Source organism: Eucalyptus grandis, chromosome 8, assembly GCF_016545825.1.
Source record: "Eucalyptus grandis isolate ANBG69807.140 chromosome 8, ASM1654582v1, whole genome shotgun sequence".
Classification (NCBI taxonomy): Eukaryota; Viridiplantae; Streptophyta; class Magnoliopsida; order Myrtales; family Myrtaceae; genus Eucalyptus; species Eucalyptus grandis.
The window spans coordinates 4,906,704-4,978,507 of record NC_052619.1 but is presented as its reverse complement, the minus strand read 5'-3'; the positions used below and the strand labels follow the sequence as shown (position 1 = coordinate 4,978,507).

The 71,804-nt window shown below is 39.2% G+C and overlaps 5 protein-coding genes, 1 long non-coding RNA gene and 1 pseudogene across 10 annotated transcripts; 5 read left to right on the top strand and 2 right to left on the bottom strand.

The window, feature by feature from the left end:
• Nucleotides 1–20,163: 20,163 nt before the first annotated feature.
• On the top strand, nucleotides 20,164–24,501 carry LOC104416055. 4 transcript variants are annotated; one of them, XM_039299258.1, is made up of 5 exons: nucleotides 20,164–20,418; nucleotides 20,590–21,174; nucleotides 22,561–22,923; nucleotides 23,026–23,163; nucleotides 24,175–24,501. In XM_039299258.1, exons 3-5 carry the CDS (start codon nucleotides 22,900–22,902, stop codon nucleotides 24,319–24,321), a joined length of 309 nt encoding a protein of 102 aa, XP_039155192.1. In that variant the 5' UTR covers nucleotides 20,164–20,418; nucleotides 20,590–21,174; nucleotides 22,561–22,899; the 3' UTR covers nucleotides 24,322–24,501. The 4 variants fall into 2 exon arrangements, 2 of the variants coding, with proteins under 2 accessions (XP_039155192.1, XP_039155191.1); XR_005545480.1 differs by having other exon boundaries at nucleotides 23,017–23,163.
• A 2,641-nt stretch (nucleotides 24,502–27,142) lies between these two features.
• Nucleotides 27,143–28,227, top strand: LOC104416054. Its single transcript, XM_010027495.1, has 3 exons — nucleotides 27,143–27,355; nucleotides 27,613–27,750; nucleotides 28,081–28,227. Exons 1-3 carry the CDS (start codon nucleotides 27,143–27,145, stop codon nucleotides 28,225–28,227), a joined length of 498 nt encoding a protein of 165 aa, XP_010025797.1.
• A 6,572-nt stretch (nucleotides 28,228–34,799) lies between these two features.
• Nucleotides 34,800–37,044, top strand: LOC108955043. Of its 2 annotated transcripts, none has more exons than XR_005545481.1 (3): nucleotides 34,800–35,023; nucleotides 35,189–36,228; nucleotides 36,760–37,044. It is a non-coding gene; the product is annotated as an uncharacterized LOC108955043 (long non-coding RNA). The 2 variants fall into 2 exon arrangements; XR_005545482.1 differs by having other exon boundaries at nucleotides 34,800–35,363; nucleotides 35,795–36,228.
• A 2,617-nt stretch (nucleotides 37,045–39,661) lies between these two features.
• Nucleotides 39,662–42,154, top strand: LOC120286920 (O-acyltransferase WSD1-like). The gene is made up of 3 exons (XM_039299527.1): nucleotides 39,662–39,963; nucleotides 40,134–40,718; nucleotides 42,011–42,154. Exons 1-3 carry the CDS (start codon nucleotides 39,775–39,777, stop codon nucleotides 42,152–42,154), a joined length of 918 nt encoding a protein of 305 aa, XP_039155461.1. The 5' UTR covers nucleotides 39,662–39,774.
• A 182-nt stretch (nucleotides 42,155–42,336) lies between these two features.
• Nucleotides 42,337–43,472, top strand: LOC120286766. The gene is made up of 3 exons (XM_039299259.1): nucleotides 42,337–42,371; nucleotides 42,474–42,611; nucleotides 43,060–43,472. Exons 1-3 carry the CDS (start codon nucleotides 42,348–42,350, stop codon nucleotides 43,204–43,206), a joined length of 309 nt encoding a protein of 102 aa, XP_039155193.1. The 5' UTR covers nucleotides 42,337–42,347; the 3' UTR covers nucleotides 43,207–43,472.
• Nucleotides 43,473–45,452: 1,980 nt separating this feature from the next.
• Nucleotides 45,453–51,996, bottom strand: LOC104455995 (receptor-like kinase TMK4). Its single transcript, XM_010070682.3, is given in 4 exon segments — nucleotides 45,453–46,533; nucleotides 47,147–47,171; nucleotides 47,173–49,535; nucleotides 51,990–51,996. Coding segments are annotated over 4 exon segments (2,910 nt in total). The 3' UTR covers nucleotides 45,453–46,018.
• Nucleotides 51,997–53,380: 1,384 nt separating this feature from the next.
• LOC104416052 lies at nucleotides 53,381–54,780 on the bottom strand (annotated as a pseudogene).
• Between the last annotated feature and the right edge of the window lie 17,024 nt (nucleotides 54,781–71,804).

Here is a 71,804-nt window from a genome sequence, read left to right as displayed (position 1 = left end):
CTTGACGGTGGTAGATGGTGGCTGGATGACGTCAGTGGAGCTTCGGCGAGGCTTCAACTGAAAAGATAAGAGGCTCAAGAGGTGGCCTATGCACAAAGGAAGGTACGGGACACGAGTGTAAGGCTGACATTGCTTCGGGTGTGCAACGGCGTGCGACGGTGCTTCAATGGGTGGCGGGTGGTCGACGGGCAAGGAGGAGGGGTGCTACTCGATCTTTTGGTTTTCTAAGCTTCCCAACACACTCGACAATTGGGAAAGTGGCTGTTGAAGGAAGAAGAAGGCTGTTGGAGCTTGAGGGGGCCACACAAATATCTAAAACTCTCAAGTGGCCGCCCCACCACCTTGGTTGGCATCCTCAGCCAAGTTGTAGTTCCTTGGCTTCCCAAACAAGCCTCCCAAATGGTGCAAAGGTTGCACACCATTGGAGGGCTACGAATTTGGAACATTTTACCTCAAATTGGATTCAATTCCCCTCCAATCTCCCTCAAATGGACTCAATTTCATGACCATAAATCCGACCAAAGTGCCCACACTTCAATTCACATTTTTCCTCACCCATTGAACCAATTTGAATCCCAAAAACGCGACCAAAAATAGTCCTCTGATTTTCCTAGTCGAAAACGGCCCAACTTTGAAATTTTCCCAAAAATTTTGGTTTGTAGAATTTTTTTTCGAAAGATGAGTTGACATTTCTAAAATAAATTGTGACATGACAAAACTTTCAGTTTATGAAATCGGGTTTAAATTCGCAGTTAATTTCAATCTGGCACAATTTTAACGTGACCTAACCTACCGGGTAGCTTTTAGGAATTTTTGGTGCAATTGACCTATGGTTGATTATTTTCAAGCCACATTGTACATCTTCGACACATCGGCGACTCTCAATTGTCGTGAAAATCTCAAAGTTTCAAATATGGACATATGGTACAGAAAAGACAAAAAAACCGATCTAGTGTCGTTCAATAGAAATTTTGCAATTAGGTGGAATCACCTACACACTAATTACATACCTCTATCAAATCGACCTATCTTCGGTCTCTGATCGATTTCGACAATATCGTAATGATCCTTGCAGATTAGCATGATTGAGCAGTTGATTCCTAGTCGAATTCTCAAGTCTATTGCGTTTAGATTCCTTAACGGCTTTACTTAATAGACTAGTTATCCCGTGAGTGGCCAACTCAGAGAAAAGAACTATAGGCACGTCAATTAAAAGCCCAATTTATTCGATTGAAAACAGAACCTGAAAACACAACTCTTCCCCTCTTAAAAAAAATTCATCCTCGAAATTTAAACCTAGTACAAATCTTAAACAAAAAGGTGGAGGTACAGTCATCTCATCGAATCTTCGCTTTCCCAAGTTGCTCCCTTTGTGCCGTGGTGTTGCCAGATCACTTTAACCAACTTGACCGTCTTAGTGCGTAGAATTTGTTCTTTCCGATCCACAATCTGAACTGGGCTTTCAACGTACGACACTCTGTCGTCCACGTCTAACTCTTCAAAATTTAGCACATGGTTCGGGTTAGACTCATATTTCCTCAACATTGACACATGAAAGACGTCATGCACTTACGTTAACCTCGGCGGCAATGCAAGACGATATGCTAGGGTCCCAATTTTTTTTCCAAAATCTCAAAGGGACCTACGTACCTCAGACTCAGCTTTCCCTTCTTGCCAAAGCACGAAGTACCCCTCATTGGTGACGCCTTCAAAAAAACGTGATCCCTAAGTTGGAATTCCAACAGTCTCCGGCGCTTATCAGCATAGCTTTTCTGGCGGCTCTTAGCGGTCTTTAATTTATCTCTAATGATGGCAACTGCATCCACTGACTGTTGAACCAACTTTGGGCTTGTAATCTTTTGTTCTCTGACCTCATTCCAACACACTAGCGTTCTACACGCTCTACCATAGAACGCTTCAAATGGTGCCATCTGAATACTCTGCTGGTAGCTGTTGTTGTAGGCAAATTCAACAAGATGAAGCTGTTCCTCCCAGCTTCCCTTGAAATCCAATACACAAGCTCATAGCATATCTTCGAGGGTTTGAATCGTCCTCTTAGACTGGCCATTCATTTGGAGATGATAGGCCGTACTATTGCAGCTTTGTTCCTAAGGCAGCCTATAAACTCTTCCAAAAGGCAGCTGTGAACCTTGGGTCTCGGTCTAAGATAATTGTCACCGGCACTCCATGTAGACGAACAATCTTACGCACGTACAACTCTGCATGCCTATCCAAATCAAGGTCTTTTCGCACGGAATTGAAGTGAGTCAATTTCGTCAGTCTGTCGACCACTTACCATATGGAATCATTACCTTTCTAACTCCTTGGTAAGCCTATCACAATGTGGCATTCCAAAATTCATGGCAATCTCTAGAAGCATTAAAGTCTATGAATAGGTGATGGAAGTACCATCAAATTATATTGTAGCTATTTGATTCATAATTTGCAATGAGATTTATGGTCAAAATTTTTAATGGATAATTAGTTTGATAGGAAAGAAAATTCTATCATTGGCCATGTGTGTTATAAATTGGAATTTGTGGATTTATGACTTCAAGTCTTATGGCCAAATTATTTTTGTAAGTTGGGAATTTATTTAAGTGGAAGATATTAGTAGATTAAATTAGAGAAGAGTGGGCCAAGACTCTTAGGCCAAGACCAGCCCAAGATCACCTACCATTCGGCTACATGGGCTTGGCCCGCGAAGCCCAAAGGGAGAGGAGGAGCTGCCGTCAACTAAGCTGGCCCAAGCCCAGCCGGATTCAAGCCCATCTTGCATGGCAATTGCCAAGTGGCACCGGCATGCAAAGATCATGATTGTTAATCATGAGGGGGAAGAAATTAGAGAGTGAGGGGGGTGGATTAAGCGAGGGAAAGAGGAGAGGAAGAGAGAGAGTCATCCGAGAGAGAGAGTGGAGAGAAAGAGAGAAAGGAAAGGAAGAAAGGAAGAGAGAAAGGAGAGGCCGTGCGTGCGAGAGGAAGGAGGGAGGTTTGTCCGCCGATCGTCCGCCTAGCTTGCTGCCGTTCGTTCGCTGCTTTACCCGCTGTTTGTCGCTGTTTTGTGCTTAAATTTGAGGCAAGTAGAGTCCTAAAACCTACTCTGTGCTTGCTGTGTTGTGTGTGTAGAAGATGGTGAATTTTGGTTGTGGTAGATGCAATGAAAGGTCGAAGCTATGGGGAGAAATTCGTTGGTCTAGCATGCTGTTTTCTGGAAAAACCAGTCCGACGCTTCACGAGTTTGTGAGCTGTATGCGAATTTTTAGTTATAATATTGCTTTGTTCTCTTCATGAAAGTTGTAGAGAACATCTTGATGAATAACATACTAAAATTTGAGACAAAACGGACAAGGATTTCCTGGTGAAATGATTTTCCTTTGGAGAGATTAGATCTGAAATTTGTTGTGCTGACCTTTAGTGATTTCGTGGACTGTAAAGTAGCTTTCTTGCAAAAATCTCACTTTGAGTTCTTAATGAAAGTTGTAGTGTACTTCTTAAGGTAAACCATATAAAAAATTTAGAGGAAACAAACAAAAACAGGTCGGTGAAATCGTTGTCATTTGAAGAAACTGGATCTGGGAAAATGCTACCTCGACCTAGTATGATTCTGTGATTTTTATAAAATCATACAGTTAAAATTTGATCGTGTGTCCTTAATGAAAGTTGTATATAATATTCTGAAAAATAACATACTGAAAATTTAGAAGAAACGGACATATGTAGATTGGTGAAACGAGTTTTCTTTGAAAGAAGATAATCTGGAAAAACGACACCAAGAACAGGGGGAAATAATCGTATATATCTGTTAATCTAGAACGATTTGGATTTCGATTTCTTCACGAGATATTTGCATTTAGGACTTGCCTATAACATATAAAAATTTCATAATTTTCGGAGTTCAATTTGATATTTAATTTAAATTACTTCCGAAACTGTGCAAGCTGAAGTGTTAAAATTTTGAAGACTGTGATGCATGGACCATACTGTTTTGTGTGGGATTCTTTTGGTGTGGTGTTCTTCATGAGATATCTGCCTTTAGGTCTCGTCTATAATGTGTCAAGTTTCAGAATTTATTTATACCGTTTACTAATTTTCCTAGAGTTTTAACCAAATGAGTGTATTCTATTTTATCAAAAATAAATGAATTTTTCCATGTGATGCAATGCTTTGAGTGGTTGATTTTGCTGCATATGTGATGACATGTAGCATGTTATATGGCATTAAAAGTTGGTTGAGACTCTTGATATTGATGCATCAAATGCCATGTTGAGATTGAGATTCGTATGTGAATATAAATTGAGATAATAACAAGACTGTCGGAGGTGTGAGCTGACGATGCCTTGGGAGTTTCGAGATGCCTGGAGTGTGGGTGTCGGATGCCCAAGTGTGTGTGCCGGATGTCCTCCGGAGTTTTAGGATGTCCGGAGGTGTGTGCCGGGGGGATACCTTGTGATGCTAGTTGGGGTATGAGATGCCGGAGTTTGTGTGCGGGATGCCCGGAGGTGTGTGCCAGAGGTTCCTTGTGATGCCTAGTTAGATGCGAGCGATAAATTGAGGGATGCAAACATTGGTTCCTGGAAAGACAAATAAAAATTGAGACCATATCAAGTGCATGGTGGTATATGCACATATGGCATGGTGATATATGCATGATTATTTGATGATAAGTGCATGGTGGTATATGCACATATGGCACGGTGATATATGCATGATTGTTCGATGATAAGTGCATGGTGGTATATGCACATATGGTATGGTGATATATGCATGGCTACAAGGTAAGGTATGCTTGAATGCATGAATGATATGTGTTTTATTCATGATACATTGATTGTTCTGTTTGATGCACTGTGTAGTGTGGCGGATCTTTACTGCAGAGTGGTTGTACTCACCCCTTTTGGGGATTAACATTTCAGATTAGAAAGATGCCTCTTTCACCAATTGTGCGTGGTACCTTCTATGGCATACCTACTGATGTCGAGGTGGAGTGCACCGAGAATTCCTGTATTAGTATACCTGGTCTGGAGTATGTCCGAGTTTGAGTATTGGTGATGTACAATGTGGGATTAGCTGATGGTGCTATCATCCAAGAGTTTTTGTCCGTTCACATTCGACGCAATGGGGTGATGCTAGGGATGTTACCGCCACCGCCGCCCGATGCACCGGGGTGGGTGTGATGGCACGTAGGACTGGTGGGAGCTAACGCTTTCTTTTTGGGGATAGCCGACACTTGTTGATGGAGGGGTGTACATGTTTCGTATAGGGTCAAGTTCTCTTTTTGGGATAGCCAAATATAGTTAAAAATCTTGGCTTTTTTGTATCGACCTGAATGTCTATCATGAAAATATAAATAAAAGTGAATCGGCTTTATCTTTTCTTCTGGTGCGTAGCTGGTGTGTATTGCATTATGGTTATTTGAGGGAGAGATGGTGAGACTTGTTTATGCTTCCGCTGATGAACTGCGCTGGGACCTTTCTTTAAAAAAAAAAAAATGGTAAGGAATTCCATTGATCAACCCATATGAATTGTGGTTTCATTTTAATCATAAAAGTCATTAGATTGGAATGTAATAGGATGAGTAGCAAGTAATCTGTGGCGACCCTAACGGTTCAGGGGCTGCCGAGGGGTGCCACACACAAAGTCCATTGTGATGTGTTCCCATTTCCACTCGGGAATCTTGAGAGGTTGCGGAAGTCCTCCCAGCTTACATTGCCGTGCCTTTACTTGCTAATACATCAGACACTTAGTGACATGCTTGGCTATGTCTGTCGTCATACCAGACCACCAATAGTGTTGATGTAGATTCTAATACATCTTCGTATTGTTAGGATGAATGCTGTAACTGTTATGATGAGCTTATGATAAGATCTCTTCCTTAAGTGTTGTATCGTCAGGTACACATAATCGTCCTCGGAACCTCAGTGTTTCATCCTTAGAAATCTGAAAGTCAGCCTTCCTCTTCTCAGTATCCTCTTGTAGGATTTTCTGAACATCCGGATCTATCGGCTGAAGCGTCTTGATTCTAATCTACACTTCCGGCTCAATTCTAAGGGTGGCCATAAGATTTGAAAAGTGACATTCCTTAAACTTGAAAACCGAATCTCGAGCTCTTGAGTAAAATCCATTCCTTGAGCAACATTTGTGCAATTGAAGACTTCCGACTCAGCGCATCATTGACTTTATTCGCCTTTCCAGGGTGATATAGAATATTACAATCATAGTCTTTCAAAAGTTCCATCCAGCAACGCTATCTCATATTCAATTCCTTATGAGAGAATATGTACTTGAGACTTTGATGATTTGTGAAAATCTAAAATCTTTCTTCACACAAATAGCGTCTCTAAATCTTTAGAGCGAAAATAATCTCTATGAGTTTTAAGTCATGTGTCGGATAATTCAGCTTGTGAGGTCTCAACTGACGGGACACGCATGTAACAACCCTACCATGTTGCATTAGCACATAACCCAATCCTCTAAATGACGCATCACTATAGATCTTGTATCCTCTAGACCAAATGAAATAGTCAGCACCGGTGCGGTAGTCAGCTTCTGCTTAAGCTCTTGGAAACTACACTTGCACTTATCTGTCCACACGAATTTCTCTTCCTTCTTCAGTAGTCAAGTCAATGGTGAGGCTAAAGCTAAAAATCCTTCCATAAACCTTCTGTAATACCCTGCTAAACACAGAAAACTTCTGATCTCTGTCATGGTTGTCGGTCTTGGCCAATTGATCACTGCTTCAGTTTTGGCTAGGTCCACGGAGACTCCTTCACCTGAAATCACATGACCTAGGAAAGCAACACAAGTCAACCAAAAATCGCACTTGTTGAACTTGGCGTACAATCCATGATTCCTCAGTGTCTGCAGTATCATCCTCAAATGCCTTTCATGCTCCTCTGTACTTCTAGAGTACACCGGGATATCATCGATGAATACGATCACAAACTGATCTAGGTATTCTTCTAACACTCGGTTCAATAGATCCATAAAAGTAGCTGGGGGCATTCGTCAAACCAAACAGCATTACAGTAAACTCATAATGGCCGTATCGAGTGCGGAACGCTAACTTCGATATATCCTCATTTCTGATCCTCAGCTGATGGTATCTCATCCTCAAGTCGATTTTAGAGAATATTAACGCTCCTTGCAACTGATCAAACAAGTCATCGATCCTCGGCAGTGGATACTTGTTCTTGATCGTCACCTGATTGAGTTAGCGATAATTGATGCACAGGCGCAATGAACTATATTTCTTTTTCACGAATAGAACTAGTGCTCCCCAAGACGATGCACTGGAACATATGAATCCCTTATCTAACAACTCTTGCACTTGCACTTGCACATTTAGTTCTTTTAATTCTGACAATGCCATCCGATAAGAAGCCTAGGAAATTGGCTCTGTCCCAGGGGCTAGCTCAATTACAAACTCAATCTCTTTCTCTAGCGGCAGACCTGACAATTCTTTCGGAAACACATCTGGAAACTCTTGGACTATTGTGATGTCCTTGATCTTCAGCTCCTCAACTGTTGTATCCACGACAGTCGCTAAGTAACCTTGGCAACCCCCATCTAACAAATGGGTTGCCTCAAGCAAAGAGATTAAGGTAATTGAGGGTCTTCCTCGATTCCCAATAAACTCGAAACTTTCACCCGCTAACGGGTTAAACTGAATCGCTTTACAATAGTAGTCCATCTTAGCTCGTTGCTTGGTGAGCCAGTCCATGCCAATTATCACATCGAAATCATACATGACTAGGACTATCAAATCTATCCTCCTCTCTCGCTCACCAATCACTAACTTGCAACTAGGACAACCCATTGTACCTAACACCTTATCCTTTAAAGGTGTCGATATACTAACCACCGATTCTAACAACTCAGATTTCAATCCTATCAGCTTAACAAATTGCTCAGCTATAAACGAATGAGTTGCACCAGGGTCAAATAAAGAATACGCAGTGTGGTTGTTCAATAAGACCATACTTGTGATCACATCAGGGGAGTCCTCTACTTGTCCTTTAGTGATTGTGTACGTCATTCCTTGAGCTGGAGGCTTGTTCAAAACACCTTGTAGCGCATTCGGTGGCGTGATTCCTCGGTTTTGACCCATCGGTGGCGGCGATGGTAATTGCGGTTCCATTTGCCTTCTGGGACAGTTCCTGGCCATGTGACCTTTCTATTCACACACAAAACAAGCACTTGTCCTAGCAAGACATGGGGCTGATCCATGTCGTCTTCCGCAGGCACGACACACTCCATTTTGACTCGACGCTGACTTTCCTATCCCACCATTCTTGTTGGGTGGAATATGATACCTTCCTCCAGTCATCGGTCTCTTCCTAAACCGATTCCCATCTCGGTTAGAACTAAACCGCGACCCAGATGCGGCGGTTCGTTTGTTCTGGTCTCTCTCTATTAGCTGAGCTCGTTCATACAGGTCATTGTAGTTCTTTAAGTTGAGTGGCACCAGCGGGCTTCTCACTTCTGGTCTGAATCCATCTCTAAACCTTCTAGCTTGGTCTACTAGATCCTCAACTAGTTTGGGGGCGTACTGTGACAGTTCAACAAACTTCACTTCGTACTGATCTACTGTCATTGCACCTTGGTGGAGGCGCTAAAATTCCGCCATCTTCAGTTCCCTAGCATTGTAAAAAAAATACTTGCTGTTGAACACTTCGACAAAGGTGTTCCACTTCGGGACCACACCTTCTGGGAACACTAATCCTCTGGTGGCTCTTCACCAAGTGCTTGCAATCCCCTGTAGTTGATAGACTGCAAGGATGACTTTTTCTGCCTTAGTGCACATCAGCAGTGCAAAGGCCTTTTCCAACTCATAGATCCAAAGGGTTGTAGCCTCGGGATCTCTTACACTAGTGAACCTCGGTGGGTTCAACTTCAAAAATTGCTCCACAAGCTTGTGCATCGGTCTTGTTGCAACCTACCCTCGAGGGGAGGCAATAGGTTTAGGGGTATTGCCTAAAGGATGGACTTAAGGCCCATGATTAGGCGCAAACTTTCCCAAGCCCATACCTCGCGTGACTTTAGGGTATTTTCAATTTTACAAAAATGAGTCGCCACTAACCTATTAGGGTTGGCTAGAAACCAAGTGAGGCATGGAAGTATACCTTAGTTCCTATGTAACCAGAGAATCTAGGATTGTGGATTTGATTACACTAATTAATCAATTAGTGCCATTTCGATACCTAATCTTGTTCATTTTAAAAGAAAAGATTTTTTGTTAGGCAATTTGGATTGATTTTATACCTATCCACTAACATGTAAGGTGATCATGCAGGTACTCAATCATTAAAGTAACAATTAACAGCTAAGGAAAGCGTTTAAATAAATTGCATGGGAGAGCAAATATTTGACATTAAGGAAAAGATAAATGGTGATATTAATTGGACTAAAGGGATTAAAACAACAAAAGCATGCAAACAAGAGTAATTGTCCTTGAAGACAATTGAAACTCTAAGGTAGAGCCTTAAGGGCTTACTCAATTTTTTAGCACACTTTAAAGTTAAGAAACTCCTTTTTTTTATGCAAATAACTCGGAAAGTTTTTTTTTTAATTTTTCAAATGACATTATAAATTTTCTGACTTTTTTTTTATTTTTTTCAAAATGCTTTCTTTTTATATTTCTTTTTTTCTTTCTTCTCTTTTTTGTCCTTTTCCCTATTTCGGCTTTTTCTGCCGTGCATCTTCTGCACTTCTTGTTCCCAAAGCCGTTGCTCTCTTTTTTCCTATTTCTTTTTTTACTTTTTGTTGCACTTTTCTTTTCTTGCTTTTTCTTTTGGTCTTCTCCTTCTCCATCTCATCTTTTTCTTTACTTACACATTCATTCCCCCCACCTTCATCGAAATAGCCATCCTTTAGACGAATGCTCACCGGAAAGTTCTTTTGCCTTAATATCAATCACCGACGCTGTCCTACGCAGCTACGAACGAGCGGTGTAGTCGCCTCCAACAATCCCCAAACTCTGGCGACCCCACTGACCCATTCCGGACTCGAAACTTGATAGACCTGACCCCACCATTGGTCGAAACAAGCGACAAGGAAATGCCAACTAAGCAACCATGAACGAAGGAAACATGGAATCACAACTAGCATTCTGAAAGCAAAGCAAAAATTGGTGTAAGTGTTCACAGATCTAACTGAGACATTTTCACAAACAGATGACGCGCGCCAACAAATTCTAAGATTTCTAGCTTTGCTAGGACTTGAATCCATGCCAGCGACCTCGATGCACAACATATGGGGACTATGGAAACAAAATATAAGGATGACAAGAGTAGGAGCTCGCGCGAGCCGGACGGCCGGGATCTCCAGCCCGATGTGCCCAAAATAGAATGCAAGCAGAGTCGAACGCACCTATTCAGCTTGAGGACATCGCCGGGAAGGTCCTCGGATGGGTCTGCACAAGGCTGAGGCGCCCTGTCTTGCTCTCTCAGTCGCTTGAACCTTTCACTCTCCGTTTACCATCTCTCTCTCGGACTCTCATCGAAGAGTTCCCCCTTGAACATCTCTCCATCGAATCTCTCTCGATCTCACCCTCCCTCCCTCTCGGTTTCTCTCTGTTCTGCCCCAGCGGTGCTATCTGCTTTTGTGCTCTACTCCTCCTGCTTGCATGCTTCGCTTTAACCAGCTGGTGCGCGAGGTCCCCCCATGCAATCCTGGCTAGCAGTGTCGGCCTGACCTCGACCACCCACTCGTGGTCGAAGCTCCACCCTAGTCTCTGTTCTCCCTGCCCTTTATCGCTGTGCTTCTATTTTTTGCTTTCTGCAGAACGTGTTAAAGACTAAGAGGGAGAAGGCTGGCGTGGGCTGGGCCAAAGGGGAAACGGGCCTTGGCCTTGTAGGGGAAAGAGAGGCAGGTGGCAAGCCGAGCCAATGCCGGATCCCGCTCGACCCGACCTCTAAGCATTTTTTTTTGTTTTTTCTTTAGTGACTAATTCCTAATTTTGTACATTATTAAGTCCTAAATAAAATTGTAAAATTTAGGTGTCAATAGGTCTTCCTCTATCAACAACTACGTTCCCTGGTGGAACTTTTGCAAATGCGGCGGCAAATGCAGCAATGGCTGCAGCAGCAATAGCAACAACATTAGTAGCAGCATTGGCGGCAGTAGTAGCGGTTGCAGTAGCGACGACTGTAGCAGTGGCTGAAGCAGTGGCGGTGGCAACTTGATTTTGGGCCTGCTGTCCCATCTGTGCTCCCATAACTTCAAGCACTTGCATGATCCCGTCCATTCTCGGATAACCAGGGGCTGCTACTCCAGCACCAATAAGAGGCGGTAGCGCTAGCTTGAGCTGGTGCTTGACCACAGCCTCCTCGGGTACCGACCCTAGTTGGCGTCCTACCCCCAAGTTACCAGTCCAATAGTCCTCTTTCTAGGAGTCCTCTACTCCTGATCATTCATGATGTAGATTATCTACAAAACATGTTCCCAATTCCATATAGAATTAGAAACTGAGTGATCCCACAAACAATTACCAAACAACTATCTCTCACATGCATCGGCATAAAATAAAGGTCATTCATACTAATTACTCCAAGAACCCATCACACCTTATCATTCCAAATACTAACCTGCTATAATACCACTTAAATGGGGATATCACACCCCGATCATTGAGTGCGTGCCTATCCCTTGGTGGTCGATAATAAAAATGCGATTCTTAGTATGAGTTGCCGACCCTTTCATTTTATTGCACATGCGGAAGCGAATAACAAATCCTTTGACAATAACCATCTCAGAATAGAAAAGCAGGATAACATATTCACGAATAAAACATGCTTTTATATACACACTGAATCATGTACAAAAGTCTACAACCAAAAGACTTCACAAGATCGACTCTCAAAAGAAGCTGTCCTATCTAACCTACACCTTTGATCTTCTCAGCTCGGCTCTAGTTCCTCCACTCTACGGCCATGAAAAGAATTGAGTTCACGACGGGGTGAGATATAAATCTCAACGAGTTCACGCTCTAAACCCCCGATTAGGAGGGTAATACGCTTAGAGGCGTCTTAACCGCACAATCACACAATTAGAACAGATGACTTACGTCGTCTTAGTTCTTTTCTGCACGTCAGCACAGTTCATATATACAATGCATATCATCACAGCACACCACAATTGAAACGCCTCATCAACTCAATTAATCATAGGGGTCCCAATTATAAGGCCAAACTGTTAAGACACGTCCGATACTGTGCCATACAATTTTGTCTCATAATCAAGTGCATCTAACTCAATTAATCATGCGTTCCAATTGATAATTACCCCCCTCTAGGGTATGGCCTACTTGAAGTTCGATGGTCTACTAGCGTTGCCAGGCATCGTCTCATCCCATTGAGCACAGCTATGTATCTCAAAGACAGCTTTCCCGAATGAGTATAGGTTTAGAATCTACTACGACCCAAATCCCATATAGGGTAACGTCAGGCGTAAACGCTTGGGACGGGTTCTCTCAACCAACACATAACCATTCAATTTCGCCCCAGGACACCGTGCATTGCACTTAAATGTCTAAATTAAAATAATGATCTTCGCCTATTTTCCTCGTATTAAAAATACCCGATGAAAATAGTCGTGTGTGAGTACACGGTCATATTGAACCCGAAAAATTCATAACCTTCATTTTAAAGTCCCACAGTGTTATATAGTATATAAAACCATTTTCGGTGTTAAAATTCAACACTTGAGGTTTTCTGAATAAATATCGAAATTTACAAGTTTTAGAATAATTGACCATATTTCCAATTAGCACTCAATTTGCACAAATTAACATCCAATTGCATAAATTGAACACATCATTGCAATCAGCACGAAATTCCGGTCATCGGCTATCTCGGTCTAATTTTCGGAAAATATTAAATAATTAAATAATTACCAAAATTAATTAAATAAATCAATTTAAATACCAAAAATGCTAACTTAGGCCAGAAATGCCTAATTAAATACCGAAACGGGCCCGGAAAATTACCAAACCAACCTATATAAATAGCACATCCTATCTAGTCCTTAAGTAATCTAATATAACCACCTAACATGCATAAATGAATAATTAAATCACTAATCTAATTTAACTAAACTAACCACCTAATTAACTTAAAATTAACACCCCTTAAGCATAATTAACTCCAAAAGCAGAGTTTAGCGAGTAAACTCACTGGATTAGCATTACGATGAGTATGACGACGGCGACATTGAGACGGGCAGCAAACTCCGAAGCAACGACACTAAGCGGAGACCGAATGGGCCTAAAAAACGGGCCCAACAGCTTGCGGCTTGAGCTGTTGGACGGCTTCTGCTTGCTGGACTGAGAGAGAAAACCAACAGCTAAAACGGTAAGGAAGGGCTGGCGGAGGCTGCAATAGCTTAGGTAGGGCTCGACAGTGGCAAATTGTGGCTTGACGACGTTGGTGGAGCTCCAGCGAGGCTTCAACTGAAAGGATGGAGGCTCAAGAGGCGGCCTATGTGCGAACGAAGGCACAAGATGGAGCAGAAGGCTGACGCTGCTTCGGGCGCGCAATGGCATGCGACAGTGCTCCGATGGATGGCGGGTGGTCAACAGGCAAGTAGGAGGGGTGCTGCTTGGTTTTCTAGTTTTCTAAGCTTCCCAACACACTCAACAATGGGGAAAGTGGCTGCTGAAGGAAGAAAAAGGCTGTTAGAGCTTGAGGGGGCCACACAAATATCCTAAGTTCTCAAGTGGCTGCCCCACCACCTTGGCTGGCATCCTCAGCCAAGTTGTAGCTCCTTGGCTTCCCAAACAAGCCTCTCAAATGGTGCAAAGGTTGCACACCATGGGGGACTACGAATTTGGAACATTTTCCCTCAAATTGGATTCAATTCTCCTCCAATCTCCCTCAAATGAACTCAATTTGACAACCATAAATCTGACCAAGATGCCCACACTTCAACTCACATTTTTCCTTGCCCATTGAACCAACTTGAATTCCAAAAACGTGACAAAAAAAGTCATCTGATTTTCCTGGTCAAAAATGGCCCAACTTTGAAATTTTGCCAAAAATCTTGGTTTGCAGAAAAAATCTTCGAAAGATGAGTCGATGTTCCTTAAATAAATTGTGACATGACAGAACTTTCAATTTCTGAAGTTGGGTTCAAATTCGCAGTTAATTTCAATTTGACGCGATTTTAGCGTAACCTAACATAACGGGTAGCTTTTAGGAATTTTTGGTGCAATTGACTTATGGTTGATTATTTTCAAGCCACATTGTACGTCCCGACACATTGACGACTCTTGGTTGTCGTGAAAATCTCAAAGTTTCAAATACGGACATGGGGTACAGAAAAGACAGAAAAATTGATCTAGTGACGTTCAACAGTTGCAATTAGGTGGAATCAGTCACACACTAATTACATATCTCTATCAAATCGACCTATCTCTGGTCTCTGATCGATTTTGATAGTTCCGTAATAACTCTTACAAATTAGCACGGTCGAGCAGTCAATTCCTTGTTGAATTCTCAAGTTTATTGCGTTTAGATTCATTAACGGCTTCACCCGATAGACTAGTTATCCCGTGAGTGGTCAACTCAGAGAAAATAACTATAGGCGTGTCAATGAAAAGCCCAATTTATTTGATTGAAAACAGAACCTGAAATTCAAAATGTCACAACAACTCGGTATATACTCAGTTTTTCAGTGAGCAAAGTAATTTTTGTTTACTACCCCAAATCTTTTTTTTTCCTACATATGACTATGGTGAAAACTTAATACAAGTTATCATATTTATCAAAACATTTTAGCATTCTCTTTAGAGCCATCCGTTGGGAGACCCAACAAGAATAGATCTGGAAAGTTCTCTCGAGGGCAAGCTCAGAAAGTAATTGTAAATACTAAATCGAATATCTATAATTGATGTACTGCTTTCTAACTGAAAAAAAATCATATTTGTAAGTATGGTAAAGAGTACGTTCTACGAACATGTGATCACGCCTTCAGGATCATATAATCACGGTCCAATGTTATTTTTGACTGGGGGCAAACCGGATAAAAACAGAGGACAATAGCTTAGCTGTGCTTCCCTAGGAACTTTATGAGAGCATAGTTGAAGGGAATCTTTGAAACTCACAAGCATATTAGCGTAAAGATTTTGTTGAAGAGTGCGTCCATAGCACTTTTTTATCAACTAAATAAAAAATATTGTGATCTTTAATGTGTTGAACATTCTCGTAATATGCACGATCAATATTTTGAAAATCGAATATCTATCATGCATGTTTAATAAATACATTAAGAGCACTTGCTAACAAAACCCTTTACATGATTCCGAAAGTTAATTGGGCAACTTCTTCCACCAAACTTAACAGATACCTGTTTTGAGCACGAGCGGTTGTATGTTTGGCACGTGGGGTAGCGGTCACGTGCTCGAAAAGCCTCAAGCACCCGATTACTGGAAAAAAAAAATTAATATCCTCAAGTCTCACGTTATATAAAAGAGGCCTTACAAACTCATTCGTGAACACCCCTAAATGACCAACCTTTTTAGCACTCAAGGGGGATCCAACTGGATCATTAGAAAATTTTAGTCTTATGATTTTTTCAGCAGATGGTGTCCTATGTATAGCTACTTGTAACTACCCACCTTTTATTTTCTACCAAATCCCTAGAATCCACGGGGAGTCATGGTACACGAAGTCACATGGACGACCAGAAACAAGGGAACATTTTTCATGGCACAACATGATTTTTCAATTACATTTTACAGCTTTAAAATTACGTCTCTTTCACAATTAAGTCATCATGTCGGTTGTTTCCTTGTGTTCTCCACCACCATTAATACAAAATAAGGAGCGTTTCATGGTCCAACACCGATACGGAGTGAATGAAAACGTGAGTGAGACATTTAATGGAGAGAGATTCTGAATTGTACGTTCCATCAATCAATATCTCCATCTATCATAGTGAATGCACCTAATGGAACCTCGAATGCTAAGATCTTAAAGTGATACTCGTCCACGACGACAATGCAACATTAGCTAAAGATCTTGGAAATTATATCGTTCCTGTATGCATGACCTATTTCCTCTTCTTTGGCCGACATATATACACACACGACCTTACTAACACTTTCGTAATAATTTTCTAGTTCTCGGTGACCAAGTTTTTTTTAGGGTCGGTTTGTTTCAAGACGAACTATCTTTAGGAAATTGTCTTTCGCCTTTTCGATATTTAAATAATGGAAAACTAATCAACATATGGAAAATGTTTTCCATAGACTAAAAATAACAAATTTAAATTAGGGAAAAACGACTTTCATTTATGTTAAGAAGCAAATCATTTTTTTCAAACCACCAAATAAATGAAAATTTATCCTTGTCTCACAATAGATAGGACATACCCTGTGAATCGACTCGCAAATAATGATTCACCTGTAAATGGCCATCCTTTTGAGTACTCGCTTCGATCAACATGGAATGAATTGCATTTGTGAGAAAAACTCCGTCTTTCTGATTTTTTTTCAGTACAGATTTTTCACATCCGTATAAAATATGTCCAACATACAGCTACTTATAACTACCAACTCTTTATTATACCAACTAATTCCTATGATGTACGGAGAGTCATAGTACGCAAAGTCACAAGGATGGCCAGAAAACATAAAGAACCATCTATGGACATGTATCGGTCAATGATATCCAATTATTTCATAAACTTCTTTATAGATCCTCAACTTGCTACTCTTAGATAGGCAATATTACAAGTCGTGTCCAATGGAGATGAAAAAAGAGTATGATGGCCTTGAGCCAGTGAGCCCTTTGGGTCTATACTTCAACAATAAATGTTGTGGGTTTCCTTTCTTGACATTTCGGAATCCGAAATTCCTATCGATGACTCCCAGACTATGTCGCTGATCAAAGATGTTTTCCTCTCAATCAACCCATGCTTCTCTTCGATCATGGCATGTATGTGTTAACCCTATGCATATATATTAACCATTGATGGGATCGATACATGGGTAGTTAGTGTTTGTCAGGTGTAATGCGTGCGTGAACACATATCTTGGATAAATAAACCCTAATTCACTGCACATACTTATATATTATTTTGGTCTTCTTTTGTCTTGGGATGGGAAAGAAGGGAGGAAGAAAATGGAAGAAAGTGGAAGTGAATGGGGACTTGGATTAGCCACATAGTTTGGGAGTCATTGATTGGAATTTCGGATTCCAGAATGCTTAGAATAGAAACCGACAACACCTTACTATTGAAGTATTGTCCTAAAGGGAATATTATCAGTTGACTACATGCATGATCACATATTTTGAATGAATAACCCTAATTCACTGCACATACTTGGGAAAAGGATATCACGAATGCCATAATTTTTGTATAACGCTTAATTGAGTGTCACAACTTTTTTTTCGATTACATGAATACCATAACTTTTTTTTTCAGATCATTAATTATCGTATAACTTTTCAATCAATCATCGGAATGCCATAACTTTTGAAAAATGTTCACCACAACTGTCATGCTACATCGGATTTCCAACACTTAGAGGAATTTTTTTAAAATTTATAGCACTCAAATAATCAATTGATAGTTATGGCACCCAAATAATCCAATATATATATATATATATATATATATATATATATATAGCACTCAAATAAGCGTCGTACGAAAGTTATAGCATTTGTGGTGTTCTTATCCTCACATTTTTAAATATTATTTTAGTTTTCTTTTGTCTTGGATAGGTGATGGGAAAGAAAGAGGAAGAAAATGGAAGAAGTGGAAGTGAATGTGGAAAACCATGTAGACGTCCCCAGTTTTTCCTCTCCAAAGTGTTCATCATCTCCATCCAAGAATGACTTCCTAAAAAATGGCATTTCACAAATAGCTATGCAACCAGTTCCACAGGGACAACCATTGTGGGAAATGCCTATTATCAAGTGTCCAACCTGTGAAGCACAAGGAACCCAAATTTTCAAGTTTCACCATGCCCTCGGGGATGGCTATTCTCTTGTGGGTTCTCTCTTGTCTTGCCTTCAAAGAGATGACGGTCCTTCTCTTCCAGCAATTTTTCCCTCAGTCAATAAGGATGGCATAGCGTTATTTTGGCGTTGGAGGGGGAACACGGAGATGTTCTATCTCTGGTGGAGAAAGATGGTAACTCTTGGAGAATTGAGCACCTCTACTAAAGCTGCCTTTATGGATTGAAAGGTTCGTTTTGTTTTTTAGGTTTTGGAGATAATGTTTATCATGTAGAACGTAGAATTGGGACTTATTGACGGAATCCCTTGAGTTGAACACCTTGACTAAAGCGACCTTTGTGAATTGACAGTTTTTTTTTCTTCTTTTTTGCTTCATTTTTTGGAGATAATGTTTATTGTGTAGAAAGTAGAAGCGGCATTTATTGGCAGAATCCCTTAAGTTTATTGAAGTTACGTGGACACTGCTTGAACTTTGATACCTACTTTCTTGCAAATTATGCCTTCAGATGGAATCACGTGATTTCCTTTTAATATTGAAGCATACTTGTTACCTCTTTAATATGGCGTACGAGACTAACTAGTGCTACGACTTTTTTGAATTATGTGATCACGTTTTCCTAACCTGCGAATACTGTTTTCCGGGCAAAACCTTCGGAAAAAAATCATCCTTTTGATTCAAGATTGTCTCTAGGAATGACAAAATCTGCTGCTACTGTTGGTGTTTCGTGCTTTGGGTATGCTGCTCTGAATGGTTGCTATTTTGCAGTTATAATGGCAAGCAGAATAGCTGCCGAAGTGGCTGATGGCTCGTCCCACGTTCCCAAGATTTGGAGGCTTTCATTCAAGTAATTTCGGGTCAAGTCAACAATAAAAGCATTCTGGCGAAGTGGCTGATGGGTCGATCTTGAAAGAGACTTGGAAAGGTCAGTTCCCGGTACCAAAAACAAGGAACCGGCTCTTACGGATAGGTTTCTGCTTGGAGGACTTGAAACACGGAGATGGGGACATTATGCCTATCTTTTCATCTCTCGTTTCCAAAAGAGTTGTATGGAGTTAACATAAAAAATGATGAAGCAAGAGCACATATGAACACGAAACTCTCAATCTCTAACAATTTTTCCCTCTCCAGTGACGTCTCTAAATCACAACCAGCCATATCCTTCATGTATGTGTGAGGTACAGAGAGAGAGAGAGAGAGAGAGAGAGAGAGAGAGAGAGAGAGAGAGAGAGAGAGAGAGAGTTTGATAGCCTCTTCACGGATTTGGTAAATTTACCATTTCTATAGTGTGATCATTTCTAGGATTGAGAATGGAATGGCATGAGGACATAAACTTAGAAACCTGACCTTGCACAAGCCATGGTTTTCTTACTGAATCCATAATTGCAAGAAAAGAAAAAAAAAAAAAAAAGAGAGAGATAAGAGGGACTACGTTTCACTCTCTGCTTTTTCTTTTCCTCTCTACTTACCGTGATACCCTCAGATTTTTGCTGTTATGGGGTGGTTCTCTTGCTGCTTTATGACAAGATTACATTCTGTGAACAAGTGATTATTGGCATAAAGATTTTGTTGAAGAATGCTTTTCACAACACTGATTAAACAACTAAATAAAATAATATTGTAATCTTCAAAGCATTGACCGTCCTCATGATATATATAATCAATACTCTAAAAATGGAATATCTCTTTTGCATGTTTGATAAGTTCCACAAGACCACTCGCTAACAAAACATTTTCTATAATTCAAAAAGTCAGTCGGGCAATTACTCCCATCAATCTTAACACATATTTGTCTCGGGCGAACATGTGCACCCCGGTAAATCAGACAATTGAAGAGTCTCGAGCACTTGGAAAAAAGTGTCACACCCCCTAGTCTCAACATCCGAGGAGATGTAACATCAACTAATTCGTAATTAACGATTCATTTCTAAATAGCTACCCATTGGAATACTTAGTTTGGCCAACGTGGATCAACCTAGATCGTTAGAAAATCTCTATCTGATGACTTTTCTCCAGTAGATGACGTCCCAAGTGGAGCTACTTGCATGTTGCAACTGCCTACACTTTATTATCCCACCTAATCCCAATAATCCACCAACAACTCGGCACGCGAAGTCACATGGATGGCCAGAAACATAAAAATCATCTATGGACACGCATGCGCGCACATATATATATATATGCCAGTGATATTAGGTTCTTTCATAGACTTCTCTATAGATTCTCAACCTGTTACGCTTTGGTTGGGATTATTGCAAGTCCTGTCCAATGGAGTTGACAAAAGAGGATGATGGCCTTGAGCCAGTTAGCCCTTCAGGACAGTACCTTAACAGTAAAGTGATGTCGGTTTCTATTCTTGGCATATTGGAATTAGAAATTCCAATTGATGACTCCCAAGCTACGGCGTTGATCAGAGATATTTTCCTCCCAATTAACCCTCGCTTCTCTTCTATCATGGTACGTATGTGTGTACCCTGTGCATAGATATTCACCATTGGTAGGATTTATATATAAGTAATTGGTATTTATCAGGTGAAAGTGTGCTTGGTCACGTATCTGAATGAATTAACCCTTATTCACTGCACATTCTTAGATTGTATTTTGGTTTTCTTTTTTCGCCTTGGGTAGGTGATGGGAGAGAAGGGAGCAAGAAAATGGAAGAAGGTGGGAGTGAATATGGAAAACCATGTACACGTCCCGAGTTTTTCCTCTTCAAAGGGCTCGTCATCTCCATCCGAGAATGACAGTTTCCTCAAAAGTTACATTTCACAAATAGCTATGCAACCATTTCCACAAGGCCAACCGCTGTGGGAAATACATATTATCAATTGTCCAACCAGTGAAGCACAAGGAACCCTAATTTTCAAGCTTCACCATGCGCTTGGTGATGGCTATTCTCTTGTGGGTGCTCTCTTGTCTTGCCTTCAAAGAGCTGACGATCCTTCTCTTCCAGTAACCTTTCCCTCAGTCAAAAAGTTCAGCTCAGCCAATAAAGTTGACAGAACCATCGGACTTCGGAAGGTGGTTAGCAGATGTTTTTCCCCGCTTGTCAACACCGTAAGAGATTTCGGTTGGAGCTTGTTGAAAAGCACTTGTGTCAAGGATGATTTGTCGCCAATTCGGTACGGTTCAGAGAGCTTCCGGCCATTTTCAGTGTCGACGGTCACGTTCTCGCTGGATCACATCAAAGAGATCAAGTCTCGCCTTCGAGTGGTAACCAATATCATTTTGAAGACTATAATAACCCTAGCTTCTTGCATCACGCATGCATTACTCGATCTTTTAGCATTTTACTTTTTTCACTTCGTCTCTAATTTTTTGCATTATAATGGTCGCCTTCACATAACTAGCTGAAAAGTATTTATTTTTTCTAACTTATATGCAAAATATACGCAGTTTAGGTGATATTTATTTTAGACATATACTATACTCAACATGTCAACTAGTATACAACTAGTACTTCCGTTGTACAAGGTTTAACAGGGAAAAATAACATGGATTTGCGCATCTATGCCCATAATTTACATTTTATTTTACGTGTATGACGATTTTCCTAGTCACAAAAACACAACATGACATCCTTGGAAAAAAGAAAGAAAAAGAAAAAAGAAACGCGACAATTGAGCTAGAAACTGGTTTGTTTTCCAATATATAAAAGATAATTTCTAGAAAGTTAGTTATTCTTTCCAAAGATAACTTTGGCATTTATTTACATGATTTTAAATATATATGTCTAGATGCACCATTGATTTTTATATTTTTTTAAACAAACCTACCAATCAAACATGTTTTGGGTTAATATCACAAAAAATCTTAAATCAGTATATCTATGACAAATTTATTATAAATTAATTTTTTGACCACAAAAGACCTCAAACTAATATACTTGTGACAAATTTATCTCAAACTAATTTTTTATCACAAAACCCCCCAAACTAGTATACTTATGATAAATTTATCACAAATTAATTTTCCAACCGCAAAAAATCTCAAACCGGTACAAAGTGTGACAAATGGAGGATAAAACCCAAAATTGGTATATTTGTCAACTGCCAAATATCATCCAACTAAGCAATTTGATTGCAAAATTAAATAGAAACTAGCGTAACGTCAATTTGTCACAAATATGTCAAGGGCTTTTGTTGTCAAAAAATTAGTTTAGGATAACTTTAAATATATCAATTTAGGGTTTTTCATGACTAGTGCACTTGCTTTTTCAGCTTTAAATTATGTCTCTTTCCACATCAAGTCACCCTATTGGGCGTTTCCTTGCATTTTCCATAACACTTAACACGATAAGGATATTGTCATTTAACAAGCATGATAAGACATTTGCCGGAGAAATATATCAACATTACATGAGTAGACGGGAATAAACCTCAAATGATAAAATCTTTAGTAGCATTCCACGATACAAACGCAACATTATTTCTTGAACTAGAGTCAAGTAGGAACTGTAGATATATTTACTCTTTTACTATATAGAAATCGCTTAACAATTCTAAGGCTTCGAATCGATCACTTATGCAACGACTTTGAGGCCATGATACTAACATATCATCAGTCATTTTCGCTTGAATTTTCTCTTTAATAAAACAGACCGTCAACGATGTGATTTTGGGAGTAATCTTTTTGGCGACTCGATTGTACATGCAAAGAGTGAGCACAAACTCGAACCTGAGCACCAACTCCACAGCACTGGTGTTGCTAAATACAAGGAATTTGCGAGATTACAAGACAGTGAGAGATATGGTCTGACCTAATTCAGAGTCACCATGGGGAAATCATTTTGCATTCTTGCATGTGCCGATACCGAAAGTGAAACCAAGCGATTCTCAGTTCTCTGATCCTTTGAAGTTTGTCCACAAAACTCATGAGGTGATCAAGAGGAAACGGAGCTCCTTCGGTGTAATCCTCACAGGGAAGCTACTTGAGATCATGCAGAAATGCAGAAACGCAGAGGTTTGTGCACGTCGGGACGATAGATTAAGCAAAAATGCTAAATATGCTAAGTCTGATTTACAAAATTGATATGAATGTGCTCTTGTTTGCTAGTACTTGCAGGCTGTAGCAAAGCACATCAGCGGGACATTGAGAAACTCGAGCATGGCCATCTCCAACCTTATAGGGCCAACGGACAAATTGTCTCTGGCTAATCATCCTCTTAAAGGCATGTACTACACCGTTGCCGGCACACCTGAGGTATTTATTTAATCATCGTTAATTTTGATTTTGGAACCAAGAGCATAAAATTAGGTAGAATTATCAAAGAAGTCCTATACTTATTATGATTATACCAATTAAATCATAAACTTTTTGGCCAATTCAATCCTAAACCATTTGCATTTATGCTATCAATTCCATTTGATCAATTTTCGCTGACGTGGCACTATCAATGTTGATGTGACATTTTTAAAATAATATTTTAATATTTTATAATTTTTTCCTTATTTTCTTTTTCCTTTTCTTTTCTTTAATATTTTCTCCCTTCCACTTCCCCTTCCTCTTCCCTAGAGTCGACAAGGGTCACCAGCCATAAGCGAGGGCTGGGATGCTCTCGCTAGATCTAGCTAGGCAAGGGCATCCCAACCTTGGCCAACTCTAAGGGAAAGGGAAGGGGAAGGGGGAAAAATTTAAAGAATAAAAGAAAAATTATTAAAATTCAAAAAATTATTAAGATACTATATTAAAAATGTTACGTCAACACCAGCAATACTGCATCAATGCCAATGGCCAATATTGGCTAGATGAACTAAATTAGCACAAATGCAAAAGGTTTAAGACTAAATTGGCCAAAAAAATTGTTTATGATTAAATAGGCATAATTGCAATAAGTTTAAGAATTTTTTTGATAATTCTCCCCATAAAATTACCGATGCTTGGCTGGTAGGTCTAAAGTTTTGGTACTAAGCCTCATTTTTCAAGTCACTACATGCATCTTCTTCCGAAATATCCATATAGATTGCAACATCTGGGACTTATATATGGGTTCTAAACACAAACTTTTCTAGTACCTAACATGATATTGTAACAGAGTTTATGCAGCAGTTAGGCTCCTATGCCATCTGTAAGAGTCGGCGGAACTGTTGAATTCAAATTTTGATTTGCCTTGTGTAACACATAATGACCAGACTGAATTCTGAGTGGCCTTCTTCTTTGTAAACGATAATGTCATGAACGCATAAAATACCTTCTTGCGTTTAACTTTTGCAGACTCTCCGCATAACGATCTTCAGCTACGCGGGAAATCTGAGAGTGGCCGTTGGAGCTGAGCAAGGCTTCATAGACTCCGAGCTGTACAACCATTCGCTGCTTGATGCTTTCGACATGATCCTTCGCGACGCATGTCAGAAGCAGTAGAAGCCATTCCTATTTCTATGATTCTCATCGTTCAACGCCTTCTGATGAAATCCTAGTTTTCTTTTTCTCCCTTGTTTCTTGCAATGAAGATACTGTTAGCATGGAAGGATCCAAACATATGACGACAGGAAAATATTATTTGAATAAATCAATATATCAGGGGACGTGTTTAGCTTTAAATTTAGAATATGGGATATTTCTACAAGGAGCGAAAGCACTGTGGACGACGGACAGAGTTGAAATTTTTCGTTCATATCATGTGGCATGTAGGATTTGTTATTCAATGAGCTGATCAAATTATTCACGTTAGAATTAATTGCAGGGAAATTATAAAAATAACTTATCTTTTACGTTGTTTATGTATGTAAGAAAATAAAATTTTCTCATCTTATTTGGGGAAAAGAAATCTCGAAATTGGCATTGAACTAGCAAAAGAATAATAATGTTTTGGCTGCTTTGAACATAAAAGAGATAATACATATATTTCTAAAGAAAAAGCTACCAAAAACCGTAAAAGATTATCACTATGCTACATTTATCGCAAACTCTTTTTTGAAACATCAAAAACCCCAAACTTACACTCATGTGATACATTTAACATATAGTTTGAGGTAAATGTGTTTCATGGATACAAGTTTATAGTTTTTAGTGTCATAAAAAGATTGACGTAAATTGTCACACCAGTACAAAGTTGAGATAGATGTGCCACATCGGTACAAATTTAGGGTTTTTTATGTCATCCAAAAATTATTTAGATTAAATATGTCATAGGCACAATTTATAATTTTTGGTGGCTTTTTCCTATCTCTCTCGATGTTAACATTGTATGACTTTGACTTACAAGCAAAGAGTAGAGGGAACAGGTGTTAATTTTGATACTCTATCTTTTGGTCTATGATGTTAGATTAGTTTTGGAGACAAGCGATGTAATCTACAAAAACAAATATTATCCTGCCCCTACAAATAATTGGTTGCAACAGAGGTTGTCATTAAGGTTTTTTTGTTTTGTGAAGAATTGATGATTTACAAAATACTTTTCAGAAAATGGTTACTTGTATCTTTTAAAATAATTAACCATAGGAAAAATGTTCTCATTATTGACAATAATTTATATCTAAACATTTTCATTTCATTGATCATGAAAATATTTTCTGTTAAGCCCATTGTATTTATGTCAATTTAGTTTTAAACTTTTTGACTTAGCACAAATGCTGCCAATTTAATCAAAACCTTTTAAACTAGTGCCGATTCAATCCTAAATGTTTTGATTTGATATTAATTTTGTCATTGTGGTTAATTTTTTATTATTTCTTCTTCTTCTTCCTTTTGCTAGTGACCGGTCACGAACCACGGCCAACTACATTCCCATTGATGGCGAAGCACTTCTCAACATTGAACTCTTTGCTCTCATATCTAACATCACCATCTTCTGAAATAATTTGTATACTTACAAGTAATTTCATAAATCTATTCCATCACATAACAGATTCTGAACATCTACCAGAAGTCTAGTGGCTCATTTGTCTGACTTTGATCCTTATTCAGACTTTGCTCGCAACTTATTTTATTCCACATTTATTTGTCAATACTTCTTTTAAACATCTATTCACCCCCTCTAGATATTCGTATTAGCATTATCATCGATTACCTGCTCCAAAAACTGGGAACTAGCTTTTATAGATAGGTTTCTGCTTGGAGGACTCAAAACACAAAGGTGGGGACGCTATACCTATCTTCTCATCTCTCTTTTCCTTCAAAAGAGTAGCAAGGAGTTAACATCATAAATGATGAAGCAAAAGCACGTATGATCACGAAACTCTCAATCTCTAACAACTTTTAATGTTGAAGTCAATTAAATCTTGTGGTAAGATTTGTTAATTCCTTCATGAGAATGAGGGATTATTTAACAAGTAATTGTGAAGCTAAATATCGTGAGTTGTTGGCTGTAATTGGGGGTTAGGAAATATTGAAAGTGTTTGAGTAATTCAAGTGTGGTTATAATCTCCGTTATATCGCTTAATCTATATTGATATTCATTGCTGCTCTCCCCAAATGGATAGACCATTATGAATGAGCCATGTTAATATGATGTTCAATTTATTTTCTTCCTTTTGACTATTTCATTGTTTGATCGCTTGCTTTCACAATATGATCAGCCTAGATGTAGAAGTCTTTTAAATAAACCCACCAATAATAGGAAACTAGTCTATCCACAAATCAGTTCACTTATATTCTTTTAGCTTTAAATTATCTCTTTTTTGAAAATTAATTGACCATGTTAGGTGTTTCCTTGCATTTTCCATCACCATTAATACAATAAAGGGATGTTTTCTGGTTGGACATTAAATCCTTCTTTGACTTTATTCACATATTAACAAGCATAATGAAGACATTTGACGGAGACTCGTCTCTATCAATTGTATTGAATGCATATAATAGACAGGAATCAACCTCGAATAATAATATTTTCAGTTAATGTTCGACTATACAAATGCAACATTATTTCTTGAAGAAGGGTAAATTTGGAAATTGATATATGTGCTTTTATACTATAGAGAAATAGATAAATAATCTTAAGGCTTCAAATCAATCAATAATCCAATGATCCTGAGGGTGAAATACTAATACATTAGCAGTTCTTTTCACGTGATTTTTTTCTTCTTCCAAACAGACCATCGACAACGTGATTATAGGAATAATCTTCTTGGCTACCCGATTGTACATGCAAAGAGCCAACCCGAACTCGAACTTGAGCACGGACTTCATGGTGCTGGTGTTGCTGAATACGAGGAATTTGTGAGATTATAAGTTGGTGCAATAAATGGTCCGACCTAATTCAGAGTCACCATGGGCAAATCATTTTGCATTCTTGCATGTGCCGATACCGAAAGTGAAACCAAGTGATTCTCAGTTCTCTGATCCTTTGAAGTCTGTCCACAAAGCTCATGAGGTGATCAAGAGGAAACAGAGCTCCTTCGGTGTAGTTCTCACAGGGAAGCTGCTAGAGATGATGAAAAAATGCAGAAACCCAGAGGTATATACATGTCGAGACGATTTACTAATCAAAAATGCTAAGTCTTTTAAGTCCGACTTACAAAATTTATATAGTTAAGTGATGTGACAGATTATTATTAGATATTGAACGTGGCGCATTCTCGTTATTTGATTTCCTGTAGTCTGTCGTATATTTTGTAAATTGATTTTCAATGTACCAAGCATACTCCTTATCGATATTATTGTTAAAAAAACCGGTTGCTTGTTTCCTTGACGAGATGTGTTTAATCATTGCAGGCGGTAGCGAGGCATATTAAAAGGACATCGAGAAACTCGAACATCCTTATCTCCAACGTTACAGGGCCAATGGAGAAATTGTCTCCGGCTAACCATCTTATTAAAGGCGCGTACTTCACCATCGTCGGCACACCCGAGGTAATTCTGTAACTATAGTAATTTTTTGTTTATGTAACAATTGGTAACATGCCTTGTTTTCGAAGTCGTTACATGCATCTTCCTCCGAAATATTAATATAGATTTCGACATTTGGTACATATATGAGTTTAAAGACCACTCTGTGACATTTTATGCGACAATTGCGCTTATAAGCCATCTTTAAGAGTCTTAGAATTTTGAATTTAAAAATTTGATTTTTCTTATTTACCACAATACGTACTCACGAGACTGAGTCATGAGTGACTTTCTTCTTCGCCTCAATGATTTAACGAATAAATGAAATACTTTCTTCGTGTTTTCTTTTTTCAGAGTCTCCAAGTAACCATGATCGGCTTTGCAGGAAATCTGAGAGTAGTTGTGCGAGCTGAGCAAGGGTTGATAGATTTTGAGTTGTACACCCGTTCCATGCATGATGCTTTGCACATGATCCATCACGATGCATGCAGGAAGCAGTAGGGGCCATTCCTATTACTGTCCTTTCACAGTTCAACGACTTCTGACGAAACACTATTGTTTCCCCTTATCTTTTGTTTTGATGATTTTTGTGATATCTCCAAATTTGACCCATATTTGGAAATATGTGAAATTGTTATTTCATCAATGCATTTATAGTTATTTTACTTTAAACTGATCACTCATGAGTTAATTAATCTATTTGGTAAAGCTATAAAAGAATTAAAATGTGAAAGACCGGAGAATTCAATCGAGATTGACTACTCAACCATAAGAATCGACAAAGGTCAATACTATATTGTTATAAGTCAATTCGACAAAAATATGTAGTCGGTTTGCGAGTGGTTCCGCACAATTATGTTATCTGCATCAAACAATAATAAATCGATTTTCTATTGATCTTGTACTTAACGTACGTAATTGTACCATTACGATTACATGACAATTGAGGGTCATCCACAATTGGAAGAGGCACAAATGTGAATTGAAAATTATCAAGCACGGGTCAATTGCGTGAAAATCCCTAAAAGCCACCCAATAATTTAGGTTGTACCAAAGTCGCATTTAATTGATTTTTGACCATGAAATTTAATTTGATTTTGAGTATCAAACTTTCGAGAGTTTCAAAACTAATTTGTTGGACGTTGCCTTAGTATTTGTTGAATTATTGGCAAGTTTGGAATTTTTGGAAAAGAAATTATTTGACGAAAATTGGAGACTGGAAAAGAAAAATTCGGATCTAGTGGTAAAATTGTGATTTATGGGCCAATGATTTAATTTTAAAGGAAAATGGAATTAAGAAGATATTTTGAGGACAAAAAGTGTGTGAAAAGTCTAAAATGCCCTTGCATTTATGGACTACAAGATAAAAGAAATAAAGGAAAGGAGGAGAAGATCTTAGGAGATTATGTTGGATTTGCAATGATGAAGATTTTGAAAAAATCTTGGGAAATCTCTCTCTCCTCTCTTTCCCCCCATGGACGCTAATCCTCTCTCTCTCTCTCTCATTTAGCTTCTTCTGCTTCTTCTTTTTCATCTCCATTTCCCCCATTTTCTTCATCTTCTTCCTCTTTTTTTTTTTCCTTAGGCAACCACCACTTTTGCCCTCATCACCTCCATCACCGCCATACACCACCATCACCACTGCTCATCCGCCGTCCCTCGTGCCATCCGTTGTCGTTGTTGCTCCGTTGGTTCACCACCACCAAGCTAAACACCTCCCCTTCTCTTTGTGGCCGTGAGCCTCCAGAGGCTTTGTCGCCGCCATTCAAGTTCCTATTCAAGTTGGGAACATTGTGTCCTCAACACCGTTGTGCCTCCGTCGCCGTGAGCTCGTCATCACCAGAAAACCCTTAAATTAATTCTTAATCCTTGATTAAGAAGTTAATTGCATTTAGGGGTAGTTTAATTTAGGGTTAATGGTAGTTAGTAGCCTTTAATGATAGTTTAGCCTTAACTAAGGTTAAGGATGGATTAAATTAAGGCTAATAGAGATTATTCTTAATTAAGGATGGTTAGTTTAATTTAATCGTGTTTAGATTAATTAAGCATGATTAGTTAATTAATTATAATTAATCTTAATTATTTTAATTAATTTTGGTTAGTTTAATTAACTATGGTTAGTCATAATTAATCACAGTTAGTGTAATTAATCACCATTGGCTTAATTTTTATTTTATTTTTTTGGTCAGTCCTACTCTATTCCTACTCTACACTCATTCTCAGACTTAATTAATCGTGTTTAGCTCTAATTAATCGCAATTAGTGAAAATTAAATGATGGTTTAGCTACTAAATAGAATTTTATGCTTGATTTATTGGGTGAAATTATGCATAACTATGACCGTTGGAGTTTGTATTGCCATGTTGTTGATTGCCTAAATCATGAGTTTAAATGCTATTTTCAAATAAGGTTTATTTAAAAAGAAAATGGTAAACTTTGAGGTGTTGTGTTTGGATGTCAAGTTTTACATGCTAAATGGGGCAATGTGGTTTTAAAATGAAAGCGTGCAAAGTTAGGGGGTTGGTTTTAAGTATGTGACCACGTACGATTATTTTACTGGAATTTTAAATGTGAAGATTTTCCGAAATTTGTTATTTAAGAACAAACTCTTTTACACTTGACTAATTGATGGCAAATAAGAATTGGCTTGAGTGTTGACATGCTTGTGTGGTCACTTAATTAAATCAGTCACCCAATGGGAGTTTGGGGACGATGCCTGATATTTATCGGATATCTGGCAGGGGTTTGGCTACCGAGATGCGGTTGAGGCCGAACCGATACTCCTTATGAAATGTTGTCTAGGTGGGGGTTCTAAACGATGCCATACCCGATGGGACAGGACGATGCCCGTTCATGCCAAAAGACCGCCAACTTGTGTGTTGGCCATGGCCCGAGGGGTCGTAATAATAGGAAAATGCATGAATGATTGTGTTGCATTGCACTTGATTATGGAGCAAAATTATAAGGCACGGTATGGGACAGGCCAAAATAGGTTTTACCTCATAATTAAGACTCGTGTAAATGCTTGATGCATGATCGTTATGTGTTTTGATTATTGATTATATTTGTTGCTTTAGTGTTGGCATATGTGATAGATTAATATGCAATGGTGTGCCAAAGTGAGGTAAGTTTGTATGTCGTGCGTGTTTAGGCTGTCTCCAAGACGAATTTGCATCATATTCGAAGCTTAGGCTATTAACTCGTTGAGATTTATATCTCAACCCGTTGTTGTTAAATATTTTCAGGCTTGTAGTAAAGAGAACTGTCGCGTGCGGTTTGGGGTCCCAATAGGCCAAGAAGTGGGTGTGCTTGGCGTCACTTTTGATCAACCTCATCATTAGTGAAGTTTAGGTTAATCCTGACCCTACAGGTTTTTGAGATGATTGGTAGGGAGTAGCCGTAAAAAGGCTTGTAATTATTAAACTTCCTAGGATTAAAAGTTTATAAATTAAAGTGTTGTTTTAGAATGGTTGATGTGTCTACTATCCCTGTTATTGGATTGGTTGACTGGGTGTTTATATTAAATGTTTATGCTTGCGTCTAATCAAAATATAAAATGAATGGATCAGGGATGCATCCTGGGATGTTGTATTTTAATCGACTGTCATGGGATGTTTGCGCGCTCAGGGTTCGGGACATGACAATCTTGTTAACGGGAACAAATCTAGAAATCAAGTCTTGGGGGGCCAAAATTATAAGTCTATTGCAAGTAAGTGTAACTATCAAGTTCTATGGTAGGGAACTCAATAAAGTATGTCTCGCTGGGAACTAGCAAAATACCTTTCACCAAAGGTTGATCATTTTTTTTATTGAATCGGGCATATTGGCAATTCAAGCAAGAATTGAATTGCGTAACAAGGATCAAGACAACTACATTTAAAGGAAAAGGAAAGCCCGAGTACCATAGACTGATGAATTGAAACTAAGAAAATGCATAAGTTTGCCTCGGTAGGAAAGAGATCATTAGAGTGTAGCACGAGATTTCCCTTTCTTGCTGCCATGGCCCATGGGGTATCTGTTGAGAAAACATTTCTTAAGAGATTTTGATGATTGACAAAATTTAGAGACTTTGATTCTAATAATAAGTATTTTTAGATGGAAAGTCTGATGGAATATGATCAAACGATATCAATCAAAACCAAAGTTGCGACTTAATTATTTCCTTCCTCTTATATTTTGTTAAAGAACTAGGAAGGAGCTAACTATTCGTGCAACGACTAATAGCTATTGGTTGGACTCCTTGCGATATTTATAAAGAGTTCCAAAAGGAAAGTCTTTCTTATATCCGTGAGAGATTCAACTTTCCTAGAACAACTTATTTGAGGCAAAATATTTTTTCTAATCTAAAGCACTCGACTTTTAGAAACTTGAACTGTCATATGGGCGGCAAAATATATGGGAAGCTTCACCCTCGGTGATCCTGAAATAATCAGATCTTCTCAACTAGATCCAAGTCAACGGGTCGATTGGCTGGGCAATCATCCTGGAGATATGTCCAACGGTTAGCTTAGATTAGGAGTGTAAGAGGAGGTCTCAAAGCTAAAGGATAAAACACACGCATTCATAAGAATTGAAGCTTTTAATTCCAAAGTCTGAAGAGTGTTTTATGGTTTTGCACATTTGTCTTTGTGAGCAACATTGTGTAACATGTTAGAGGCTGAGGGTAAAACCAAACTCTTTTTTGTTCTTTTTCTATTTCCAGAATAGAAATTTTAAGGTCGTGTCAAACATGTTCTTCAACTCAAAAATTCATTCAGGAAATAAAAATTGGAAAAAACAATTTTTGAATAGAAATTGTTCTTAGAAATATAAATTCTACCAAGTGCACCTTAATTTTCATTTACTACACAAAATATCTTTTATTTTTAACTATACATAAGTTTGAAAAAGCATTGACTATAGTGAAAACTTATACAAGCGGAAGTAGTACAAAGTTATCATCTTTATCATAATATTTGAACATTCTCTTTAGAGCCATCTCTCGAGAGACGCAATAGGAATAGATCTAGGAAGATTTCTCCAGGGCAAGCTCCGTAAGTATTTGTAAATAATAAATCGTAGTAATCTCTATAATTGATGTACTGCTTTCTGAGTGAAAAATCATACTTGTAAGTATGGCAAGAATACGTTCTGTCAACATGTGATTAGATCTTCATGATGAGAGCATAGTTGAAGGGAGTCTTTGAAACTTACCAGCATATTGGCGTAAATTTTTTTGCTAAAGAGTGCTTTTATGGCACTTTTTAATCAACTAAATGAAAATTATTTTAATATTTAATGTATTAACTGTTCTCGTGATATGCATAATCAATATTTTGCAAATTGTTTACTGTGCATGTTTAATAAATACAATATGAGCACTTGCTTAAAAAAAAAAACCCTTTACATGATTCGAAAAGTCAATCGGGCAAGTTTTTCCACCAAACTTAACAAATACTTGTTTTGAGCACGAATGGGTGTAAATAGGTACATGGGGAAGCGGTCACGTGCTTGAAAAGCCTCAAGCATCCGATTGCTGGAAAAAAAAAAAAAAAAAGAGCTTAATATCCTCAAGTCTCACATTATATAAAAGATGCCTTACAAACTCATTCATGAACACCAACTACCCGCCGTGGTGGCTCCGCTGAATAAGGTCCCATTGATCATTGCCCTCAAGATGAAGGGTTCGAAAACCAATGGAGGCACTTGGTGCCTTAACTGCTTGCACGGGGTGGTAGTTCCCTCGTGCAGCCCTAGGGTTTGCTCGCCGGCTGTCGGCTGTACGGGGTTCCCTGGGTCATTAAAAAAAAAAAACTTATTCATGAACACCTCTAAATGACCAAACTTTTTAGTACTCAACGGGGATCCAATTGGATCATTAGAAAATTTTAGTCTTATGATTTTTTCAGCAGATGGTTTCCTATGTATGGCTATTGTAACTACCCACCTCTTACTATCCACCTACTCCCTACAATCCACCTAATCCCTAGAATCCACGGAGAGTCATGGTACACGAAGTCACAAGGATGACCAGAAACATGGGAACATTTTTCATGGCACAACATGAATTTTCACATACATTGTGCAGCTTTAAATTACATCTCTTTCACAATTAAGTCACCATGTCGGTTGTTTCCTCGCATTCTCCATCACCATTAATACAAAATAAGGAGCGTTTCATGGTCCAACATCTATACGGAGTGAACGAAAGCGTGAGTGAGGCATTTGATGGAGAAATATCCCGAATGGTACCTTCCCATCAATAAATATCTCCATCTATTGCAGTGAATGCACCTAATGGAACCTTGAATGCTAAGATCTTCAAATGATATTCGTCCACGACAACAATGCAACATTAGCTAAAGATCTTAGAAATCGTTCATGTATGCATGACCTATTTCCTCTTCTTTGGCCGACATATTTTCATACACACGACCTTAATAACAATTTTGTAATAATTTTCTGGTTCTTAGTGATCGAGTTATTTTTAGGGTTCGTTTGTTCTTCGAAAAAAAACTATCTTCAAGAAATTGTCTTTTGCCTTTCCAGTATTTAAATAACGGAAAACTAATTGACATTCGGAAAATGTTTTTCGTAGACTAAAAATAACAAATTTAAATTGGGAGAAAACGACTTTCTTTTATAATAAGAAGAAAATCATTTTTTCCAAGCCACCAAATAAATGGAAATTAGTCACTTTCCTTGTCTCACATTAGATAGGACATCCCCTGTGAATCGACTTGCAAATGATGATTCACCTGTAAATGGCTATCCTTATGAGTACTCGCCACGATCAACATGGAGTGAATTGTGTTTAGAAAAACTGTCTTTATGATTTTTTTCGGTACACGTGTTTCACATCCATATAAAATATGTCCAACGTATAGCTACTTATAACTACCGACTCTTTATTATCCCAACTAATTCCTGTACTGTACGGAGAGTCATGGTACACAAAGTCACAAGGATGGCCAGAAAACATAAAGAAGCATCTATGGGCATGTATCTGTCGATCATATCCAATTCTTTCGTAAACTTCTTTATAGATCCACAGCACTCTTAGATAGGGAATATTACAAGTCCTGTCCAATTGAGTAGAAAAGAGAAGGAATATTACAAATCCTGTCCAATGCAGTTGAAAAAAGAGTATGACGGCCTTGAGCAAGTGACCCCTTCGGGTCTATACTTCAGCAGCAAAGTGTTATGGCTTTCTTTTCTTGGCATTTTGGAATCCGAAATTCCAATCGATGACTCCCAAACTACGTCGCTGATCAAAGATGTTTTCCTCTTAATCAATCCATGCTTCTCTTCGATCATGGTATGTATGTGTGTACTCTATGCATGTATATTAACCATTGATGGGATTGATATATGGGTAACTAGTGTTTGTCAAGTGTAATGCGTGCATGAACACATATCTTGAATAAATAAACCCTAATTCACTACACATACTTAAATATTATTTTGGTTTTCTTTTGTCTAGGATATTTAATGGGAAAGAAGGGAGGAAGAAAATGGAAGAAGGTGGAAGTGAATGTGGACTTAGATCAGCCACATAGTTTGGGAGTCATCGATTGGAATTTTGAATTCCAGAATGCCAAGAATAGAACCGACAACACTTTACTGTTGAAGTATTGTCCTAAAGGGAATATTATCAGGTGACTATGTGCATGATCACATATTTTGAATGAAGAAACCCCAATTCACTGCACTTACTCGGGAAAAGGATATCACAAATGCCATAACTTTTGTATAACGTTCAGTTGAGTGTCACAACTTTTTTTTTCGATCACATGAGTACCATAACTTCTTTTTTTCTAATCACTTGATTATCGTATAACTTTTCAATTAATCATTGGAATGCCATTACTTTTGAAAAATGCTCACCACAACTGTCATGTCACATCAGATTTCCAACACTTGGATATACATCTTTAAAAATTTATGGCATTCAAATAATTGATTGAGAGTTATACTACTCAAATGATCAAAAAAAAAGTTATAGCACTTAAGTAAGTATTATATAAAAGTTATAGCACTTGTAGTGTCCTTATCGGATATTATTTTGGTTTTCTTTTGCCTTGGATAGGTGATGGGAAAGGAGGAAGCAAATGGAAGAAGTGGAAGTGAATGTGGAACGTCCCCGGTTTCTCCTCTCCAAAGGGTTCATCATCTCCATCCAAGAATCGACTTCCTCAAAAGTAACATTTCACAAATAGCAATGCAAGCAATTCCACAAGACCAAACATTGTGGGAAATACATATTATCAGGTGTCCAACGAGTGAAGCATAAGGAACCCAAATTTTCAAGTTTCACCATGCCCTTCGGCTATTCTCTTTTGGGTTCTCTCGTGTCATGCCTTCAAAAAGCTGACGGTCCTTCTCTTCCAGTAACGTTTCCCTCAGTCAATAAGGATGACAGAAGCATTACTTTGGCGTTGGAGTGGGAACACGGAGATTATCTCTGGTGGAGGAAGATGGTAACTCTTGGAGAGTTGAGCACCTCTACTCAAGGATTGAAAGGTTCGTTTTGTTTTTTAGGTTTTGGAGTTAATGTTTATTATGTAGAAAGTAGAATTGGGACTTATTGGCAGAATCCCTTAAGTTGAACACCTTGACTAAAGCTGCCTTTGTGAATTGGCAGTTTTTTTTTTTTAACTTCATTTTTTGGAGATAATGTTTATCGTGCAAAAAGTAGAAGCGGTATATATTGACAGAATCCCCTAAATTTATTGAAGTTACGTAGACACTGCTTGAGCTGTGATACCCTTTTTCTTGCGAATTATGCCTTTAGATGGAATCACATGATTTCTTTTTTGATATTGAAGTATACTTGTTACGTCTTTAATATGGCGTACGAGAATAACTAGTGTTACTTACTTTTTTGACTTATGTGATCATGTTTTCCTTACCTGCAAATACTGTTTTCCGGGCAAAACCCTCGGAAAAAATCATCCTTTGATTCAAGATTGTCTCTAGGAATGACAAAATCTGCTGCTACTGTTGGTGTTTCGTGCTTTGAGTATGCTCTTTTGAATGGTTGCTTTTTTGTAGGCATAATGGCAAGCAGAATAGCTGCCGAAGTGGCTGATGGTTCGTCCGACCTTCCCAAGATTTGGAGGCTTCCATTCATGTAACTTCGGGTCAAATCAACAATAAAAGCATTCTGCCGAAGTGGCTGATGGTTCATCCAACCTTCCCCAGATTTGGAGGGCTTTCATTCAAGTAATTTCGTGTCAAGTCAACAGTAAAAGCTGAAAATCCACATCTATAGAAAGAGAAGGATGATGGGACTTATCCTACAAATGTCTCATTCCGTTTAGCGAATTTTGATCTTGGACGCCGTCGCTGTTTCTAGTTTCTTATCTCATTACTCATGTTGTGGACCACTATTTGGGGAATTTTATAAAACATGGCTTATGAGCGTGACGATCAAAAGTTGGTGCCGGAATTATCTCACTGCTTTTTGATTGCTTAAACTTGGTACCTTGTTTATTTGAAGGTATGGCGGTTTTCTGAGTATGTGTTGAGATGTAGTTTATACTCTCTATTGTCATAACCACCGGTAGACTTTATAATTTGAGTTATATTTTATTGGTTGTTTGGACTTGATATATATACATATATATATATATATATATATATATATATATATAATTTCTTCCTATTTTGATTGAAATTTGTAACAGAGCAATGTGAGTGGCTAGTTATAAAAAAATCATCTGCTGAATATAGATTTAGTTTAAGGGTGAACATAAACCTTGTGTCGATTTTTCTTTCGTGCTCTTACTCTCTAGTTTGTTATGTTTGAGCGTCCTATTAGTTTGGCACCAGATCTTCTCTCTTTGATCCTTCCTGACTAAGTTATTCTCATATTTATGATGAATTTAATGTGGTCTAGGAACTCCATATGAAGACAATAAAATAAATGGAATAGACAATTGATAAAGCCAATTTACAGGTAGTTTTCTACATTGTTCTGTGGTTTCTTATGAAGATGTGGAAACTCTATTGGTTTGTAGGAAATTTTTTTACTGAAAAACATTTTTTCGTTATCTTTTGCTTGGTTTGGGAAACTAAACCGGTCACGAGTCAATCCGAAAATTAAAGTTTAAAAATAAGAAGAAAAAAAACTTCCTAATCTAAAAGTAGAAACTATCTTTGGATTTCATGGGAAGTGCTCGACTTCACCCTAAACGAACAAATCATCGTAGATGATCTGCATCTTCCTCTCGGACCCTAATCGAGAAAGGCTCATGCCCCCGACTGCCTTTCCATTGATGGCGAAGCTCTTCTCGACGTTGAACTCTTCGCTCCCGTATCAGACATTGCCGTCATCACTACGAGCTCTGCCGTCGAGATGCACCTCAAAGATGGAGAGATCTAGGTATTCCTCCGTCTGTGGTCCCCACCCTGCTTCGTGACCTTTTGCAGCGCGAGGCTGGCCTTGAGAGCGAGAGCTGCCATGCCCGACGCCATGAGCCGCTGCTAAAGCTTGGGCTTGGGGAGAACGAAGCAGAATTGATTGGGTGGGAGCTCGTCATCGGCGGAGAGCAGGTATGCAGTCCTCGTAGTGTAACTTGCATATAAAGCATGAAGAGGACAAGAAGAGGAAAGAGAGAACTAGGATTGAGCAATCAGGCCAGTTCAACCTGGGAACCAAACCAGACTGGTATTACTTGGTTAGTTCACACAAGGATCAATTCAATTTTCAGTTTTATGCGTGGACACCGACTTTAAACTGTTCAAAACCAACCCTAAATTATCTCAGACATATTTCTTTCTAGTTCTCGGTTGTCTTACTTCCCACAACTGTTGAAGAAGATCTATCAGCAACATTAGTCACTGATGAACTCCGGTGAACTTGCAGACCAAGATCAACACTTTTCTGCGGTGTTCTATATCTTCTTGATCTCTTTACTAAGCATCGGCCTGAAGCACGACTTGTGCTTACTCTACATGCTTGCAAAAGGAAGCAGAATACTATTAGTTCATTGACATCAATCCCATGCGTGCCTTGCAACCAACCCTCACGTGGCAACAAGGCTTGTGGGCTGGGGACACCCCCTTTTACTTGAATATACAGAAATGGTCAAACATTGTCGCAATTTTCATCCAAATTTGTTCAATTTTCTCAAAACATGCCTCACTTCGTCGTCTTGTATTCCCTTTCTTCTGCCACTTCTTTATGTTAAGTTTCATGGCTTGAATGAGATTTGCTTATACAAACCATTTGAGCAATTAAATAAATAAAAACGAAACAGAAAAAAAAAAGAAAAAAAAAAAGGCTGCTTCATGGGTCGATACTGGAACAAGCTTGGAAAGGTCAGTTACTGGTTCCAAAAACTGGGAACCAGCTCTTACAGATAGGTTTCTGCTTGGAGGACTCAAAACAGAGAGGTAAGGACGCTATGCATTGACTATCCTCATGATATACACAATCAACAATCTAAAAGGAATTTCTCCTTTGCATGTTTGATAAGTTTCACAAGGCCACTTGCTAACAAAACATTTTTTATAATTCAAAAGTGAGTCGGGCATTTGCTCCCATCAATCTTAACACATATTTGTCAAGCACAAATGTGTGCACCATAGCAAATCCGACGATTGAAGCGCCTCAAGCGCTTGAAAAAAAGCGTCACACCCGAAAGTCTCCCATCCGATAGGAGATGTAATATCAACCGATTGGTAATTAACAATTTATTTCTAGATGGCTACTTGTTTGAATACAAATTTGGGCCAACGTGGATCGAACTAGATCGTTAGAAAATCTCTGTCTTATGACTTTTTCCAGCGGATGACGTCCCAAGTGTAGCTACCTACATGTTGCAACAACACTTTATTATCCCACCTAATCCCCATATTCGCCGACAACTCGGTACACGAAGTCACATGGATGGCCAGAAACGTAAAAATCACCTACGGACACGCACGCGCACTCACACACACACACACACACACACACACATATATATGTATGTATGCCAAGGATATCCGATTCTTTCATAGACTTCTCTATAGATTCTCAACCTGTTACGTTTAGATTGGGATTATTGCAAGTCCTGTCCAATGGAGTTGATAAAAGAGGATGATGGCCTTGAGCCAGTGAGCCCTACAGGAGAGTACTTCAACAGTAAAGTGATGTCGGTTTCTATTCTTGGTATATTGGAATCAGAAATTCCGATTGATGACTCCCAAGCTACGGCGCTGATCAAAGATGTTTTCCTCCCAATAAACCCTCGCTTCTCTTCTATCATGGTATGTGTCTGTGCGCCCTATGCATAGATATTCACCATTGGTAGGATTGATATATGAGTAATTAGTGTTTATAATGTGAATGCGTGCTTGGTCAGATATCTCGAATGAATAAACCCCAACTCACTGAACATACTCAGATATTATTTTCTTTTTCTTTTTCTCTTGGATAGGTGATGGGAAAGAAGGGAGCAAGAAAGTGGAAGAAGGTGGAAGTGAATGTGGAAAACCATGTGCACGTCCCCAGTTTTTCCTTTCCAAAGGGTTCATCATCTCCATCCGAGAATGATAGTTTCCTCAAAACTTACATTTCACAAATAGCCATGCAACCATTTCCGCAAGGCCAACCATTGTGGGAAATACATATTATCAAGTGTCCAACCAGTGAAGCACAAGGAACCCTAATTTTCAAGCTTCACCATGCGCTTGGTGATGGCTATTCTCTTGTAGGTGCTCTCTTGTCTTGCCTTCAAAGAGCTGACAATCCTTCTCTTCCAATAACCTTTCCCTCGGTCAGTAACTTCAGCTCAGCCAATAAAGATGACAGAAACATTGGACTTCGGAAGGTAGTTAGCAGATGTTTTTCACCACTGGTCAACACTGTAAAAGATTTCGGTTGGAGCGTCTTCAAAAGCACTTGTATCGAGGACGATTTGTCACCAATTCGGTGTGGGTCGGAGAGCTTCCAGCCATTTATGGTGTCGACAGTCACGTTCTCGTTGGATCGCATCAAAGAGATCAAGTCCCGCCTTCGAGTGGTAAGAAATATCATTTGAAGACTATATTAACTAACTTCTTGCATCACATAAGCATTTCTCGATCTTTTAGCATTTTACTTTTTAAGGTACACTTTCGTCTATAATCTTTTGCATTATAATGATCGCCTTCACATAATTAGCTGAAAAGTATTATTTTTTCTTACTTATTTGTAAAATATTCGTAGTTCTAGAAAGCTAGTTATTCTTCTTCCAAAGATAATTTTGGCATTTATTTACATGATTTTAAATATAAATGTCTAGTTACACCATTGATTTTTTCTAAAACAAACCCACCAATCAAACAAAATATTTAGGACTGATATCACAAAAAAATCCAAACTACTACATTTTATGACAAATTTACCTCAAATTAATTTTTTAACCACAAAAACTCAAATTTGATACACCCGTTACAAATTTACCCAAGACTAATTTTTTAACACAAAAAAGCCTAAACCAGTACATTTGTGACAAATTTCACATGTGAATTCCGACTCTCATACCCTATAAGGAAGCAAAGCAAAAGTATGAAAGTGAGAGTTAGAGTTGGAGTAAAGTAGGATAGACAAAAAAAAAAAAATTCTGTATTGCACAAAAACCCTTAAACTAGTATACATGTAACAAACAGAAGATAAAACCTTAAATTGATAGACCCTTCAATAACTATGTGTAATCCAGCTTAATAATTTGACAATAAAATTTAAATTTAATACAAAGTAATAAATAGTAAATTTATCACAAGTGTATCAGTTTGGAATTTTTAATAATAAAAAAAATTAGTTGAGAGTAAATTGTTAGAGATGCATCAGTTTAGGGTTTTCCATGATATTAACCTAAATATTTATTAAAGTGATTAGTTCACTTGCTTTTTTCAGCTTTAGATTATGTCTCTTTTAAAATCAGGTCAACATATTGAGCGTTTCCTTGCCTTTTCCATGACAATTAATACAATAAAGGGATATTAGTAGATCCAACATTAAATTATTCTTCGAATTTATTCACATTTAACAAGAATGATAAGACATTTGAGGGAGATACATATCAACATCACATGAGTGGACGGGAATCAACCTCAAATGAAAAACTCTTTAGTAGCATCCGACGATCCACATGCAACATTATTTCTTGAACTGCTGTCAAGTTGAAATTGTAGGTATATTTACTCTTTTACCATACAGAAATCGATTGATACTCCTAGGGCTTCGAACCAATCGCTCACGCAACGAGTTCGAGGCCAAAAAACTAACATATCATCAGTCAGTTTCACTTGAATTTTTTCTTTAATAAAACAGACTGTCAACGATGTGATTATGGGAACAATCTTCTTGGCGACTCGAATGTACATGCAAAGAGCGAGCACAAACTCAAATCTGAGCACCAACTCGACAGCACTGGTGTTGCTAAATACGAGGAATTTGCGAGATTACAAGTCGTGAGAGACATGGTCCGACCTAATTCCGAGTCACCATGGGGAAACAATTTTGCATTCTTGCATGTGCCAATACCGAAAGTGAAACCGAGCGATTCTCAGTTCTCTGATCCTTTGAAGTTTGTCCACGAAGCTCATGAGGTGATCAAGAGGAAACGGAGCTCCTTCGGTGTAATCCTCACAGGAAGCTACTTGGGATCATGAAGAAATGCAGAAACGCAGAGGTCTGTGCATGTGGGACGATAAAATTAATCAGAAATGCTAAATATGCTAAGTCTGATTTACAAAGTTGATATGAATGCGCTCTTGTTTGCTCGTGCTTGCAGGCAGTAGCAAAGCACATCAGCAGGACATTGAGAAACTCGAGCATGGTCATCTCCAACGTTATGGGGCCAGTGGAGAAATTGTCCCTGGCAAATCATCCTGTTAAAGGCATGTACTACACCGTTGCCGGCACACCGGAGGTATTTATCTAGTACCCAAGCGCATAAAATTAATTAGAAGGCGACACATTTTTGGTACTAGGACACATGTCCGGAGGACATTGATTTTGGACCCAAGCGCATAAAATTACCAATGCTTGGTTGGTACGTCTAAAGTTTTGGTACTAGGACACATTTTTCAAGTCCCTGCATCTTCTTCCAAAATATTAATTAGAAGGCGACATCCGGGACACATACAGGGTCTAAAGACGAACGTTTCTATCACGTACACATGATAATGGAACAGAGCATATGCAACAATTAGGCTCCTATGCCATCCGTAAAAGTGGACAGAACTGTCGAATTCAAAATTCGATTTGTCTTGTTTACCATATCACATAACGACTAGAGTAATCCTGAGTGGCCTTCTTCTTCGCAGACGATAATGTAATGAACGCATGAAATACCTTCTTGCATTTAACTTTTGCAGAGTCTCCGCATAACGATCTTCAGCTATGCGGGAAATCTAAGAGTAGCTGTGGGAGCTGAGCAAGGCTTCATAGACTCCGAGCTGTACACCCGCTCCCTGGTCAATGCTTTCGACACAATCCTTCGCGACGCATGTTGGAAGCAGTAGAAGCCATTCCTATTCCTATTATTCTCACCGTTCATCGCCCTCTGATGAAGCCCTAGTTTTCTTTTTCTCCCTTGTTTCTCGCCATGAAGATACAGTTAACATGGAAGGATCCAGACATATGATGACAGGGGAAATATTATTCCAATAAATCGATATATGGCGGGATTTGTTTAGCTTTAAACTTAGTATATGAGATATTTCTACGAGGATCGAAAACACAATGGATGACGGACGAAGTTGAAATTTTTAGTTCATCTTATCTGGCACGTAGGATTTGTTATTCAATGAGCCGATTAAATTATTCACGTTAGAGTTAATTGCAGGGAAATTTTTTAAAAAAAAACTTATCTTTTACATTGTTTACGTCTGTAAGAAAATAATATTCGCCATCTTATTTTGGAAAAAAAAAAATCTTGAAATTAGCATTGAACTAGCAAAAGAATAATATCCGTAGACATAAAGAGATAATATCACCAATGCTAAAGAACAAATGGCTTGAGAGAAAGTACTAAAAGAGATAGTACATGTCTTTCTACGAAAAAGGCCACCAAAAACTCTAAAAAAAATCACTGTACATATTTACTCCAAACATTTCTAAAACCCACTTATACCCACGTGATATATTTATCCTAAACTTCTTTTTTAAACATAAAAAATTTCAAACTTATATCTGTGTGACACATGTTTCCCAAATTATTTTTTATAACATTAAAAATCCCAAACTTATACTCATGTGACATATTTAACCTAAATTTTGAGGTAAATGTGTTGTACAGATATATGTTTAAGGTTTTTGGTGAGTAGATGTGCCTCATGGGTACAAGTTTAGAATTTTTTTGTGACAAAAAATATTTGAGGTAAATGTGTTGTGCAAATATATGTTTAAGGTTTTTGGTGAGTAGATGTGCCTCGTGGGTACAAGTTTAGAATTTTGTGACAAAAAATATTTGAGGTAAATGTGTCATAATAAGCATTGTGTAGAATTTTTGAAAGTTTATTCCCTATCATTCTCAATGTTGATGTGCAATGACTTTTACTTATAAGTGATAATCTATATTGTGGTCCATGATGTTGAATTAGTATTGGAGACAAGTGATGCAATCTATGGAAACATATATCATCCGGCCCTACGAATAATTGGTGGCAATAGAGGTTTGTTACTTAGATTTCGATTGTTTCGTGAAAAATTGATAATTTGAAAAGATATTTTTCAGAAAATACTTGCTCATGTCGCTTAAAATAATTAGCTATTGAAAAATATTTTCATTGTTGACAATAATTTATATTTAATCATTTTCATTTCAATGATCATGAAAATATTTCTCATTAATTCATTTTTGTAAGTGATCGACAACCCTTGTTAGCCAAAATGAAAGGAAAGGAAAAAGAAAGAAAAATTAATTAAAAATTATTTGAGCCAGCGATTGTTAGCCAAAAGTTACCTCAAGTAATTGGTTAAATGTGAAAAAAAATTAAGGGTTAAATTGACCGAGAAATTTAAAAGTAAAATATTAATATAATAAGTTTAAGATTTTTTTAGTATTTTTTGGCCTGTCAATGTCACCTCTCGTAAGAGTAAGACTGGGACTTAAAAGTTTTTCTGGTTTTATGTCATTGTCAGATTACACGACGCTGACAGGTAGATGGAAACTTTAATGCGAAACGATTGCGTTATTTGGTTTAACTTAACTCCAGTCCTCTCTCACGCCTCAACCAAAAGGTGAAAGAACATGAAAAGAGGAAGAATAAAATTCACCGACTTTTAGCAATTTAAATACCGAAAGCATCAACTCATCTCGTGAATTGCCTCTTTTCAAACTGAAATCAAGAAGGAACAGGGGAGGGCCCCCACAGCATGTGCACAACAGCCGAAAGAGAAATCATGTTCAGCAAAAAGATCCCATGCTGCCACCAACCCAGCGTGGCCTCAACTCATGCATATTCCTAACATGTGATTTCAGTCGTAGAGTCCAACCCAACCCAGCCAATCTCTCTCTCTCTCTCTCTCTCTCTCTCTCTCTCATCAAGCTTTTGGTCAGTGTCTCTTTTCTAACATATACAGAGTAGCCTACTCAGCATCCACCTAATACATGTTGCACAGGCTGGATTGGGGAATCATCTTAAAAGGACCAGGGGGCATTATACTTTTCACAAGGGAAAGTTCAAAGGGTACACGAGGAAAGGGAAATCAATGTGATCATTTATAGGAAAAGGAAAAAGGAAATATTTCTCCACCCATTCCTACATTCAAGTGAAAGCAGTCACCTTTCTCTTTTTTTGACAATGTAAAGGAAAAATCATACACAAAACTACAAGGTAAATCATCTCAAAAGGACCCGGGCATGATGCTTTTCACAAAGGAAAGCTCAATGGATACATGAGGAAAAGGAAAATCAATGTGACCATTCCTAGGAAAAGGAAGAAAGGGAATATTCTCAACTCATCACTACATTCAAGTGAAAGCAGTCACATTTCTCTTTTTCTTTACAATGTGAAGGAACTATCATACACAGATCTACCCTTCTCAACTTGGTGTAACACCCCTTTACTTGACCACCGCAAAATCTATGCTCTGCGTGAAAGAATCTGAACAAGTGAAGATATGAAAGAACGGACGACAGAGAAAAAGAATAACAGATCAAAGAACGAGAGAACCTAAGAAGTAGCCTCTATCTGCTCGGCTTGAGCAGTATAAATCATCAGGAGACTCTGAGAAGACTGATTAAGCGAATGAATATATGACAGAAGCACAATTAATCCTCGGTAAGACGCTGGACTAAGAAGCTGGGAAGCCTTTTGCTTTCTGCCCCCCTCACCTGCAATCCGTGGAATTGAATGTGTCCGCAAAGTATCCAGGTTTTGGAGGGATGCTTGCCTGGGTTTGGGAGGAGGACGCACCGTTGAACATTGTGGAAGTATCTTCATCCGCCTGCCATCTTTCTAGAGCTTGAGGGAGGCTCATGTGGAGGTCAATGCCGTAGTTGTCCTCTTCCTCCTGGGAAGAAGGCTTCCACTGCTCTACAAGAGGGCTCAAAACGTTGACTGCATGGCCCATATCGGGTCTTTGGAAGGGTTCACGGGCAGTGCAATGACCTGCCAGCTCGGCCACTTTGCAGATGCTCTCCAAGGTGTCGTCGTCGGGGTTAAAAGTTCGGTCTATGGCTTTTGGGATGTTTTCTTTGTTGATTAAGACTCTGCGGAACCATGTCACCAAATGAGCCCTGTCATCTGGCATAGAATCATCTAATGCCTTTCTGCCCGTGAGTATCTCCATTAGAACAACTCCAAATGCATAAATGTCTACCTTGGTGGTTACCCTGCCGGTCGCTGTTCACCAATGGAGAAAGCATATCAAACGCAACTTCCAAGGCACACAATCCAAGCAAATGAATAAATGGGTGTACAGAGAATGCCCAAAACAGAGTAGTGGAGAATATAATCGAAATTGTACTCTTAACTGGCGAAGAAAAATTTCTCCAGTGTTAGCATTTACACATCCTGGATTATTCAGCCAGCAAAACCTATAATACCGACACAATAAACTAGAAGCAGGCCTCTATCCACATATCCGATGACACAGAACATAGGTAGGAGATCATGGTCATGCATCAATCTCCAGCCAAGGGAATGCGTGAATGCCGTGAATGCTCACGAGTGTCCCGATCAGAACAGAGGACTTCCAAAGAGTTAAAGAATACAAAGACCGTTTTGCGCTTTCAGGTGTATCTTCCTCTATTTCTTTCCTCTCTTCGTAAGAAGAGACAATGTATCATAACAAGTTTCAAAAGACATCAACTTGACCTAATGACACCCATTCTCAGACAATTCAATCCTACTCTTTGGGGCTATCTAGATTGCTCGAGTTCAAGAAAGTGCAGCCGTATCATAAGCAAGTTACAAAAGATAAAACCGAAACAAGAAGCATTGAAGCTCTACTTACCAGCATATTCAGGAGCTAGGTAGCCAGAATGTTCCAGCCAAACGAGTCTCGAGAGAGTACTTGCCATCGGGAGCATTTTTAACCAACCCAAAATCTGCAACTTTCGCCCTCATGTCATCCCCAAGAAGTATGTTGGATGGTTTCAAGTCCCTGTGGATAAAACTCTGTTGAGCCAAGCTGTGTAAGTATTCCACACCTCTCGCGACATCCAGAGCTATTGTAACTCTCTGCTTCCATGTAAGGGGTGAGTAGCCCATCACTTCCCACTCAAACAGATGCTGCGCCAGTGTGCCCTGCGGCATATGCTCATATACCAACAGCCGTTCATTACCGTTGATACAATATCCAAGAAGAGCAACCAGATGCCTATGCCTGACCTTAGTAAGCACTGCAAGTTCAGATTGGAACTCATGCAATCCTTTGTTTCCTAGAGCTGCAGATTCCATCCTCTTAACGGCAATCATGGTCCCATCGTGCAGTTCTCCCTCGTAGACAACACCAAAACCTCCCCTGCCTAATACATTGGCCTCACTGAAATCATCCGTTACTTGTCTGAGGACATCGATTGAAATGGCGACGTTTCCACCATCGAAGACAGGAAGGTCGCCACTACCTTGGCTATGTATCTCACTTTGAACACCACCTTGCCCATTCATCCCATTTATCTTAGCTACTTCTTTTCCTTTTTCTAAATTTTCGCCCCGCCCGATCCCTGCATTTTTCCTTTTGGCATAACAGCATCTGTATAACACAAACAGAAGTATCGCTAAAAATACTAAAGCAGACAAAACGATAGCCACAATCAAACCAGCTGAGACAGAAGAACCATTCGATGCACTCGATGAACTTTCCGGAGTTGAAGTGGACCCAGAAGCTCCCCCACTCCCAGAGCTCGAAGATTTTCCGAGCAAAGGATTGCCCGTGCTAGTAAATTTCACTGAAGCTGGGAACACTGGCACTGGCCCAGAGAGATTATTGTTCGAAACATCAAGGACCTGAAGCTGAGGCAACTTGGCCAAACCATCCGGTATAGAACCGGTCAAATCATTATCACTCAGCAACAAACTCCTCAAGGACGTGAGATTGGCGAACGCGGGCGAGATTGTCCCGGCGAAATGCTGCTTGGAGAAATTCACCGACGTTACATTCTTCCCCTGACAAGTAATGAAACTCCACCCTTGACAAGCATCGTTCCCTTCCCAAGAATCAGCCAGCGTCGCCGGATAACCCAGCGCGCCTGCGATCTCCAGCAAGGTAGTGACTTGCGAAGAGCAAGGGCCCGGCGCAGTGTTACAAAAGCTATTAGTACCGTCATAAGTAAACTGGATCTTGTTGGGGTTATCGGGGACAGGGCCCTGCAACTTATTGTTGTCCAAAGACACGTTCTTTAAGCTAGGCAACGACATCAAATTAGCAGGCACGACGCCGGTGAGATCGTTGTCGCGAAGCTGAAGGTCAAACAAGCTCTCGCATTTCGACAGGTCCGGGATCGGACCGGTGAAGCTATTCTTGTGCAACCAGACCTGAGACAACTCGGGCATGCTAGACAAAACATCAATGGTACCTGACAAGCCCTGTGCCTGGTTGTTGAGCCACAGGTTCTGAATCCCGGATCCGGCGAACGACGGCGGGAGGGGCCCGGTGAGGTTATTGTACGACAGCCGGAGGCTCTGGAGGCTCGGGAAGGAGCCGAAGAAATCGGGCAGGGACCCCACCACGTTGGCGTTGCCGGCGTAGAACGTGACGAGGGCCGTGGACTGGTTCAGCTCGGAGGGGATCGCCCACGGGTCGAGGTTGAAATTGTTGCTCAGGCTCAAGGTCTGCAAGCTGGTGAGCCCGGCGAAGGCCCCGGAGGGCACGCTGGTGAAATTGTTGACGTCGAGGTAGACTTCCTGCAGGGAGGCGAGGTTGGCGAGGCTGGGGACGGGGCCGGAGAAGGCGTTCTTCTGGAGGGACAGGGTCTTGAGGCGGGAGAGGGAGGAGAGGTCGGCGGGGAGGGTCCCGGCGAGGGACCGGGAGGCGAGGTTGATGGCGGTGACGCGGGAGGAGGAGTCGCAGTTGACGCCGTCCCACTTGCAGTACGGGGTGGAGGACGACCAGCCGGACGGGGCGGGGGACATGCCGGCCCGGAGGTCGGCCATGGCGGAGGAGTCGTCGCCGGACGCCACGGCGGCTGAGAGGAGGAGGACGACGACGACGACGAGGGGGCGGCGGCGGGGAGGGGACGGCGGAGGGTTGCCATGTCGCCCATCGTAGAGAGAGAGAGGAGAGAAAGACGTGTTATGGCAGTTGCGATGTTGTGTTGTACGATGATTCGGTTGGGTTGACGGACAGCGAAGAGAGAGAGAGAGAGAGAGAGGGGCAGAGGGAGAGAGCGATTTTGAGCGGGCTTTAGAGGGATATAACAGGAAACGTCTATTTTCTTGCTTCTAATTTTAAAATCAATTGTCTTAATTAAGGAGAAAAAAAAGTATTTCATGCGAATATCAGTAAAATAATCCCCAAGATTTGCGCTTCGCACCTTCTAATTTTATTTCAGAGCTTATATTGCGTAAATTGTTGATTATTTCTTAAGATAGTGATTAACTTGTGTACAAAAGAATTATCAAACAAAACTAATCCACCAAGAGACAAAATTAAAAAAAAAAAAGATTTTATGCTTACGGGTTATGAATTTTCGTACCCCATAATGCAAAGACTATCTCATCCAAATTTTTTATAATCTTTCAATTGAAAAATTTTCGAATCATTATCTATTATGAAAATAGAACGTCTTAAACTATCAGATAAGGACCAAGAATAAAATATGTTAACTAAGCGATAAAAAAAGTTGTGTACTAATTTTTTTTATTTTTTTGGGATGACATGTTGTGTATTATTGATATAGTCTCAAGTGGAAATTTTATTTTCTTTCTTATCCTTTTTTTTTCCCCTCTATTGATAATGTTTTGTTTTGAGTAGAATCTGACTTCCAACCTGTCTTGTTTGGACTGCGTGGGCTCTTTTTCGGGACGGAAACAGAATCTAAAACATCTTTTGCAATCCGCTGAGCTGGCAAAACGCGGCAAATGATCGGTTGCTTCTTTTGTCCTCACATTACGTCACGCATTTATTTATTTCAAGAAAATAAGTAATTTTAAAAATGTATTTTAAAATAACTATTTGCAACGTCTTGGGAATTATACCCAACGGAAAATATTTCTTAATCAATTATAATCTATGTCTAAATCGAGAATAAATACTATTTCAGCCATTGATTTTTCACGAGATAAATATATTTAAATATTTGTATCGGAATAGGAAAGAGGATTTTGAATTTATGGATATTTCTGTTGTTTTTTTTTTTGGTCGAAGATATTTCTGTTGTTGAGTAAAGCGTATCAAGCCTAGTTAACCGGAGTTAGGTGTGGACAGGTGTCGAAGAGCATCGGAAGTTGTTGCGTCCTGATTTGATAGCAATAGACCAAAACATCTGTCTTCCTTCTGTTTTCATTTTATTTATTGTTATTGATTGCTTGCAGTTGCGCGATTTACGGCGCCCAACCACATTATCATAAAGCTAAGCATCATTGAAGGAGGTCCATAGCTATCATCTACCATCTTAAAATCACCTAAAAAGAGAACTTTAATTTTAAGATGCATTTATTTCATTAAAAAATTTGATAAAGAAAATAATTTATATGAAAATCATATTCAAGAAAAATAAATGTCTTTCATTTATTTGGCGGTTTGAACACAACGATTTTCTACTTATTAAAAAGGGAAGTTAACTATTGAAATTTGTCTCAGTGGCCATCCTTCCAACATTGAAGGAAGAGGTCAATGATTCAAATTCTCACTTTCTCAGGAGATTGTGATTAGAGCAATATAGTTTCGGGAGTGGATTTCAACTCTCACACCTTGAAAGCAAATTCTAATCAAAATTTGTTATTTTTAGTCCATAAAAAATTAGCGTTTTATTTGACAGGCTTGCTATCTCTATTCATCTGCTCAATTGAGCACGGCTCCATGGGCCTTAACCACAGTGTTAGCCATAGCCCTTGTGCGAGGCCCCTATTTCTTCATGGACAAGTGGTAGAGAAACAGAGACATTGGTTGATGACGATGACGAGGAGGGCAGGGGACACCGGGAGGTGACTGTGGCGGGGTCTAAGCGACAACTACGGGCGGGTGATGGTGGCGCCAGCGTGACATGGGAGTTGGGTTATCGGCCCTTTTGTGAGATTGTATCAATTGTAAGTACTCAAGGACTCTCTATTTAAAGCGTTTGATTTAGTCTAAAACATGACGAGAGAATAGCCTTTCCAACTCAAGATACTTCCCACGCCCTTAAAGTGTTTATGTATCTTAGCTTATTTTGTCATCACAAAAATTTTGTTCGACCAAATTCTTTTCAAGTACCATTCTCTCTCTTTCAAAGGTAAGTAGGGATGATCACCAAAAATAATAATAATAATAATAATAATAACTTTATTACATAGATATCAATTCAGTTCTAAATATTTTAATTTGATCAATTTAATACTAAATATTTTGATAATTTGCTAATTTAATCATTTTGGTCAATTTTAGTAGGAAATTACCAACGCAAATGGCGACTAGCTTTAACATAGACAACTTTTACAAATTTTAGAAAAAAAAATTGACATAGACAATTTTTACAAAATTTAGATAATTTTTTTCATTTCTTTTTTTTTTCTCTTCTATTTTCTTCTTTTCGTCTCTTTTTTTTTTTTTTTATAACTAATGGTTGGTAAAGATTGCCGGCATAGTCATGATGCCCTCGCCAAATCTTGGCCCGACGAGGGCGTCCTAGGTGTTGCCTATGGTCGGCGACCTCTACCAGCCATTGCCAAGGCCGTAAACAAGTGAAGGGAAATAAGAAACAAAGAAAAGGAAAAGGAAAGAAAAGGAAAAAATAAAAATTAAATTAAAAATATATTTACATCAATGCTAGTCATGCTATATAGGATGGTCTAAGTCCACGCCATAGATTCTTGACAAAAATAGGTCAAAATGACTACATCAACAAATGATAAAAAAATCTAGGATTAAATTAGTCGAGTTGAAAGATTTAGGATTTAGTTGACATTCTTCCAATAACCTTACTACTTTTTCCTTTTTTTTTTGTAATTTTCCTAGTTTTAGTATGTAGATATCTCCTTAGTGATTTTTTTTTTTATTTGGAAAATGTTACGAGCGTTTTTACGGCATTTTGTTAAGGGTCGTTGCCAATACAAATATTTCTATTTGAAGCATGTCTCTTTTAATTTATTTTTTTAAATGTGTCGATCTGTACCTTCATTAATGTTACTAACTTTAACTAGTGTGCACGGACACTTTCTAACAAGATTCTGGGTCAAATGGCAAAATAGATCTCTACATTATCCTGACCTTTTAATCCTGGTAGAAAAATATCCAATATTTTTAATTTGTTTTAAATCAGTCCTAGGCCCTTCAACACCATTCTTAAGAAGAAATATTCCGTTAAATTTCTTTGCAAATCCCCACTTTACACCTACTTTTATTTTTTGTTGGTCTGTGCGAATTTTTCCCAATCTTTTTTTTTTGTTTATATCTTTAAATAGGAGACAATTTGTCTAGTTTTATATCAGCCATTTTTGATCTATTTTTTTTTTGTTTTATAAATAAAACAAGAAGAATTTGGTTTCTCCCCGAGAAAATACGGTCTTAATGGTGAAATCGTAGATAATAACTTTGAAAAGGGCAAAAGCGTATCTAATGTATAGTTTTGAGGGAGTCTAATTTTGGGACATATTTTATACGAGTTCAAAAGGCAAAAAAAATTATCTGGATAACCTAAAAAGTTGGCGGTAAAACTAAAAAGAGGAGAAAATTCGAGGATTATTATGGCCATTTGGCCTTATTTATTAGCTATTCTCGTTATTGATACAATTAATACTATTATTACATTTCTTAATTATGGCCTATTATGCAATGCAAGATATGATCCCTACCATCGAGTGTCTTGCAATATGGAACGATTTTTCAAGCCGGAATATAGTTGCGGAGTTTTTGTTAATGTGCTTCTTTCATGTGTCATAAGTCAAGAGGCTGGCGAACGACAATGTAAATCCCAAAAAATATCATACATCTCAATTACATTAATTTCTTTTGGCGACAAAGGAGGCCAAAGACCTTGAATCACATCATAATTATATAAAACAAAAAGCAAAAATGCCTCTTGGTTCAATTCAAATTGAGCTCTATTCTTCAGCCAGAAACAAGCTCTTCCAGTAAGGCCTTGAGATTCTTGTCCGCACACCCACCTTCTTTGCCAGCCTCTCGTGCCGCGTCCTTCAGCCTCTTGGCGTTCCCCTCATTCCCTCGCTCCTCTCGCCGCCTCCCAGCACCATCTCCAAGCACCTTGTGAGTTCCTCTCCCTCCACGACGCCCCGTTCATTCCCGCTGACCCTCACCCCAACCTTCCAAACATCTTGGATGAGCATGGCGTTGGTCAGCTGGTCGGCCCACAGCGGAAGGCCACCATCGGCACCCGCAGACCACACTCTCAAGTGTCGAGTTCCAGCCACAGTGCGTGACGAAGCACCCTACCGACGGGTGCGACAGGACCTCGACTTGAGAGCACCATGGCACGATCATCCCTTGTTTCTGTAACTCTTCCATACAGCTCAATTGATCCTCTGACTCCTCTTGCTTCCCGTCCCCATCCCCGCCATCCATGATCAATGCTTTCTTGATCACCCACAAGAACGGCCGGCCGGTGCTAACAGCCCGCGTGCCATTTCTTCCTTTTGTGGCTTCGAAAGGGCGGAGATACTTCCGAATGATATGTAAACCACCGAGGCCGCAGGCTGTGTGTCTAACCACTCAATGTAATCCCTCGAACCTAGGAAGAGGTCGCCTCCTGGCGATGCGCCAGAAGAGCCTCGTCCCTCCAAGGAAGGCAGTAGCGGCCCGACGGCCACCATTTTGAGTTCATCAATAGCGTTCAATTGCTCCGATTCTAGTGCATCGAAAGTATTCACAAGCAATCTTGCTTTCCTATCCCCCTTGAGCGATTGGATTTCCTTTTCAATCAAAGTGAAAAGAAAACGAAATGGGCTCCCGGGGGTCAAGAAAGTAGGGACGTCGCGGCCCGTGAGCGGCGGCAGTCCTGGTAATTGAGTCGGCGATGAAGGATCATTGCTCTCATTTGTGATACTGTCACCGTAGCCATTGATGTAATAGTAATATATCTCGAACAACGTTGCTGGTTGAATCAAAGCACACCAGACGGATGTCATAACAACGCGCGACTTCGCCCACCCAAGGTGCAACCGCCGTATAAAATATGCACGTGAAGTTCTCTCCTTATCACGGCTCGCCTCGATGATCTGTCTCACGGCTTCCGAGCACCGCCGGGCGGAGTCCTCCATATGCTGCTCCAGGCTAAAGTTACTTGGTTTAGGACCCTCTTCGGCGCCATCGGAGTAGGTGGCAAATGTCAGGCGGTCGGAGGCTTGGATCCCGCTCATGCTACGGTGAGCGGTTGTCGTGGTGGTGAACGTGACGGAAGCGCCAGTCCGGAGGAGGCGGCCTGCGAGCTGGAAGGCGGGATTTATGTGGCTTTGGCCAGCAAAAGCCACTATGAGGAAGTTGGGGTTGGCCATGGGATTGGGCAGGTTGAGATGCTTCGAGTGTCAACTTGTTTTCTTCTTGTGCTTGGGTGGTTGTCTTTTTAAATGGAGACTTGAGTCGAACTTGCGGTTGAAACGGTCGTAGTTCTTCCTTAGGCTAGATCTATCTTTCTTTTCCTAAAGATAGCCCAAGTTGTTACCTCCGCCTTAGATTTCTTGTTTTGTTAACCATTTCTCCAGACGGGGACAGTTTGTAGAAGACCTCTTTCATCAAATGAAATCCTAAAACCACGCCGTTGTCTTCTTGTTTTGTTAGTCATTATTCCAGATGGTGAGAATTTCTAGAAGAACCTTTTTTTTTTTTTTTTTTGGTAATGAGTTTCTAGAAGAACTTTTTCATCTGATGAAATCCAATAAAAAGTAAAACTTTGTCCATAGGTCCTTATATCCCTACCTTATACTGAACTTAAAATAACAAGATTTGAATAATGGTTCATAATTCGTGAAAAAAAAAAGAAATCTCGATAAAATCTCATACTTATAACGCTTCTCTATAGATTCGTCGCAAGGCTACTGGTAATTTGGCGGGAAAAAAATTATTCTGAAATTATAGATTTTCCGTGATACGTGGAACCATGAGAGTTCATAATCCTGAAATTGAGCACCTAAATCATGACGTAAACTGTTCATATACCATACAGAATTAGGGCCTTCATTTGTCCTTTCAAGTGATGATTCAATTTGCATCCAATATTTATTTACCTACAAGCACTATGTTAGAGATAATTAGAATAATTCTTTATGATATTTTCAATATTAGAGATAACTAAAATAATTTATATTACTTTTTTCTACCTCTTAAAATTATGCATATATCTCCGTTTGATTATGTGTATCTTGATTGATATATGTCACTTTGTATAGTCAATATCATAAAGGCTATGTACTATTTATTATGATACATCCAAATATACACAAATTTCACAATTTTCTCTTATGTGACGCTAGTCGATCCTTAAGTGCAGCAAGTGCACATCCAAGTAACTGTGCATACAAAACTAATCTTGCTTCTTGTCATTTTTTCCCAATAAGTTCTAATATCCTCCGGCCAACATTGATATCAACATTATTTGTCTCGTTTGATAGCCATCGTCAAACTATATTGTTGTTGCAGAGTTTGCAGAGCACTATCATTTGAGGAAGCATCATTCAGAATCTGCTTTATTAGCAAAGCTAGCCACATCTCACTGTTTACCTTAGTTTTCAGCTTGGTAATTACGACGTCAGCCACATAGGCCGTGTCATCACATAGGTCACTTGTTGAAAATACGATTGCCTTAATTGATCCTAATTGATTCTAATGGTTCATTGATGAGAAACTAGAATATTGTGTATTAGGAACTTGATTATATTTTGTATGTTCTTTCTAGGAGTATTTCGACTCTATGTATTATAAATAGGACTATAATCATACAATGTTGATATGATAAAGCAATATACAATTATATAATTCCCGACAGCTTTCCATCATCTAATTCTCTGACGTGGTATCAGAGCTTCTTTTGTTCTAGCTTCTGCACACGGATCCTTTTTTCTTGTCCGGCCACAACCACAGGTTTAGAAAACCACTCTTCTTCACTTGTAAAGAAAAATTTTGGTTACAAAAAATCCACTAAAAACCATGCTGAAAAATCAAACCTCGCAGTCGGGAACATTTGGGGATCCAGAAATTTCTTCCTATGATCAAGAGTTGGAAAACTCATCTCAGGGTCAACGATCAACTATGGTGGATAAAACGAAGACCAGATGCGTCCTGATAAAGGACATTTGGGTTCGATTCAACCTAATTTAGGGCCTCCTCAGCTCAATCCAGGGCAAGTACTTCAGGGACCATATATTCAATGGATCCCTGTCCAAATCCAATCTGCCCAGAATGTGACGGGCTCGACAGAAAGAACTCACGCAGAGAATAGTGGGTCAGGGGGAGGCTCGACACTTGCCACCGAGCCCAATCGGGGATCCGAACTGGGCTGGTCCTACTCGAACGAGAATGGCTTGGGTCCGACCGTCTTTCCTTACCCGGGTTATTGACCTGGTTATTTTCCTTCGCGGGTACCTCCATTGGCCGGCCTGAGCCGGAGGATGTGCTGTACACGACCACCGCCGATGGACCCGAGTTCCGCCCAATTTCACAGTTACTCGACTGGATAACTACTCCATTTGGTCCCAAGAACTCTGGCGAGCCCTGATTACAAAGGATAAAGAGGCCTTCATTGATGGTACAATCCTTGTTCCAACGGATGAGTAGCTGGCACGGCACTAGAGGAAGTGCAACCAGCTCATCCAAACGTGGATCAGGAACTACCTCACCCCGGAAGTGGGCCGGACTTCCTCCTACCGAAGATGCTAAAAATTTTGGGAAAATATATGAGAAATGTATGAAAAATTAGATAAGGCCAAAATTTTTACTATAACACAGGACTTATCAGGACTCAAGCAAGGGAATCTCTCAAAATCAACTGTTTTCAACCAATTGTCCACGTTATGGAACGAGTTAGAGATGGCCGAAGAAAAATTGCAAGGGTTGAAGGAGATCCTAACTCAGTACTGCAAAATCAGAGAGGGGGAGAAGGTGACGCGCTTCCTACTGATCTTAATCGAGAGCTGCTTACCCTTTCGCAGCCAGATCCTCGGCATGGAACTAGTTCCTCCCCTTGGACAAATTTACCAGCTTGCGGTGCAAAAGAAGCCGCAACAGTTACCTAATTGGAATACTTAAAAGATTGAGAATCGGATTGTAACGAACCTAACTCCATATCTACGGTCACGAAAAATGAGAGTTATTTTTCGTGACATACAGGCATGTCGCCAACCCATATTTCATTCTTTTATTGATCTTTGAGTTATATACATGCAAAAGCAATCGAGTGGTGGTCATTAAAATTAATGATTTATTGCAATAATTCAATTAAAAATACAAGTGAAATCTGACTAGAACCAAGAAATGACCTTGGAACTTATAATAGTGTAGGTTTCAGGTTTCAAGATATGTAGGTTCCAGATTTCAAAAAATAAGGAACCTATCCTAGTCGGTAGTTTCCATGTTGTAGGTGAAACTTGTACAGAACTTGAAATCGCTCACCTCTATTGTCGAACAAAAATTTATTTGTTAATTTATTTTGGCAATTTGGGCCCCGCATGTGCTTGAATGCGATTTTTTTTTTCCTAAATATTTGCATAGCTTGCAAGGGTAAAGGGTGCAAGATCACATGTGAGCACATGAGCGGGACGGCCGGCAAAGAGACAGTTCCTGCTCAAACGTCGAGCTAAAACAATGCGGATGTGACCGCGGGAGGCGACCCCGGCATCGCATGGCGCTCATTGGCTCCGATCACAAAACATCACAATAAGTCAGTAGGAAAAACACATTGACAAATATATATTTACATATGCATGACAACTACTAATAATTTTACATACATGCCTTATTTATCTTACAAGCCCATTTACTTGGGCTAGGTTTCATACTAACTAATACATACACGCCATCTTCAAAGTATCCTAATATCCTCTAATGAGATTTTACCAAAATTGTACCCCTAAGGACCAATTATCAATTTAGTCTTCTACAGTGCCATCACCTGGAATATCACTCTCTGCCCTAGTGTACAGTCAAAGCCTCGAAGGAGACCAACAAAATCACCTTTGACCCACTCATACCCGATGCGGTATTTGTGAGGGACGAGTTTGTCCTATCCTACATCCACCTAGATGGTTGTAGTGACCATCTAATAGATCTTATTAGTATTCGCAAAATAAACAGCAGTTTCTGACATCGTCATATCCACAAGAATGTTGAATCTTTCAGAGGTACAACCATCCTACAAGTTTGAAGGAAACAATTGGTGAGTATAACCCAATAAGTAAACCTACTAAAATCAAAGTAGGATGATGCATCGCCCTTCAATAAGCAAATAACTTTATCCTGATAGTTGTTGATAGTAGATCAATAACAAAAATAAAAGGCCATAACTTAATAAAATTAAGAAAGATCCTCAAAATAACTAAATGCAAGCATAGATCAAGGATCCATTATACATATGAGAAACTTATACACACGGGATTTATTTATTAATGATGAAAATTCATCAACCTTTCCAGAATCCATTGGGCATTTGAAATCTATCCGGTACCGTCGTCGAAATCCATTGATCGACAGTATTACCGAAATCTATCAATTCTTCCGAAATCCATTGAGCATCATTGTAGAAATCCATTGGTCGATGACATAAGTTAGTCCCTTGTGTGTCAAAGCATCAAGCATCACAAGCCATTCTTATCTTCGCTTTTAGTCCAAAGCCCGAAAGTGTGCCACACGTAAGTGTGTGAAATGCCATACCGGTTCCAAATCATTAAACATGTCGAGCTCAAATGGAGATTCGCAACTTGGTCTGATCCATATGATACACCAATTTACTACTAAACTTAGCTCGGGAAATCGATACGCCTCAATATTGCTTCAAAACCAAGAAAGGACTAATCCATCGTGGTCTTATGTCTGTCCAAGCCTCTATTCGGAACTCAAGACATGAACACACACTTTCAAAAGTGGTCTTAAATAGTTCGTAGAACAATATCAAGCTTTCTTTAAAAATATATTTTCAAAACTATTGGAATCAAAGTAAAATGAAGGCATAGTAATACAAGCACAAGAACCGGGCCACTTCAAATTTCAAGCCGAAGCACAACAATCAAGCATTCGAACTAAACCACTTCAATTTCAAAGGCCAAATGCCAAACCAAGGCTCAACACCAATACAAAACCAACTCAAGCAAGCAGACATAAATCTCAATAATAATAAAAAATCAAACATGGACTTGTTACAAGCTTGGACTATCATGTCCTAACCAATCGTTAGTAAGTCTACTTACTACTTTCTATGCCGATGGCCTTGAATTAATGATGATGACAAGAACAGTGGCAAGGGTGGCGGCAAGAACTTCTAGGGAAGAGAGGGCCGAACTATGAGAGAGAGAGAGATGGGTGATTGGCGATGGAAATAAAGAGAGGAGGATGGCTTCAGTGAGATGTGGTAAGGTGAATAGGTTCTACTCCTACTTATAGAAATCCTCCACCAAGAACAGTCCGAATAGTCATAAATGAAGGTGGCTTAGTTGGAAAGTGTGGTATCAACATGGCCATCATCCTATTGGTCCACCTAATCCCTTAATTAATGAATCGTTACACTTTATCTACCTTCCTCTTAATAGGTGTTATAGGTCTCTCAATAGGCCTACATTAATATCCTCAAATAAACCGGTCAAGAAACATTTATGAAAGGTATTACTTGGTCATCGAGTCTTAAGATAGGGTAGGACTATAGCTAGGTAGATTGGGACATCTCAAGAGGGCAATTAGGACTAGAATCCAAGTTGGGCGTGATTCACACCTTCTAAGCAAGAAAAATAGTTTTGACCGGTTTCCAAAATTAATGCCATTGCCTATCAAATGGAATAAAAAAATTATGAAATTTTAGTATGTTGTAGAGAAACTTTAGTTAACATTTTTCATGAGGAAGCTAAGTCCAATTCCTGCCGTAGAAAGAGTAGCAAGTGACCAAATATATCCCAAGAATCTGTTTGTCCAAGAGATCCAACATTCACAAGAAGGACCCATTTTGAAATCCAATTCTTTTTAAAACTCTTGAAATTTTTATATGTTATAGACATAGATGTCCTTTAAAATTTTCATGGAGGAAACATGTTCAAATTTGAAAGGAAAATTTTTGTAAAAATTCGAAAAGGCACCATAATCACTGTTTTTCCTATACGGAGCAAATTTCAAATTGTGAATGATTGGACCTTTGTCCCTACCATTATAAATTAAGATGTTTTGAAAAACTTTCATGAAATTTCTTCAAATTCAAATCACAAAAAATTGGCAAATAACAAATGTTCAAAGATTTCGAAAATGAAAATAGGTAAATTCTAGTTGGAAAGAGGAGTGTTCCCACTTGATCTCGAGTCAAGAGTCATCAATGGTTATACAAACTTATCTTCCAAGATTCTAATTAAGACCTATGCTAGCTTAGACATTTTATCTCGGTTATTAATTGGCTAAAGTCCAAAAGAGATGAGGTAGACTTATCTTGGTCCAAAGTTGGACTTGTTTTGGCTTTCCCTCCTCTGTATTTTTGGGCGTGTAGCCCCTTTCTTGTGGACTCCAAGATCCACCTTTCACACTTGAGTTCTAGGGTAGTAATCGACCTAGGCTCTAGGATCTTTTTCCATAATTCCCCTAAGGCGTTCACACTTATTCGCATTAGTTCTTCTAAGAAACTTTGATTAGCCAAGACTTAAGTGTCGTTTTCTAATTGTTCTAAGTCTAACTTTAGTCTTATCCTTTATGGTAAAGTCCCAACACACCAAATGTCTATGCATCTTAATTTACTACAGGATACACGTTTTAAATGCATGTTGGAAAAATATCCAAATTTGTGAAGGCCTTGTCATCAATTAGGGCCTTAATTAGGTTTGACCGCGATCAACTACGTTATTTAGCCCAAGGTTTGTGCCTAAGCCATGCCCATACGGAGCCAGATGCAATTGGGCTTGATCAGCCAAACCAAGTTTGAGCTCCCTTTTACCGAGAAAAATGGGCTCACAACTAGGTTCTAGGGCTAGACCTTGGCTTGGTTAGTCGGTCCCCTAATCGGCTTATGGGCTAGTCCAAGGGCCCATCCCTCTTGGCTAGGATTGTGGCTAGTCCTTAGGCCAGTTGACCGATTTCATAGCGAATCTTGTGGCCAGTCTAAGGTCTTACATCACAAGTCATGGTAAATCCAACGTTTAACCTTGTTGAATTCGTTCAATCCATGGTCAATTATCGGTTGTCATGTTATCGTGTAAGATCGATCAATTTGTCTCAACTCATGGTTGCCTTGGATCGACTTATGGTCGTCCATTGCTGGTACAACAGCCAAGCAGAGTCATCTACGACCGATGCATTGACCGAGCATAATCGAGTTATGACCATTCGCCAATCCATGATGGTATGCGATCATCCCACGACTGATCCTTATGGTCGAATACTCGTTCCATGGTCAAATACTTTATAACTGGACCTTAAGTTGCCGATCCATGAACGACCACTTAACTCATGATCGACCCTCGGGCTAGGCTCATGGCCAAGTCTCGCCATTGGCATACCCGGCTTTTTGGCCCATGATAGAGCTAAAACAAGGGCCGAAATTGAGAATGTGACAACTTTCTTTCCTAAAAAAATTTCGTCATTGAAATTTCCAATACATACCTGATCATCCAAAAAAATGCGGGCATTGGCACTTCATAACTTCTTCACTTTCCCAAGTTGCTTCTTTAATGCCATGATGTCGCCATAGGACCTTAACTATGGGAATGACTTTATTACGCAAGACTTGCCCCTTTCAATCCACAATTTGCACATGCTCTTTAACATACGACACTTGGTCATCTACTTTGATTTCTTCAAAATTTAACACGTGTCGGATCAGGCTCATACTTTCTTAACATCAATACATGGAATACATCATGTATTTGAGCAAGTTTCAATGGTAAAGCTAGCCAACAAGTTAAATTCCCTATTCTTTCAAGGATTTCAAAAGGTCCTACATACCTTGGGCTCAATTTCTCTTTCTTCCCGAACTATAACACGTTCCTTATTGGTGACATTTTGAGAAACACATGATTACATATCTGGAATCCTAATGGTTCACGATGCCTATGCACGTAGCTTTTTAGGTCGCTTTGGGCAGTTCTTAATCTATCTCGGATTACCTGTGCAACTTCTATAATGAGTTGTACTAGCTTAGGACCAGTAATCCTTCTTTCTCAAACCTTATCCCAACACACTGGAGTTCTACAAGCTCAACTATAGAGAGCTTCGAATGACGCCATCCCGGTGCTTTGCTAAAAATTGTTGTTATAAGCAAATTCTATGATGTGCAGTCACTCATCCCAACTTCCTTTAAAATCTAGGGTACAAGCACAAAGCATGTCTTCCAAAGCTTTGATGGTTCTTTCAATTTGACCATTCATTTGGGGGTGATAAACCGTGCTGTATTGGTGTTTGGTTCCTATAGCACACTGAAGGCTTTGCCAAAATATGGCAATAAATTTTGGATCTCGATTCGATGTGATAGTCATTAGAACTCTATGTAGAAGAATTATGTGCCCAACAAACAACTCGGCATATTCTTTCGATGTATAGTTTTTTTGAATTGCAAGGAAGTGGGTTGGTTTTCACAGCCTATCGATAACCACCCAAATAGAATCATTTCCTCTTTGGTTTCTTGGCGAGCCCAAAATGAAGTCCATTGTGAGGTGCTTCCATTTCCATTTCGGAATTTCGAGAGGCTATAGAAGTCCTCTAGATTTACAATGTTGCGCCTTTATTTGTTGACACATTAAGCACTTGGCAACGTGTTTGGTAATATCCATGTTCATGCCATTCTACCAAAAATGTTGTCAAAGATTTCTATAAATTTTGGTGTTGCCTGGATGGATATTGTAATTGCTTTGATAGCATTTGCCAAAATCTCCTCCTTGAGTTGATAGTCTTTGGGTACATATAATCGTCCATGGAACCTTAGTATTATGTCTTTAGTTACTTGAAAGTGAAGTCTTTTTCCTTCCAAGACTTCCTTTTGGATCTTTTGGACTTTAAGGTCAGTTTATTGAAGTATCTTGATTCTCGGTAGCACTTTTGGTCCTATTCATAGGGTAGTTAGTAAGCTTAAAGGCTTTTAATCTCGAACTTTTAGTTCGAGTCCCACACTTCTTTAAGAAGCATCCATTCTTTAACCATCATTTGGACAATGGTTGACTTATGACTAAAGGCATCCATGACTTTATTTGCCTTTCCTAGATGATATAAGATGCCGCAGTCATAATCTTTTAGAAGTTCCATCCAACATCTTTGTCTTATGTTAAATTTCTTTCGGGAGACTAAATATTTCAAGTTTTGGTAATCGGTGTATATCATGAACTTCTCCCTATATAAATAGTGTCTCCAAATTTTCAAGGCAAACATGATGGCCGCCAACTTTAAGTCATGAGTTGGTTAGTTTAGCTCATATGGCCTAAATTACTTAGACACATATAGCACCAACTTCCTGTATTGCATCAAGACACAGCCTAGCCCTTTATAAGAGGCATCACTGTAAATCTTGAGTCCTCATGGGTCGAATCATTTGAGTTCTTTAAAACTTTATTCGCAGTTGTCCATCCACTCGAACTTCACATCCTTCCTTAGAAGTCCGGTGAGGGGAGTGGCTATGCTTGCAAATTTTTCTACCAACCTTTGGTAATATCCGCCAAACTTAAGAAACTTTATACCTCCATGATAGTCGTGGGTCTTGGCCGATTGATTATGGCCTCCGCTTTGATTGGGTCTACTAAGATTCCTTCGCTGAATACTAGACGATTGAGAAGCATCACACGGTTAAGCCAGAACTCACACTTTCTAAATTTGGCGTAAAGTGCGTGTTCTTTTAGGGTTTGCAACACCATCTTCAAGTATTGTTCGTGCTCACTTGAACTCTTTGAATATACCAAGATGTCATCAATAAACATGATCACAACATGATTTGGGTATGGCTTGAACACTCGACTCATTAAATCCATGAAAGTTGCGGGTGCATTAGTTAGGCCGAACGACATCACTGTGAATTCATAGTGGTCGTACCGAGTCCTAAATGCCATCTTCAGACTATCCTCCTTCTTGATTGTTAGTTGATGGTAGCCCGATCTCAAGTTGATTTTGGAGAACACCGATACTCCTTGAAGTTGATCAAATAAATCATCAATCCTCAACATTGGGTACTTATTTTTTATAGTAACATTATTGAGTTGCCGATAGTCAATGCAAAGGCATAAGGATCCGTCCTTTTTTTTCACAAGCAGGACTAGTGCGCCCTAAGGTAAGGCACTCGGATGAATAAACCCTTTGTCGAACAATTCTTATAGTTGCACCTTCAATTCCTTCAGCTCAGACAAAGACATCTTGTAGGGAGCTTTAGAAATGGGTTTTGTTCCAAGAACTAACTTGATCACAAACTCCACTTCTCTTCCTAGAGATAGTCTTAACAATTCTTTGGAAAAGACGTTGAGAAATTCTTGAACCACCAGGATATTTTCTAGCTTTGGTTCCTCCTTCGAGGTGTTCATTAGAGTAGAAATACTGAGGGTGATTTCTATAGGCTTTGGTTCTAATCTTATCAATCACACAATTGCCTTAGACACAAATGAATAAGCAACATTCGTGTCAAATAACACGTATGCAGTGTGATCATGCAAAGAAATTGTACCTATAATAATGGTCTTGGAGGCTTCGACTTTCTCCTGTGTCATGGCGTACACCTTTCCGTGAGCCGGGGGTCGAGTGAGATTGTTTTGAGGTGGTGCTTCACCTTGTATCCGTTGTCATCATTGTGGGCAATCTTATACCATATGGCCTTATTGATCACACCCAAAGCATGCTCCTATCCAAATTGGACATGAGGCATCACTTTGTCATCTTTTGCAAGTTCAACATACATTGCCCAGGTTGAAGGGTTGTCTTTGGTTGTTTTTCTTCTTTTTGGAGGTAAATTGGTGCCTGCCTCCCACCATTGGCTTTTTGCCTCGGCGCTAGTCACCTTTAGGGGTGGAATAGTAAGATCTGGGTGCGGCAGCCCGTTCCAATGAGTCTTTCTTGATGAGTTGAGCTCGCTCGTACAACTAATTGTAGTCCTTCAGGTTTAGCAGCACCAATTGACTCTGGATATTGGGCTTTAGACCAACCCAGAATCATTTTGCCCTATCCACTAGGTCTTTGATCGGCTTAAAGGCATATTTGGATAATTCAACAAACTTAGCCTCATATTGGTCAACTGTCATGTTGTTCTGGTGAAGCATAGGAATTCCTCCATTTTCCGATCGTGAGTGCACTTGAAAAAGTATTTTCCATTAGATGCCTCAATAAAAGCATCCCACGTGAGTACAACACCTTCATGGAAGATTCTCCCTTTTGTTGCTTTCCACTAGTGACTGAAATTACCCTATAGTTGGTATGTTGCCAAGATCACTTTGTTTTCATCAAAACATTGCAGTAGTGCAAAAATCTTTTCTAGCTCATTGAGCCAGGATGTAGCCTCCTCAGGATTTCCTGTCCTGGCGAACCTTGGGGGTCGTAGCTTTATGGATTGCTCCACCAAGCTATGCATCGGGCATTCACCATTACCATTTCCATTTCTATTTCCATTCGATACTTCTTGGTGGACTTGCTGTTCCATTAGTCCACCCATGGTTTCAAGAGCTTGCAGAATCTCGTCTAGTTAGGGGTCTTGGTTTGACTGTCCTTTGGAGGTTGAAGTGTGGCCCCTAAGCACTCATATTGAAATTGCATAAATTCTAGGGAAATCTTTTTTTTACATCCACAAATAAAGTTAGGGGATTAAGACTAACACTTAAGAAAATCAACTATGCAATCACATGCATAAGGCGTTTTTATAATGATCCGGAATCCCAACACTCCTTATCACTTCAGATAATAATTTACTGTGATACCAAAAATGGCTATGATGACCCTAACTCCATCTCTAAGGTTACCAGAGGTGAGGGTTATTTTCGCGACATCTCAAGCGTGTCATTGACCCATATTTCTTGCTTTTATTGATCTTTGAGTTATATACATGCAAAAGTGATTAACATATGATCATAAAACATCACAATAAGTCAGTAGGAAAAATATGCTCACAACCATATATTTATATATACATGGCAATTACTAGTAATTTTATATACACGCCTTATTTATCTTGGAAGCTCATTTACTTGTATCAAGTTTCATAGAGTATCGCTCTCAGGCCCCTGGTGAACCATCAAAGTAAAGGGGATCAACAAAATCGCCTTCAACCCACTCATACCTAGCACAGTATTTGTGAGGGACAAGTTTGTCCAATCCCACATCCACCCAAATAATTATAATAACCATCTGATAGGGCCTATTAATACTTGTAAAATAAATAGCAGTTTCTAATATCGTTATATCCATAGGAATGCCGAACCTTTTGAGAGGTACAACTATCTTACAAGTCTAAAGAAGACAACTAGTGAGTATAACCTAGTAAGTAAACCTACTAAATATGCCTTGCCCTTCAACAAGCAAATAACTTTATCCTCGTAGTTGTCAATAGCAAAAATGAAAGCCATGACTTAGTAAAATAGGAGAGATCATTGAAATAACTAAATGTAAGCATACATCAAGGATCCATTATATATATGAAGAACTTATACATGCGGGGTTCAATTATTAATGATCGAAATCCACAACCCTTTTGGAATCCACCAGGCATCTGAAATTCATCAAGTATTCGAAATCCATTGGACATCATTGCCGAAATCCATCGGTCAATGATATAATTGAAATCCATTAGTTCTTTCGAAATCCATTGGGCATCGATGCCGAAATCCATCAATCAACGGCACAAGTTAGTCCCTCGTGTGTCCAAGCATCACAAGCCAATTCTTATTTTCGTTATTAGTTCAAAGCCCAAAAGCGTGTCATGTGTAAGTGTGAAATGTCTTACTAATTTTAGATCATTAAACATGTCTAGCTCAAATGGAGGTTTGTCCATACAATACACAGATTTAGTATTAAACTTGGCTAGGGAAAATGATACTCCTCAATATCACCCCAAAACCAAGAAAGGACCAATCCGTTGTAGTCTATGTCCGTCCAAGCCTCTATTTGGAACTCGGGATGTGAATACACACTTTGAAAAGTGATCTAAAATAGTTCATAGAATAACATCAAGCTTTCTTTAAAAAAATCTTTTCAAAACTATTGGAATCAAAGTAGGCACAAGAATTACAAGTTTGGACTAGTGTAACACAACATTCTAACAAACCGTTAGTAAGTCCACTTACTACTTTCTAAGCTAGTGGCCTTTAATTAGTGATGACAACAAGAATGGTGGCAAGGGTGGCAGCAAGAACTTCTAGGGAAGAGAGGGTCGAACTATGAGAGGGAGAAAGAGGGATGATTGGTGGTGGAAAGGAAAGAGAGGATAATGGCTTTGGTGGGGTGTGGTGGGGTGATAGGGTTCTAATTTTATTCATAGGAATCTGTCTGAGCAGTCATAAATGAAGGTGGTTTAGTTGGAAAGTGTGGGATCGATATAGCTATCTTCTAATTGGTCCATATAGTCTCTTAATTAATGAATCGTTACACTTTGTCTACCCTCCTTTTAATAAGTGTCATAGGACCCCAATAGGCTTACATTATTGTCCGCAAACAAACCAATCAAGAAACATTTATGAGGGGTATTATTTGGTCATCGAGCCTTAAGATACAGTAGGACTATAACCAAGTAGATTGGGACACCTCAAGAGGGTATTTGAGGACTAGAATCCAAGCTAAGCGTGATTCACACCTTCTACAGCAAGAAAAACAGTTTTGACCAGTTTTTGAAATTAATATCATTGCCTTATCACATAGAATTGAAAAATTATGAAATTTTAGTATGTTGTAGAAAAGACCTTAATTAACAGTTTTCTTAAAGAAGCTAAGTCCAATTCATGTTGTAGAAAGAGCAGCAAATCACTAAACATACCCCAAAAATATGTCTGTCTAGTAGATCCAATGTCCGTAAAGAATGACCCATTTCAAAATCCAATTCTTTTCAAGATTCTTTGAAATTTTTTATATGTTGTAGACATGAATGTCCTTTAAATTTTTCATGAAGGAAGCATGTTAAATTTGAAAGGGAAAATTTTATAATCGTTTTTCCCACACAAAGTAGGTTCTAGATGGCAAATGATTGGACCTTCGTCCCTACTATTTCATCTCAGAAAAATCTAAAATTTAAGTACGTTATAGATTGAGATGTTTTGAACAAAAGGACATTTCTGTAAACTAGAAAAAGCTTTGTAAAATTGGCAAACAACAAAGGTCTTGAAATTTCAAAAATCAAAAGAATTAAATTCTAGTTGGAGAGATGAGTGCTTCCACTCAGTCTTGAGTCAAGATTCATTAGTGGATAAGCAACCTTATCTTCCAAGATTCTAATTAGGCTGTATGCTAGCTTGGACATCTTATCCTAGTTATTAATTAGCTAAAGTTTAAAAGAGATAAGGTAGATTTATTTTGGTCCAAAGTTGGACTTGTCTTGGCTTTTCCCTCATCTCTCTTTGGGCATGTATTCCCTTTCTTGTGGGCTCCAAAGTATTCTTTTTCCACAATACCCTTAAGGCGTTACACTTGTTCACACTAGTTCTTCTAAGAAACTTTGACTGGTCAAGACTTAAGTGTCGCTTTACTTAATTGTTCCAAGTTCAAGTCTAGTCTTATCCTTTACGATAAAATCCCAACGTACCAAATATTCATGCCTGTTAACTTACTACGTGACGCATGTTTTAAATGCAACTTGGAAAAATATCTAAGTTTGTGAAGGCCTTGTTATTGGGTAGGGCCTTAATCGAGTTCGACCTTGATCAACCATGTTATTTAGCCTAAGGTTCATGCTTAAGTCATGCTTGTACCAAGAAAAGGGGGCTCACGACTAGGTCCTAGGGTCGAGCATTGGCCCAGTCGATCGGTCCTCTAATTCATTCATAGGCTAGTCCATCGACCAATCCCTCTTGGTCAGGCTTGTGGCGCTAGTCCATTGGTTCCATGGCCAGTCCAAGGTTCTACATCACAAATCATGGTCAATCCAACATTGAACCCTGTTGAGTTCGCTCGATCCATGGTCAATTATCGAATGTCATATAATCATGTAGGATCAATTGATTTATCTCGACTCACAGTTGAAATAGCTAGTACGAGTACCTAGAGGGGGGGTGAATAGGTATACAAAAAATTTCTCGAAGCTTGCACGATATTTAAACAATTAGAGAATTTGCAACAGTTAAAAATTCAATCGCAAGGCGAGTAAGGGAAAGAGAGAATTGAACACTCGGTTTATAGTGGTTCGGCTTGATTCAAGCCTACGTCCACTCTTCGCACCTGACAGCCGATTGGCTGGATTCCACTATGATCAAAGAGTTGTTACGGTGTTGATCTTCCTTGATTTCTAGGTGTAGATGATCTACCACACTCACTCAAGGCGTCACCAAGTATAAACACTCTCGTATACAATTTCGCTCGGTCTCAACTAACAATCAGGATCTTCGACTGGAATTTTTCTATCGATCACTCACTTAAGACAACTAGAACGTCTTCCTTTTATACTCCTCCATGCCATCATAGCCGTTGGCACTTACCAAAGGAATTCCTCCAATCTACCCGTTGGACGGAATCAATCAAGAAGATCATCCGAGCTATTTAAGGAATCGATGATAGCCCATCAATCTGTTTGCCCATACAATCGGGATCTCGGTTTCCAAGAATAGAATAATCCAAGATTATTTCGTCGACCATCGGATCTTCAATCGATCTTAGATAAGAATTAAAGAATCCGAAATGATTATCCAACCAAAGAATCTATTCCGAGAGGATAGGATCAAATCCTCAACCATAAACCTCGGCTTTGGATTTTCTTCAACACTGGATTAGAAAGACTGTCAGTGAGAATAATTTTGAGTCTTGAGTCTTGAGTCTTGAGATTACAAAGTCTTGAGACTATAAAGTCTTGAGACTTTAACTATCAATATCCGAGACTTTGATAGAAATGTTTTGTCAGCTTCAAAATATTCGAAAGATTTCTCCAACAATCTCCCTTTTGATGGTGACAAAACTTTCTTGAAGATTTGAACAACTTTGACCTGCAAAAACATTTCTCAAGCAATATGGCTAACTCATAAAGATTAATAAACAACCAGACTCTGCATCCACAGCAAATTGGTTAGTCTTTCATGAGTAATACCATGTAACAATACTTGATATAAATGCAACCAGTCAAGCATCAAAATCCACAGCCAATTCAGTCTAACACTCAAGTTCAAGTTCTCAAGTCATACTCAAAAATAAACATAAACACAAAAGTCAAATAAAGTTTTAAAATAATGTTTGTTCAAATTGGTTCTCCCCTTTTGTCATCATTAAAAAAGGGTGAGAAAGGAGTCATGTCCGCTTGGGAATGCGCACGATCGGAAATCCCCAATGGACTGGACTACTCCTTCGAGCTTCTTCAGATCTTCTCGCAGATGAGCTACCTCTTCTCTCTTGGCATTGGCTTGAAGTTGCAGAGCGAGGTCTTTGAATTTATCTTCCAGAGAGACTGAAGATGCTTGTCCAGCATGCTTCAAAGCTTGGATTTCACAGTCCAGAATATATATCTGATTACGCATTTCTAGAAGAATATTCATGATACTACGAAGATCTGCAGAATCATTCGTACATGTACCGGCATTGGCTTTCTCGGATGGTGTGTATGCGACGATGGCGCTTCCGAACGGTCCGGCAGATTTGGAATCGACGTATCACCTTCTTGAAGGCAATTGAGAGACTGAACTTCTTCCAGGTCTTACTCGGAGATTGTCTTGGATCTTCGCAGCATGAGGTGGAGACCTCTCTTGCTCGCTAACTCCCCGTCTCTAAGACATCGAAAGGGGAAGAGTGATGATCATGCTCTTGATTTCCTTCTCTCATTTATCAGATCGTTCTTTTTCTTCTTCTCCTTCTTCCTCAACTTCTTTCTCCTTCTCTCTCTGTTCTTCTTCTTCTCTGCTCTGCTGAAGTTTTGTCGGATAAGACACGGAACATCTTGTTCTTGTCAGTGCTGGAATAGTGGGATCTTCATCATCTTCATCCTCATCCTCATCCTCCAGGATAAAAGTTCTTTTCCTCTTTTTCGATGAAGCACCAATGTCCTTCTTTCCTTTCCTTTTGAAGCATCGGACTGGAGATTTCACTTTGAATTTCTCCATTGCCTTAGAGAGTTCTTGCAGACGCATCTTCATTAACATTTTCAACCCTACCACCATCTTATCACACGTTCGAACACAAAAAGTATGTGGCAGTTCAATATTCGAGATGTCGAAGATCTTGGTCACCAGACCAGGATAAGGCAATTGTCCTTTGTCTTTTGACACTG

Coding starts and splice junctions, on each gene's coding strand:
- LOC104416055 (XM_039299257.1), top strand. CDS start 22,900: ATGCAGAAATGCAGAAACGCAGAG. Junction 22,924..23,016: donor AGAAATGCAGAAACGCAGAG/GTTTGTGCACGT, acceptor CTTGTTTGCTAG/TACTTGCAGGCTGTAGCAAA. Junction 23,164..24,174: donor CCGTTGCCGGCACACCTGAG/GTATTTATTTAA, acceptor TAACTTTTGCAG/ACTCTCCGCATAACGATCTT.
- LOC104416054 (XM_010027495.1), top strand. CDS start 27,143: ATGGTCCGACCTAATTCAGAGTCACCATGGGCAAATCATTTTGCATTC. Junction 27,356..27,612: donor AAAAATGCAGAAACCCAGAG/GTATATACATGT, acceptor TAATCATTGCAG/GCGGTAGCGAGGCATATTAA. Junction 27,751..28,080: donor CCATCGTCGGCACACCCGAG/GTAATTCTGTAA, acceptor TTCTTTTTTCAG/AGTCTCCAAGTAACCATGAT.
- LOC120286920 (XM_039299527.1), top strand. CDS start 39,775: ATGGAGTTGATAAAAGAGGATGATGGCCTTGAGCCAGTGAGCCCTACA. Junction 39,964..40,133: donor CTCGCTTCTCTTCTATCATG/GTATGTGTCTGT, acceptor TCTCTTGGATAG/GTGATGGGAAAGAAGGGAGC. Junction 40,719..42,010: donor TCAAGTCCCGCCTTCGAGTG/GTAAGAAATATC, acceptor TTAATAAAACAG/ACTGTCAACGATGTGATTAT.
- LOC120286766 (XM_039299259.1), top strand. CDS start 42,348: ATGAAGAAATGCAGAAACGCAGAG. Junction 42,372..42,473: donor AGAAATGCAGAAACGCAGAG/GTCTGTGCATGT, acceptor TCGTGCTTGCAG/GCAGTAGCAAAGCACATCAG. Junction 42,612..43,059: donor CCGTTGCCGGCACACCGGAG/GTATTTATCTAG, acceptor TAACTTTTGCAG/AGTCTCCGCATAACGATCTT.